This window comes from Neopelma chrysocephalum, unplaced genomic scaffold, assembly GCF_003984885.1.
Source record: "Neopelma chrysocephalum unplaced genomic scaffold, ASM398488v2 Primary Assembly neopelma1_43, whole genome shotgun sequence".
In the NCBI taxonomy this organism is placed as follows: Eukaryota; Metazoa; Chordata; class Aves; order Passeriformes; family Pipridae; genus Neopelma; species Neopelma chrysocephalum.
The window spans coordinates 13,835,951-13,903,180 of NW_020897702.1; the positions used below are offsets into that span (position 1 = coordinate 13,835,951).

Here is a 67,230-nt window from a genome sequence, read left to right on the forward strand (position 1 = left end):
TTTCAGGTGTACCTGCCCTGCAGAAACAAGGGGACAATCACGCAGAAGTTGTACTCCTTACTTTTATTGCTTTAACAAAAACAATGATATAGAAGTAGCATTTGGAAGACTAACATAAATCAGACTGTCTGCAAATGCTGATTAATGTCCTTCTATAAAAATAAAACCCCAACACTGATTAGCTACATCACAGCACATTTCACACATGTATTAAGACAAGGTCAGGAGACCCTGTGATGGATGGGATAAACTTTTAGAAGTTGCTGCTGATTGCAGTCACATTCAGTTTAACAATGCTGCTCCTCATAAATATCTTAATGAGTCTCAGGATAGTCTTCTTGGCCTGTGAGATTAGTAATATCCAGAAAGAGCAAGATCCATGCTCTGCGGGGAAATTGGTACAAGCCTTCATCCACTTTAATGGGCTGCTTAAAAAGCAGCTCCTGGAACACTCGCTCCTGCTGTCACCCAAAACTGAGTTGGCTCATGAGACAAACAGGAGCTTGCAGGGAAGGATGCTGTGTGTGGCAGAGAAACCTTTCCAGCTTCCTTTTGTAGATTTTGCAGATAAGATTCTCAGAAATCACCAGAAAAATCCTAAGGGACGAGATTTTACAGACATTTTCTTAACCCTATGCTTTACCAATCTTTCTCACAGGCTATTCTGGTGCTTTCTTATAAAGAATTTTTAAATATGAACACTTGAATTACAGAATGGTTGGGGTCAGAAGTGACCACAGGAGATCTTCTAGTCCAACCCGTCTGCTAAAGCAGGTTCACCTACAGACGGTTGCACAGGATCCTGTCCAGGCAGGTTTTGAATATCTCCAGAGAAGGAGACTCCACAGCCTCTTTGGGTGGGCTGTTCCAATGCTCTTTCACCATTACGGTAAAGAAGTTTTTCCTCATATCCAGGTGAAACTTCTTATGTTTCAGTTTCTACCCATTGCCCCTTGTTCTGTGGCTGGACACCACTGAAAAGACTCTGGCCAATTAATTTAATGCCAGCATCATGAATAGTGCTCCATGCTCCATGGTTTTGAAAGTTCTGACTATAAATCTGTGATAATTTAAACACAAACATTAGGAACCCTTCAAAAACAAAGAGAACACATTGATAACTATGGCTACAGCAAGACTGCTGCATCTAAAGATTATATCTTTTTAAAAACAGTGCAGCTAGAATCATGATGTATGAGATGCAGAATAACTTCATGGACTGCGCTATTTGTACAACCAAAGTGTGGGAAGTGGAAAATTACTTTCTCAATAGTGAAAATAAACAGAGATCTCCTCAAACAAGAGTTTCTGCTGGACAGTATTTGAAATTTATTACTAAAAGACAGAAAGGCTTATTTAATCATAGTTAATAAATTACAAGCAGATATCAGATACAATGATAAAATTATGACCTTAAAACATATTTGGATTTGTAATGCCTACAAAAGTGAGGTAGCAAATGGTATTTTAAAGTCTAAATATTATTGTAAATCCTCAATAGATGGTGCTATTATCTAAGTTAATATCTCAGGTGATTATGCAAATGAGCACAAGACAAATGTGTTTATCTGCGAGGAGAGTTGATCATCTTTATGATGTCCTTGTTTTTGGTACATGCTTGCGAGAGGACTTCTATTTGCTTTCCACTCCAGTGCAATGATCATATACATAGGCAGGTATTCTGGGTACACAGCAGACAGATTTCAGGCATTTTCATTAAAAGTAGAGCTGTCTGAAACAGAACCATTGTCTGCTGGCAATGGCATATCTCTCATCATTTCTCCTCCATAGTTTGAAATGGTTGATATCTGCAGGTAATTATAAATTTGAAATTCCTTCTCCCAGCATGGCAGAACATTGCAGGCTGCTCCTACATGGCTCACTGTTATGGAGGCAGGATGCAACAGCCTTCCCCATGACTTCATTTTTTAGAAAGCAGTGTGTGTTTCCTCTACCTACAGACTAGACACAGCAATCACACACATACACCCCCAAGGCAAATTTTCTAGTAGTTCCATAATATCTGCTTTTGGATACAGTATCCCATCATTTCAGTGATTTAAATCTCTCAAATGTAATCATCTGCTTATACCATCTCTGTTCCAGGACTTGGAAACTTGAAAAACATAAGAAATAACAGGATCATTCAGGAAGTGAAGCATCAACAAGTAAGGTACCATCAGTTTCCCCATTAAAACATAATAAATATTTGCTCATTCGCTAATGGTTGAAATGTTCTTTCCTTTAAAGACAATTCTAGAGTATAAATTAAATTAAACCATTAACTAATTTCCCATTTTATATCCTATTTCAATCACATTTACTACTGTTTGATTGCCTGTTCTATGTTATCTGAAATACTATATATATATTGATTTGTGGACTTCAACATAAGATAAAAAGCACACTGAAAATGTAGCTGAAGAAACCACAAAGGAATAATTAGACCATTAGGGTTTCCTAATTGTCCTTCATCTCCTATGAGTATTTAAGGGAAAAAACAATTTTAAATATATTATCAATAAGTCACTGAATTTTAGGAAATAGTCGTAAGCAAGTGATTGTAATTGTTAATCAATGTGATAAGAAAATATTATTGTTACCAGCAATTGTTGCCATGTTTATAAGATGAGATCTGGTCTTGAGTGAGGTTTGGACTCTAGCACCCTGACTCACCCTGAACTACATATTCTGGGAACAACCTCTCAGCATCATGTGCTGTATCTGGACCAGGCTAGAACAGCAATGGTGAGATGTCATGCCCATGATACCTCATAGATTGTCTTCCTGAGAAAATCTGGACCTTCCTCACCAATGCGGGTGTTTGAGTTGGGCCCATCACAAAGGTTGGGCTTGGACTTCCAAAGTACCATTATGTTTCAAGAGAGATGATTTGGGTGTAATTACTGAAAAGGCAATGGTCAAAAGAAGTTATTTTAGAATATTACTCCCCTGAAGAGGTACTGGGTGCTGAGATATTTCCAGCTGTTCCTCCCACAGCTTGGCAAGGTGATGTGGGTTTGAATGGCCAAAACCAGAGAAGGGAATACAGCTGGAGTATCCCAAACCATTTCCAGCACCCAGGTCACCACCATTTGCATTTTCTGGTGATAAGAGCTAACACTACTGAGTTTTCTGCTGAGGTTACTTCTGTTAGTTGTCTGGTACACACAGAATCTGCCTCTTGGAATTGACCCATTTGCACTACTTAGGCAAAATTATGAGTAGTCTGTGGTTCTTGAATGAACTAAGATGAAAGAGGGGCACTGTGATGTTCGGCCCTGACAGTGGGGATTTTGTTTGCTTTGGTGATTTAACTTACGAAAAATGATCATTTACAATTTTCTTCATATCTATCTAGAGAGTTAAACCAGAGTTTTGCAGACTATTTTTCAGACCAAAGCCCTGACTGACTTTTGTTTGACTTAAAGCATGTCCAGCAATTTGCAAGAAACTTAAAGCCTGGATAAAATTCTGGCAGGTGGATTTTACTGAAAGATTTGGGGTGATCATGTTATGATCTGCAGCAATCCCATTATGACTGAGTGTTCATTATAACAGATGCTCAATTTATTGCTATTTGTATTACCAAACATTTTAAAGTAACATTTCCATAAGATTCCACATGTAAAATTCCTGGTGAAATCAAGAGTTTTCTAAGAATAATCCACTCCCAAAGGACGAAAAAGTGACAGAAGGACTTCTCAGACAATGAATCTGACACTGCTTAGACAGCATAGGAAAAATATTTTTTTGCCAAAGCCCAAAAGAACATAAATGAAGCACTGAAAAAATGAAACCGATGGAACCAACATCAGCTGCTATGAATGTGCTATTAATAGACAAATAGCTAAAGGAATAAAATCCAAACCATAGAGATGTGAGTTGTTTGTGAAAATCACTGCTATCATAAAAGGTCTATGAAACTATATGGGCAATGACTGTTAGGGTTTTTGATTTGGAAATTAGGCAGTTTTCTGATCCCCTAGCCATGCCTTTTTTAATAATCCCAACTGTGTTCAAAAAGTAACCAAATGTATTAATCTTGAGGAATATGAGATGACTTCATGAAGCCAAATGTAAGTAATGGATTAGGAAGTATGAGATTTTCTATTCTTGGACTGATGTACTTCATTAGAACTGAAAGAAGGTGAGGCAGCAGCAAGCCTTCTCGTGTAGTCTGCAGTATTTTAAATTACTGCATCATGGATACAAGTAGTAAATTAGAAAGACACATTTGTATCAGAAGGGGAGTTGGAATCTCTCTAGTTTTCCAAGACAGTGGTCTTTCCCAGTCAATTCAAGTCAACAAAAACTGCTCAAGATCAGGAAAACTGCTCAAGATGAGGAAAACTGCAGTAAAAGTCCGAATGCCCATGCTGCACTCTCATCTCCTCCCTTGCTAAGTTATCTCTTCTTCAGTATTGATGCTCAACTGAAGTTCTACCAAAGTTCAATTGATTTTTTAATATTTTATGAAATATCCTTTCCATAAGACTTAAAAATGTTATTAGGCTGAACTCTCTCTCACTTCTGACCTTTCACAAACATCGTATCTTACATTGATTTTTCACCTCTTTGAAACTGGCTGAGCTACAATAGTTCCAGCAAACAGGGGAAGAGGAGAAATAAAATGCCATTACATTAAAGAACTGAAAAAAAAATCTTAGTTTGATTACCAACAATTCAACTTTCCTATCTCCTCTCCCCAGCAAACAAGGCCTTCACAGATAAGTTACCAAGTAAATGCTTTTTCTCATATTCACCCCAGATTCAGCAGCCTTAACATGCTTCCAATCCTTTTTATCAACCACTCTTGGCATTAAAAACATGTATTAAAATAAACACCTGAGCTGAGTCATTAGACAATACTAAATATTCTTTTTCTCAACTAAATGATTTTCTGTCAGCTGGCTTGTCAGGCTACCAGGGGAGCAGCAGGGGATCATTTGTAAATAATTATGTTGCACCAGTGATAAATTAAATCCACTTGAATCAATAGCGTTTAGATTTTTTAAAGAATATAGCCAAGACACTATCAGTTAAATCCTGACTCAGTAGGCTTAGTTTTCATGTCAAGGTCTTACATAAGCCAATCTCCTAGAAGACAGTGTGGGATATTTTTATATGCAATTTGGACAGCTGATTGATGGATAAAAATACTTGACCTATTAATTTCTGACTCTTTTTATGTCTGACATGAGGCATAGGGTTTGTTTTCACTGTCCACAAATAAGACTCCAGTACCATCTGAACTCTTGAAAGATATCTGGGACACACACAAAGTGATGGGAATTTCTCAAATGACCACTAGATCTGCGCCCTGGCAGAAGACCCCCGGGCATCTCAAGGGGCTCTAAGTACTTATATGTAGGCCACTGATTCAAGCTGCTCATGCCATTCTAGAATTGAATCTCAAGTAGATCCAAGGAAAGGAGCTTAGGGTGAGTAACTCAGATTCAGCCAGCTAAACCTTTTGTATCTAAATTCAGCAATTTTTTTCTACTGGCAAAATTCTCCATCTAAAGTTGTTTCCACAGTATTGTAGTCTTAGTAGTACTTGGATTAAAGAATTTACAGAAGTTATTCAGAAAACTTCCAGTGTCATCCATAGGACATGATGTAGAACATCACCAAGAATGATGGATCTGGTGATCCAAGCTGGTGTTTGAGGTTTTTTTTCTCGTCTCAGGAGACAAACATTATTCATGTCAATGAAAGTACTAAGGGAGGATTTGCAGATATTGTGATTTCTTTCTTGGTTAATATTCAGGGACTGCTTTTGATTTTGTTTGGGGAGACACATTTTATACAGACTTTCAATTCCAGCACCTATATCTTAGAAATAACCCCCAATCATAAATTCAGGCAGAAATGGAGTCCTGTTGCTTTCATTATCTGATTTCAACTGTTGCCTTATGGTTGGGAAATTTTTTAAGAGTGAGAAGGTAGATTAGAGTTGCATTACCTTCGGTTTAGCCTCCAGAAGATCTGAAGGGTGACCAAGTCACAAGTAATACCTGCTTAGTCTTCTGCCAGTACATTTTGGGAACCCAAGCGGATGCACACCAGCAGGATTGGCATGAACTGCACACTGTGCTAGCAGTAATCCTTCTATTTATGTTTCCAGATCCCTCATCCTACACAGTCATGTTAACAGAGGTGAAGAACACAGCTTTTAATCTCCTACCTTGTGTGCCACTCTAGTATGAGTAAACGAGCAGCTAAAACCTCCAAGGCTGAATTAATCATAAATTTCGAAACTCTTCACAGGCTCAGTTCAGGCTGTTTCCAGGAGCATGAGATTATTTTGACAGTATACTCTCTTAAAGGATAAAGGTCATCAGCATTTGCTTCTTTCAAGAGGAATTTTGCCCCAGGGAGAACTTCAGACTCAGGTCCATCATAACTACCATGAATACAGAATTTGAAACATGATGTCAATACGATTTTCGTTGTAACTCTATTCACCATCCCCAACCAGGGAAATACTTTGCAGAGCAAACCTGATCAGTCAAGCCTAGCAGCTGCTCATAGTTTCTTAGTCTACAAATGTTAAAATGCTTTAGTTTGAGAGATGACATTGTACAGATATCAGCTGAGAGGAGCAGTTTGAACTGCATTTTAAAACTTCATTTTGAATTTCCTGATTCTTATAAATCTTATTATAACCATAGAAAAGGGACCTTACAAGGTCATTTGATCCTATCCCCTGCTCAGAGCAGAGACAGCATCAAAAATAGATTAGATTTATCAAGGTCAATCCTCCAGAATATTTAATAATATTTGGGCTGAGTTTTTCAGACAGAACATGTACTTCAGTACATATCGAGAATAGACCAGAAATGAATTCATGTCTACACTAGGTCACTTATTGTAAAATGTATTTGACCTGTTTCAGTTTATATATTTGACCAGAATACATAATGATGAATTGGACTGTGCTCACAAGTGTCTCTTTCTTTGCAATGACAATAAAAGAAGCCTAGTCCAGGTGTAGCCACCTCCAGTTACTCGGATACCACACAAAGAACCAATTGCAACCACTCAGTTACATCAGCAGCAGTTACATTATCTGTGTACAAAGGGGAAATCTAGATGACAAACCGACACCATCAGCATATTCCCAGCAAGTTTTTCCCCAAGGAATTGTTTTAACATGCCAAGTCTCTGAGAATCTTTTAAAATTCAACTCTGTGTGTTTATTACAATCCTAAATACGCTGTTACTCACTTAAGTACAATGGTCTGAATTATTATTGTTTGATTTCACACTTCTTAAATAGTAGAAGGGCCATAACATACTCCTGGAGTTTCTTTTACATCTTATTGAGGCTTGTGCAGATGGACTCAATGTAGCCAAATATTTACCTAATTAAAAATAAAACAAAATAAAAAATATCCATATATATTGTTTGTTTCTAGGAGTACATATCACTTCCAGAACATCCAGCGGCATAACATACTGTAATGGCATTAATCAAAAACCTATTGGAGCTGAATTCACTGAGCATCAAACAATTTGTAAACAGGATCAAACAATTTGTAAATTAGCTTGCCAAACAGACTACAAATAAAGCACATGCATGTTACTCCAATTCTCAGGAGGAAGGAGTTATTAAATCAGATGGCATTTTAAAATTTATTTTATTAAATAAAGGTTTTTGCATTTCGTATAAGATACTGTTGGAAAAAGAAATCAGGATTCCTCTCAGGAAATGTGTTTTGATGTGTTTAGGAAAAGATAAAGGCATTTCAGAAAAGCTGGTGTGATGGACTCCATGGGACACACTGGTTTTAATATAACACACTCATTCAGCAGACAGGCACCAGGAAATCCGCAGTCCAACTGAATCTCCCTGTATTTCTCAGTCTGGGCAGTCTCTAAGAACTTTAATTCTGATCAAATTCAGTGCAGAGCAGAAGTGATTCACAATCAAGCAGACCTACCATCCATGCGCTTAAGCTCCAGTAGCATGATAAAGAAAGCTGAATGGATGCCTGCTGCCAGCTGCCTCACTCTCATGTTATCAGAATAGAACAAAACCAGTTGGATGTTTTGCCTTGTACTTCCATTTAAAATACCTGACACAATCAGCAAAATCCCTTTACAGGTCTGAATCTCTACATAAATACCATCTAAAATTAGCAATTTCAACACATTACAAGCCAGCAAAATGGAAAGATGACCTTGACTCATCATTTTTTTCTTCTTAGAAATTCCCAAGGCAATTATAACACACATTTTGACAAAATACAGTCCTTAGAGCAGATGTGGAAAGTAAACCTTCTCTGCTCTCTTTGTGTGTTTTGTTCCAGATTTTGAAAGTGAAAGATAGTAAAGTGCAGTGAACTTCCTCGAGTGTCACTATGATTTAAGCATTAAGCACGCTTGTCTGAATAGAACTGACAGTCATCTTAAACAATCTGACTCATTGGTTTATATAATCAGATGGTCTAGATGACTTTGCATTTGAAAGCAAAAAAATATATTTTGCTCTGCAAAATTATCTTAATGCTCCTTTAACCTGAATCTTGTATTTTTCTGTTACTACTATTACCAAAAAAAGAAAAAGCACGCAATCAATGGTCATCAGTACCACAAGATTTCACTGTGTTTTGCACTATATTAAGAGTTGTGCATATAGTCCTACAGGACTTGGATCCCTCTGCCCTTGTACTTTACTGTGATACAGTGGAAAGCATCACATGCTTACATGTTCTTATCACTGATTTGAAGAAGAGATAAGGACCTGCAAAGAAAGCTATCAGGCAGAGGCAGAACATAGAGAAGCTACACAGCACATAAACCTTACACTGCCCTCTTCTCTACAGTTTGCAGGCGAGACAGAATTCCTGTTCATTTACTCTTGTGCAGCCAGAATTGTCGCAAGGCTGCACGTCCCCTGCACTGTCAGAGGATACGAGCCTTACCCATAACAGGACTTGGGATGCTCCTGTGAGATCATCAAGGTCTTTGGTGTCCAGAAAAAGTCCTATATCTGCAAGACTGGCTATTTCTTAATCCTTGCCAAGGTAAAAGTCATAATCACTGGAAAGTACACGGCCTTGGAAGTTTGTTGATAGGTGCTGGCATCCCTTAGCAAGGGTTTGGTAACATGTTTTGCACACAATCATTTTCCCCACTCCTCCTAGAATATTGCATCCAAAAAAATTCTAATCTTTTTATATAGTAGAAATAACCCATCTTTGAGCTTTTATTTGCACAAAGCCAAAGGAGATTAAGGCAAAGGGTGGAAGCGAGTACTCCTTTCTCATTCTCTAAAAAATTGAGGCAGTTTCTTTCCTCAGTTTCCACCGAATTAATTTCATTACTATCCTAAACCAAAGTCTTCTAGTATTTAAACTTATATCAGTTGAAGCTGCCAATACATGGCATCATTCAGAAAAGAGTCCTGAGGGTACTGTTGAATAATTCATTTTCACGCCATCAAAAACATTTCATTTAGGGAGTACCTATCTCTCCTATAAACTACTGGAAATATCATTGGCTTTTCAAGTGCCAATTGTGGAAATTACTGTAATCAGGATGCCTTAACATGAAATCATGGAATGAATGTATGCAAACATAGTCGGTGTCACTCAGGACAATTTATTTGATTAGTCCAAAGTATTTAATGAAAATAATTTATTTCTGTCCACACATCGAAGCTATGTACATACCAATTGTAGGCTCTGTCATGGACTCATGAAAAAAAATCAAATCTAATAATAAAGGACAGGGTATTCATTATTGTTCAAAATAGCTGATCCTCTATCAGTGCTAGATTTCACCCATGGCTCCTCTTCAAGGACCTTTTGAATGAAAGTTGATGCAGCATAATTTCTAACCCACCTGAGCTCTGTGAGCTGCAAATAGTATGAATATAAAATATTCATTTCCCTACAATTTGGTTGGGTTTTTTTTAAATCCATAGAATACTTCTTTTGCCACAGAAAATAAAACACTAGGTCATTTTTATTGTTTTGTGCTTCAAAAATAGCAGGTGGCTGATAGAAAACTTCACTGAGTTCCGTTTCTGCTCATCCATCTGCAGCTCACAATCTATTGTGTAGCTCTTATTTATTGGCATTGTATGTCAATGTCAAACATGTTTGCAGGCTATTTAAGCTTTTATTATACTATGCTTCTATAGGATTAAAAAACAATCTTTGTTTTAACAATATCTGTATGATTAGTTGATGTGTCAGCAGTAACACTGAGCAGCTTCACTGTATGTCCCTAGGCTGCAACAGATGTTTTTGTCTTCTGCTTTCTTTTAGTGTTTATCTAGAAAAAATTGAATATTACAAACATTGAAGTGTCACTGTTCATGTCTGCATTGTAACAATATGGGTATCTCAGCATTTCAGCTTCAGGACTTTGCTTGATCTTAAAAAGACAGGGTAAATTTAAGTGGGTTTTGTTTGTTGCTTTTTTTTTATAAATATTTAAAAAGCAAAGTTAGATTACAAAGATGGACATATTCTCTTAATCTACTGTTAGACTAGAATAGTACAGTTGGGAGGGACATACAATGATCTAGTCCCTCTGCCTGAGCAATTCAAATTAAAGCATGTGGTTAAGGGTGTTGTTTCAATGCCTCTTAAACACTGGCAGGCTTGGGGCATGACCACTTCTCTAGGAAGCCTGTTCCAGTGTGTGACCATCCTCTTAGTTCCTGATGTCCAGTCTATACTATTTCCATTGTATATACACACAATTATTACTGTAAGGACTTCTAACTGTAGGCAATACACAGCCAGTGGGTAAAAGCTTTTTGAGAGAGTAAGGTTCAACTTCATCCCTCCATTTCATTTAAAGAAAGAATCAGTGAAGATCCTGTTTTTATCCAAATCAATAACAAAAGGGAAGTTTCTAAGGAATTTTAAAACTTTGTTTAGTGGGGTTTTTTGGGGTACACAGATTAAAAAATTAAAGATCCAACCCATGTAGATGCTCTCTCTTGGGTCTTTCTGCTTAGAGTCAGTTTGCTTTCTTTAGGTGAGATGTATTTAATAAGCAACAGCCCAAGTCCTTTAAGTCAAAACCCTACACATTCACATGCCTGTGAAAAAAATGGCACAGATAACAGCATGATTGCCTGCCTTAGGTTCAAAGACACAAATACATGTTTCAGCATCCAAAATAATTCTTCAAAACAGTAGCACTTATTATTCAAGGTATTGATTTTAATGAGATATGAAAGTCTCAGCATCTCAGAAAATCAGGACACTTATTCAGGTGTTAGTGTTATTAGCTAACATTTTCAAAATTGGCTATCTAAATTTAGGAACAGAAATCAATATTTAAGCACCAGCTTCAGCAGTTCATTTTTTTCAGAGGTATTACCCACTTGCAACTGCTAGAGACTTTGTTTCTTTGTATTTATAGGCAACACTTTTTTCTAAAATTACTAAAGAGTTACCATGATTTGATTTTGGATGTCCAATTTCTGTGATGTGTTCAAGGCCCAGATTTCTCAAGAATAAGGCTTATCCATTGCTAATCAGGCATATCAAAGTGGTACTGGATTGACATCCAAAATCTGTAATCTCTTTCTAAAATCTAGGGTCTTTGAAGTAAAGGTTTAAAATATTTTAGCATTACAATTGAAGTGTTTTTCCCAGTTTTTTATGAATGGTGATTTTGCATTGCACGCAGTTACAAGGTATTTTGGAAACGTAGGATAGGTGAATGGGAGCAACCGCGAGGTGAGGTCAGCCAACCCAGGGGCCAAGTGTGATGGCCCTTCCCAACACAGCATCATCCCACAGCACCAAGCCAGAGGAGCAAACAGGGATGGTGCCACAGCCCAGAAATAGACAGAAAAGCCTGCAGCTATGGACAGGTTCAAGGTTATGCCATGGAAGGACAGGGTGGGGATGAGACACGGCAAGGATGGAACTTGGCCAGGAACAGACATTGCTGCAACCTGATGTGAGCAGGGACAGCAGCCAGATCTCAGGTTTTACTGTACCATGTTAGGGCTTCCCTTAAGACAGACACCAAACACTGGATAGGAAGGTTGTAGGACTTGTTGATGCCCTCCGGAACCTGTGAGTAGCTTAATTTCACTCCAGATATTGTATGGTCAGTGGATAGAAAAAAAAACACCTTAATGGGACAATATTGCTCTATTTTAGATGGCTATTTTCAGATCAGACAAGTCTACCCAGATATATGAAGAATCTTGTATAAATCTTTTAGGTACCATAATAATGAGGCATTTATCCTTTCTCCAATTTAGTTTTAGTGGAAGAAGGGGTTTATCAGACCAATAATATTTTGTTTTGAAATTTTCTTACTGTCATCCATATGTGACAGCAGCTATACCTTCTCTGAAATCTTAAAAAAAGACAGTAATTCCTCCATCAAAACTGGATTAGATTATCCTTTTAACCATTACAAGAAGGCGGCATGCTTAGCTCCAAATTTGGGTTATTAATCAATAAGGTTTTTCTTTTGACAAATCCTATGAAAATACAGTAAAATTTGGTGTTATGTGAATGTAAACAGCAATGACACTCTAGAATTTAGATCAAATATAGTTACATAAACGAGCATGAGGAAAAAGAGGTTATAATTCAGCACATACTTGTAACTCTACTGATTTTTATAATGTCAGAGTTTGTAAAGAGAAAAAAAAATGCCTGTTTCATTTTGATTGTGTAAACCTTCTCAGATATGAACACTGAAAGGTTCATCCTCATACTATTTTGCATACTCACTCTTTCAGCACAAGAGACACACCAAGTAAATGAATGAAGCTTCTAAAATAAGAGTATTAGGATGCCTGGTAAAAACTACCAGCTCCAGCTGGCTTTATTATGTCAGAACAGCTACAGTATTAAGAGATAGTGAACACGTAGCTCAAGAAAATAGAGGCAACTTACTGTAACACTTGTCTTATCCATGATCTAAACAGTAAGATTTCCCTTTGAGTAGCAATGTACAGGACTAATGAACTGCTTTGCAAAGTGACAAACTTGTTCCTGAGAAACTTTAGGCTTACACTAAAGGTCAGTTTGACCTGGGGGACTCTTCCAGCACCTGAGTTTACAGTGATCAGCATTTCTATTATTACTTGATTGTGTCAGCACTGGAAGCACTATGGGTAACTTAGCCACACAGCTGAAATAGGAAGGAAACTTCACAATTAATGAAGAAATAATTTAATGAAGGCTCTGAAAAGAAACAGTGTTGCATGTTTAAAAGGGTAGGGAAAAGAAGAGACTGCAAAGGGTCATTGCAGTCCTCTGCTGTTCATCTCCTTGATTACTTATTTGATGTACTAATTAACACAGATTATTTTGAACTTCCTACATTCATACGTAATAACAATATTTGATGCAAGCTTATTCTGAATTTCTTGTCTTGTATCATGACACCAAGCCTACCTATACATATAGAATGCAAGTGGCACTTGGAGCCCTACACAGTCCTGGTAGTCCAGCTAAACAGCACTATCAGGGGATGCACATGTTTCAAAGACAAGAACCTCATGCCAAGTTGTTAAGCAATAATTCTGAATGAAAGATGTTCACAATAGCATGAATTTAAAGATATTGGGCATCCATGAACATAAGGTAAATAAAAGAAGGCTTAGTACTGCTGGTGACCAGAGGCCTTTGGTTTTCCAGAATATATGAGAGATTTGAAAGTAAGTGATGAGTTCCATACAATGAGTACCATAGCCCTGACTATGAGCAAGTGTCACGCTTGTAGTAGAAGAACATGTAGATAAGCACAGAAAACAGATGACAGCGAGCAGGAAGCTCTGGAGAGCAGTTTTTCTTAGGAGAGGCAGGAGAAGGAAGAGCAGTTTCGGACTTGTCAACAGGAAGCAAAAAGAATTTAGGGAGCTTTGGGTTGTATGATTAGGGATGGTCTTTAAGAGCTCTCTCAGGACTTTAGACATGTTTGTGAGTGCTGCCTGGCCCAGATGAGACCGCTTTGATGATTTGCTTTGTGTCTGCTCCTTAAAGGAAGGTTAGCAGAGTGGAAGTGGGACAGGGATGGCACATTTTTTGATCCTGATGAGGAGGCAACCCTTGCTCAGACACAGGTGAGGTTTACAGGGAGTGGCTGAGTAACTAGAGGAATGCAGTGTACAGCAAGGTTTGCTCTTAGGATCTGTATTGAAACAAGTACAAGGAGCAGCATATCACCTTGCTGCTTGTTTTGCTGGGTTTTAGTTGTTTTCTCTCATTTTCTCAGGTATTTCCAACACACTGCTAACTAGTTTCACTGAAATAAAAGGAAGTGTAATATGAATTACTTCTTCAATAAAGAAGCTAAACTAATACAAGTTTCCAAAAAAATCCCTGTTCCCTAGCACAAGTGAACAGGGATTATCTGCCCAAAAGACAAGTCTATTCTCTTGAGGTGAGGAGAGTTGAAGTGGAGCAACATACAGAACAAAGGTTCCTGTATGAAGTGTATGGAGCGGTCAGACTGTTCCCACATTAACAGTGTCACCCTTTGTGCTGAAATGCTTCCATGGGTGTGCAATTTTAGCAGATGTCATGAGGTTCCCACGTGTACTTGGGGAGCAAAAACGAAATGCCATGGTCCATGTTGTTAACATTAATGCAAGGAGGGGCAAGGGAGGTGTTCTGGAGGTTTAATTTGGGGTTACATGACCTTATTGAAAGCAATCGCTGAAATACTGCCGGCTCCAGACATGAAACCAAAGACACAGGCAACCATCCACCATCTCTGTGAGGGAAAGAATGAGATCACAGAATCACAGAATCACAGAATATGCTGCGTTGGGAGGGACCCACAAGGATCATCAAGTCTCTGCACAGGACCATCCCCAAGAGTCACACCGTGTGCCTCAGAGTATTGTCCAAATGCTTCTTGAAATCTGTCAGGCTTGGAGCTGTGACCACTTCCCTGGGGAGCCTGTTCCAGGGCCCAGTCACCCTCTGGATGAAGAACGTTTTTCTAATATCCAACCTAAACCTCCCCTGAGGTCACCACAGAGAAGATATCAGTGCCTGCCCCTCCTCTTCGCCTCATGAGGAAGTTGTAGATTGCAATGAGGTCTCCCCTCAGTCTCCTCCAGCCTGAACAGATCAAGTGACCTCAGCCGCTCCTCATACGGCTTCCCTTCCAGGCCCTTCACCATCTTCATTGCCCTCCTTTGATCGCTCTCTAAGAGCTTAATATTTTTCTTATGTTGTGGTGCTCAGAAACTGCACATAATATTCAAGGTGAGGCCACACCAATGCAGAGCAGAGTGGGACAATTCCCTCCCTCGACCAGCTGGTGATGCTGTGCCTGATACCTCCCAGAACATAGTTGGCCCTCCTGGCTGTTAGGGCACTGCTGACTCATAATCAATTTGCCATCAACCAGGACCCCCAGGTCAGATGATATGTGCTTTAAGAACTAGGAAAACTTGTGTAAGAAGAATTAAATGTACTTGGATCATAATAGAGCCAGGTTGCTGGCATTAAATTTCACTTCATTAGGAAGGAGTGGAAGCAGAGGAAAAGCTGATAGCACTAAGAGCACCTATTTCAGACTTATGTGACCTATGGGCTGGTTGTGGCTAAGGCTCAGTGCACTTCTGAGAAACATGGTAGAATAATTGCAGCACAAGCACAATAAATAAGGCAGGTGAATTAGTACACTTTCAGTGCCATTCCACTGGTTCATGCCAGTTTCAGGTGACAGGGTGAGGGCAGAACTTGCAAATGTTTCTAAACTAGTACTAAAAATGTAAAAACAAAAAGATGGAAGAACTAAAATGCTCAGATCAAATGAGAATCTACTGAGTGGCACTCCTGCCCTGTGGCAGCAGATTTGGAACTAAATTATCTTTAAGATCCCTTCCAATCCGCTCTATGACTCTATGATTCTATAACAGACACATCTCAGACACATGATGGAGGAGGAAAACCAGATGGATACTATGTTATCAATAACCAACCTTACGGAAATAATATGGTAGTAGGTAAAAGCAGAGAAGCTGCCTGCGTGGGATGAATAATATTATGTGTAGAAGTATAAAAATATTATGACAGCAATGTCAGTGCATCTAAGGGAAGTCCATAGGAATTTTTTTGGCCTTAAGATCCTCCAGCACATGGATGTTTAGCTTGAAGAGATGGAGCTATACAAAAATGAGTCAAGCCAGAAAAGAGGTGGAAGGCATGAGAGGGCCAGAGAACAGTCCAAGAAAAGCAGAAAGACTATGAGAAGCCTGCAGAAAAACTAAAGTAGGGCATCAGAAATTGAGCTAAAATGTGTCTTAATTAAAAAAGAAAAAGCAGTTCAAGAAAATTACTTGTACATTAAAATTCAGAATCAGACCAGATAGAGCTGAATGATGGTAAAGGTGTAAAAGGAGCATGTGGGAACAATAAGGGAACAATGGGGAAGCTCTTTAATATCCTTGCACTGGTTTTTACTGTTGAAGATGATGGGGAGCTTTTGAGACCCAACATCTTTGCAGCAAATTGGTCAAAAGAGTGAGGTGAATTTGAAGTAAATATACAGAAGTCTCAAACCAAGCAGACAGATTAGGTTTACATAAATCATTGGGGCCAGATGGTGTTAATCCATGAGTCTTGAAGGAGCTCAGAAGCGAAATTGCAGAAGTGTGGGCCAAAGTGTGTAATGTGCCATTGCAAATAGACCTGTGCCAGAGGACTGGCAGTGCACCAGCTGCCACTGTGCCTCCCGACTGCAGAGCGGCTCCAGAGGGAAAGGGAACTACCAGCCAGTGACCCACCTGCACACTCCACAACATGGCAGAGCCTGTAGTAGGGAAAAAGATGACTGAGCACATGAACAAGAGCTATTTGGGGGAAAAAAATGTGAGCTCTGCATAAGGAAAGACTTGTGCAGAAATCTGCAGGCAAGATAGCATCTCTTGACACTGCTGCTGGAGACAGACACACAGGGACACTTTCTAGGTCCATTTTGGCAGTTCCTGAAGAATTCACAGCTCCAGCTGCTGTGTCTGCAGTGTCCTATGTTTTACATTTTCCTCATTCCATGATAACCGTACGTTGCCTTTGCTTTTACAACGCAAACAGTTGTGAGGCTTATCTATAAAAAACATCTCTGCTGAGGCTTATCCCATGGTCAGACAAGACCACAGTTCTAACTGCATTTGCATTAATATATCCTCTCTAGATGTGTCTTTTAATTTTCTTTGGTTTATAAATGGCTTCTGCAGAGCAGCCTATCCACAAAGATAATTTAGCATTATGTGGCCTATAACATTTAGCTGTAGAGGTTGTCATTTGTCCCCTTGTCAGACTCAACTTAGTTCTGTGCAAGGTACTTTGAGACCTCATCCTCTCCATATGCACTTGAAGGAATCAGAGAAAACCTGCCTCTGTAGGTGTACAGAAAATTCTCCTTTGCCCAACCACCTACATGCAAGATCCAGATTCCCAAGTGCCAGTCCTTTTGTGTTTTACCTCGAACTTCACAGGAACTCATTAAACCCTAAAAAATCCATTATGCTATCATGTCTCTTGGCTCCAAATAGTAAATGTACATTGACAAGCAATGTCCTATCACATAATTTCTTAGTGATTGTTATAATTGTTATGCACAACTATGAATGTGTAAAAATAAACTTAATATCACTATTTAAGAAAGCAGTAATAATATATTACATACAGTAATTGCATAGCACATACATAATGCTGAAAATTTTTTAAAGTAAATTAAGAATACTGCAGAGGAGCTATTTTCTGGCTATCTTGGATTAAAATGTTCACTGTTGGAAGTCTAATTTAAATTTTTATGATTAGATTATGATAACCATTGTGAACTCAGTACTAAAGGTATATAGCCCTAAAAGTCGATACAAGCACAAATTAATCTATCCTGAAATTCTCTGAGCAAGAAAATGTGTTTACCATGGAATATTTTATTAGCTCTTCATTTAAAAAAAGGTACTTCCCCACAGAAGAGAGTTGTTCTCAGACTATACTCTGAAGAATGCTGATGATGCTGCAGACTCCTTACTAATTGGATTCATGAGCTACAAAGAAACGAATCTTGGTTATTATCTGTCACTTAGTTATGGATACCCACAAGCCTCATCCTGAAGAAGCTGTGGTTGTAGATTTCCCATTCCTGATTCCATCTCAATGACTAATTACCAGTCACTTCCCATTGAGAAGGGAAAAAACGCTGTTCTACTTTTATTTGCTAGCAATGCACCATATATATAAGTAAATATTGATTTTATAATCTCTAAGATAAAGTACCATGGAAGGCAATTTTGAAATGGTGGTAGTGCATATAGTACACAAGCTCCATTAACCTGTTCCTCCTCCCCTGTGCCATGGCTTGTTGTCAGTCTAAGTAGACCAGTTCTTTTCATTTTTATTCTGATTGAACTCCAAACCCCACATACTTCTACATATCATGTCTACCTACCTTCTGTAATTCTTTGACATTGAGACAGACCTTCCCCCCTCTTTTAGGAAACTAAGTAGTAAATATGTTCTGCAGGAGCAACATCCTGTTCTCGTCCATGTCCTGCTTAGGTGTGTCAGTATAAACACATTCATGGGTGTTATTATGTGGCTAAGTTCATTTACAGATAGACATAAAACCTATCAGAAAAGTTGTGCTGACAGCAAATAAAGTCTGTTTCAAATATTGATAAATTCCTTCAAAGGTTAGCAGAAATCCACGCACCCAGAAATTACAGAATATCAAATATTCCCCCAAACAGGATTTGTGCAGCAACAACTTCATATGTCTGGGTCTAAGTATGAAACAAAAATGGTTTCATGAAGAGGAAATGCAACCCAAAATTAAATTGGGAAAGTCAATAATTAGACAACAGAAGTTCACTTCAATCCAGCCACCTCCCCTCTCTCCGGCCCTATAAAGTACTTTTTGACTGCATTTTCTCATCCTTGTTAAGAGGCCAGATTTCACAGCCCCGTTCCTCACAACTGAATGAATTTTTAAGGGAACAACTGAAACATTCTCAGTGCATGGCCATCACCTAAGTGAAATAGAGTTGTTCATTTGGCTTTAGCCTTCTGTTTCTCAACAGATAATGCCACAGAAGTCCTTTCCACAACAGTCTTCAGACCACAGGGCTACATGACTATATCTGTGTTCACACACACACACTCAGATTTTTTTTACCACAGTCATAGATGGAACAGACTTCACTGTTCTCCACTTTAACAACATTTTCTTCCATCTTGCACTTATAAATAATTTCACATTTTACCAGCTGCACCATTAAGGTGCTTGGTCACTAGATGGGCTCACAACAAACCCCATCCTCATCAAAGCCAACCATACAAGGGCTTACACTGTGACCGTGGTAGGATTATTCAGTGGATAAAGGCCTCTATGTCTCTGTGCTCAGTTATGAAAAAGTTGTTTGAGCCAGAATCCTATTCAGGAACTGTAGGTTAAGACTCTACCTCCTCTTTTCTGCAGGGAGGCAGAAACGGGAACATCTGAACCTGCACTTGGGGGGCTGATTTTTAACACCTCCCAGCCCAGACATAGGTCTTGCTGGAAGTAGAAATATGAAAGTGAAGTCAACATTGGCAGATCAAAACCTGTTCTGTTTGATGAACAAACGTAAGTAAGGCATTAGTGGAAAGACATTAGAACCTTATGATAACATTAGCCATTGAAAAAAAATCATTTATCTACTTTGATAGATAGTGATCTTAACTCAGCACTGACAGTATTGGTACTACATGTGGGCAAAGCCTTTACAGTTGTATTATCCTCTTAGAGTTTAGGGACTACAGTTTTGGGGGAAGCCTGGACTCGTATTCCATTTGAAATTCACCCTATTTGATTTCAGCTAACCAAACTTACTAAATAAAAAAACCCCCTAACTTTAAAAATATTAAGACTAAGCAATGATCTAAAAATTTGGGACATGTCCTTCTCTTCCAGAACTTTTTACCACTTTCTTTTTGGTTTGTTGTTTTTTTTAAAGGCCTGTAAATCAGTAGGATAGAAATCATCTATGACTGGATAACATGGAAAGGCAGATACATGAGATGACTATGACCTCCTTTGGGACAGAAGAAGCAATGAGGCTATCATGAGATGCAATTCCACGCAGCAGGTAAATGAAGAAAAGGTGGGCATCCAAAGCCTGAAGTCAATATGAAAGAATATGCAATTTCTTCTTTCTAAAATCTGAAGTCATAATAGAATAAAAAGACTAACTGAATAAGCACATTCACTATGTGCTTCTGTTCTGATGATTAGCTGCCTGTTGCCTACAATGTCAATTTATGCAACAGTGGTGTTACTTGATGTAGCTATTATACTGCAGAATTTCAAATCCAGTAAGGCAGAGAAGGTAGTTCAATTTCATACATTCATAGATAACTCTGATAAGCTATTCTGCTTTCTGAACAAGAGCAACTCACTTCATCAGGGAAATTAAAAAAGCAGTTAAGAATCAAGGTCCATATTATCATTCTACCACCACTAACAAGGACATGTAAGTATAATATTACTATGTCTTAATGTAGCTATGTATCAGCTGGGTGGCAGCTGCACTAAAGCACACAGGAGTTTTATTTTCTAATGATGCCACTGATTTTTTTGCGGCAACACCGGCAGCAGTAGTTGTAAAAGGACAGAAGGTCTCATTTTTGACCAGGGTCAGACTAGGCCAGACATAAAACAACACAGGGAAGTCAAATCCTTGCCTGAAAGAGTTTTTAGCTTAGTTAAAGGAGAGAAAGAGCAATGTAATATAAATGCAAGTAAGTAATCAGCTGAATCAGTGCAAGTTCACTTTCCAGCAAGGTAGAAGCAGGAGGTTATAAGGACCAGTAAAATCTTGCTGGCATGATGGGAGACCAGATGTCTCCGATCAACCACATGTAAATCCAGGTCAATTCCTCTGTCACAGGTAGGGGCACAAACACACTCCTTGCTTTCAGGAAGAGTTAGGGAAGCAGCATCGCCCCTACAGGGTCTTGAATAAACCCTTATCTGGGCAAAACAGAGCACCCTCAGCTTCTGTGATCAGCAATGTCAGATCAGTGGAATAAATTACTATTGCATTGATTTGCACAGAAAAGGAAAGGATTGTAACTTTTATAACTCTAATGATTTTTATATTAAAAATTAAATTATACAATAAGAAGAAAATATTAAAAATACATATGGTGACCATCTGCTTGGAGAGCAGGTAGATGTTCAACCTCTGTAGATTTTCAGTGGTAAAGTTTATATACTTCAGGTACCATTGATCTCACTGTCACTATATTATTAAAGGCTTGTAATGCAGTAATCGTGTCACAGCAGCTAGGAGGCAAAGTGGCATCTCATGAGTTTAAGGAGTTTCTGAATATACTTGATCATACAGTTGGCTCGTAATCTATTATATTGTCTGTGCCAGAGACTTGGTCTTATTAAATTGAGCAGGAAAAATGTAGAGATGCTTGGACAGGTGTGAGTGAGCAAAGACAGATCTGGTGACCTTCACCATGCACCTGGGAAAGATATAGATAACCATTGTGAAAAGAAAGAAAGTCATGATGTCTACTGGAGGATTCTAACTTAGGTATTCATATAGGTATGTGAAATCACATGCCATTTCTCCTTTAGCTTAACGGCATGAGGCCCAGGGATTCATTTTTTTTCTCTGCAAGAGGTCTCACACCTCTTCTATCTTTCATGCCAAGGCCTCCTAGCTGTAAAATGTTGACAATTGGGCAGTTCCAAGCTATGTCGATCAGACAGTGTCCCCTGAGAAGTATTTTCTGGATATTAGAACACATCCACTATGCATGTGCTTGGTGTCATCCCAGATCATCAAGGTCACAGGAATTAAACCTTGTGCTTCCCATAGTGACTTGCAGATATTTGCTAGATGTAACAATACAACTTGCTATATGTTGACTCCAGTAGAGTCCTGCTTCCTTCTGCTCCTTATCCCCATCCTGAGAGTCATGTCACCCCTGTAGTGTGCTTCCCTCCACCACTAGCTCTTTCTGCCCGTATCAGCACAACTCATATTCAGCCTTGACTCATTCTCCATCACACAGAGACCCTCTGAAGATGTGAGGGAAGCAAGGAAAAGTATTAGAAGGCAGTACAGCAAATTATGGTTTGCAAACCTGTTTTATAATGAAAAGACAGTCCTCGTTTATCTGGAGCCTAAGATAAGGGCTTCTCATTATTAGGACATAATTACTTCTAAATAGTGAAGTAGTAGAACACAGGAAGGTACTTGTGCCAGCTGTTCAATCACAGAGAAATGTGGGTTTCTACACATTCAGCTGGTACCTACTAGCATACAGCTCACACATGTATGATTTGGTAAAGAAAAGTAGTCATTATACAGAACAAAGTAGTTGCTATGTTTTAGTCTTATCCTTATCCTAGCTCCAGTTACCACGACCATCTTATTAAGCCAAAAACCTGTAATAATCACATTGTTGAAATTAATGTATATTCTTATATCAAACTTCCTTATACAGATCAGTCTGAAAGGTGCTAGCCTCCAGTCTGGGCTTTCTGATTATGGATTTTTACTACTCTAGACTGAGTGCTAAATTATATTTAAAGTGTCACTAATTACTTCTTCTAACAGTGATAGATGACAATATTTAATAGCTAATAGGGAAGAAAAAAAAAAGCTAAGCAAAAACCTCTTTTGAACTCCAGTAATTCAAATATAGAAGCTTGCCTGTCCATCACAGGAGGTTTCTGGGAGGATTCAAGTTGAGTTGTGGGCATATGTGCTGCAGTGCTTCTATAGCCAGCTTTGCCTCAAAGTTACATAGTATCTTAAACAAATAAAAGTTATTTTTCCATCCACTTTCTAGTTACCATATGTGTTACTGCATTACCTGCTCATAGTGACAAAGGGCTTTTCACAAATGTTTCTTGATGTCCTTGGTGTTTTATTTCATGCATTGAAGATGCTACCAAAATATTTTGCTTCCATTAATTTATTTTAAAATTTGTGCAATCATTCATTTCTCATCTGTTCATCTGTACTATGTCATGTGTGCATTTCTCCTTCTGAGGTTGAATTGTTCCTGTCATTCATACTAAGATAATTTGTTTCTCCCTGGCAGAGGTGAGGGAACAAGTTGGAGTATGCAATGTGAAGACAGAGATTACTAATTAAAATAATTAATTAGTAACATATTTTCACTATTTTATTTCATGCACAGTACTTATATAGCATATAATGAACAATAAAGAAGGATGCATTAGGAAAGTGTGGGGAAAATTTAAGACTATCAAACCCCAAATTCCATACAAGAGATGACTCAGCAGGGTAATTTCCAAGCTCCTTTATTTTATTGTAACTTACCCCCAAACTCTGCTCGTGTCCCAAAATGTGAATACAATCATACTGAAAGTAAAAAAAAAAAATAATATGTGAGAGTAACATTCCGTGTCTTGCTAGAATGGAATTGCTAGAGAATTGTTTCATTTTCATTAGACCAGACTTTTTTCAGATTTGAGAAATAATCTATACAGTTATATTTGGCATTGAGATACTGAACTTTATTCCACTGAGACAGAGTTAAGTATCAATAACTGAACAGAAGTTCTTAGCATCATTCATTCCTTTCTAGGGGCTGTCAGCTGAACTTGGAGTTTATATGACTACATCTACAATAAATGTGTCCTGGAAAAATGCAGAATAATTGAAAGCAAAACACAAACCATCAAAAGGAGGTTGAACATCTATATTTAAACAGAATTCTGATATCCACCAAGCTGAGAAAAGTTCTTGAAAGGTCATATGGGAGCCCTGGGGGAAAAAGAAAATTACTCGCCAGGTCTAGATCACACAATAGTTAGAAGGGAACATGTGTTTTGTCATCCTGCTAAAAACAAATGTCAGTAGGTGGGTTCTATCGAATTAAGTTTAAAAAACCCTAAAATATATTGTTCAGTAGTTAGCTTGACACTTTAGCAAGAGTAAAACTCTAATATATAATATATTCCTTCCTGATAATTTTGCCATTAACTTCAAACAGGAAGACAGCTCTGTCTCCTCAACTACTCTGCTTAAAACAACTTTCCCTTGACTCCCCAGGTTAGATCTTGTTTTAGCCAAGCTCCTGCCTGTCCACTTTTGCTACCACTCTGGTCACAAGCCCCCCCCAATATGGTGCTCTACAGTATCTTCCATTGTAACTCTCTTTCTCTGTTGCATGCCTGACTCCCATAAAGCTGTGTCCATCACCATATTTTATCAGTCTTTCCTGCATTTTGAGCTGCCAACATGATGCTTCTCAGAAGACAGCAACAAATTCACATGACATCATGAAATGACTCACCCAGCACATTTCCTTCAACAACCTGCAACAGCTGGATTGCTGAAAGGGACCCAAAGAAACGTGCTAAAGATGCAGATCTGCAAGTCACATTAGATGTGAGATATAATGGAGCATGGTGGCTTAGGGGCTCATAAATAACCCCTATACCTTCTTCACCAGTACATTTTGGTTCCACAACCCAGAAATCTATTAAAGATAAGTAATTATCACCACACCTCCCCAGGAAGCATTCTCCACAAAATGGCCCTCAGACAGATTAATGCTTCCTTTTTCTGCAATAAAGTCTTGATTTTAAATTTTTTTGTACAATTAAGGAGCCCTGTAAAACATTTTTATTATCTTTTTGTTCAGACTGAGAGACAATTATTGCACTGTTTGTATATGCAGCAACCTATTCAAGTATTAGTCATTTCCCTTGTTATTAGCTTCTGCTTTAAATTGCTTGATAAAGAATTATGGCCACATTTGTGATCCCACGGCGTTTGTTTTCTTTTTTTATGGCATGGCAACACAAATGAAAAGAGACAGCTAATGGCCTGGGGAGGAGGACATGTGGTCTCAACAGGAAGGCTGCAATGACAGGTATGAAAACTCATTAAAGAAGTAGGGTGAGAGGACATTGATTTTCCAAAGGAAAATACTTTTTTATCCTTCCAATGATACCTTCCTGTAATTATCTGGTGCTGTGTTCATTCGATACGTGTTAATTGGAACAAGTTTTTATTTGCACAGGTGGCAGCTCAGGATATCCTCTTGCACTGTAATAGCACCAAGTTACACAAAGCAGAGAATATGCACAGTGTCTGCCCTTCACAGGACCACAACTTTATGTACCAACAGCCAGAGGTGGCCAAGTGGCAGACAAGACTGTCACCAGGGTCCCAAATTGCTAAGGACATATTTGTGAACACAACAGCCAGGGCTATGTCTATTCTAGTAAATGAAAGGGGCCAGAGACCACTCTCCAGCCTGGAGGCTAACTGGCATAGCACAACTTTATCATTTTGACTAAACTCTCATCTTCAAAAACAGGGTGACTGTATTCAGGCTGTTCACTGGGAACTGTCCCTGGCTTGTGCTGTCTCCCAACTCTTACCTGAGCATTTTCTTGGAAAGCACTATTTGAAGCAAGTCAAATCTCTGCTAGGACTGGGCAAGTAGCTTAATGTGAACACACTCCTTGCACGTGCCCACAACCTGACACTGTTTAGTTTACAGGTTATAGCCATAACCATGGAAACTTCTCTGAATATTTGTCCAGAAGAGGCTCAAGGATTAAAAATAAACCCAGTACTATAGATTTGCAATGTGAAGTGCACTTACGGATGTTTATAAGAATTTGATGGATTGTAGCTGTAAAGTGCTGCTTACATCATGAAAATGAGTTATATCTGTGCTATCCTATTATCAACACAGTTTTTAGAAATTATAGGTCCTTTTATGTACTGGATAAGGGGACTTAATTGCTTAATGGTGACTTTAAGAAATTAAGATATCTCTCAAGAAATAGTAAATAACAGTAACCATGCTTTTACCCCCTCCCTCAGTGACAAGGGCTGAACAGCCTTATAGTTAGGAAGTCAATGTGTTGTAGTGGCGTTTTTCCAAAACACGGCCCGCAGCCTCCTCACACACGCGTCAGCCATGCCCTCCCCTCCTTCCACTGGCCCTGCTAGCATGGCCAGTGGGTTTATAGTGACAGACTAACCTGAATTTGTGTATGCCAGGAGTCACAGCACTGCTCTGCTTCAAAATCTGCAGTCAGAGCTCAACTAGAGCAAATATTTGCATATTCAGGTGCTTTCTCTGCAGATTTCTAGTAATGGATGGTAGCTAAGCACTATGGTGCCAGCCTTGATACACTGCTTCTGATAACTAATCACAGATTGCTAAGATACTTTCTGCAGCCACTCATTAGTTTGACATGCCATACCCAAGCATGCAATCTTTCTTAGCAATGCTCGGAAAACTGCAAATCTAACCAGATCGATTAGATGACAGGTTTATTTGCTGATTTCTGGTGGTCTTTCTCTTTAACCAGTACTATTTCTATGCATCCTCAATTCCCACACAAGACTTATGTAATTAGATGCACAATTTTCTCTTTTGATTTTAAGGGTATATATAAATTGCTATTCTCATTCACAAATAGTGAAATAGGCCCAAATAATCTTCTTTTAGTGTGAAAGTATCAAGTTTGCTCATGCTTACATCTGTAAGCTAACTAATGAACCATTAGTCACGCTTCATACTGAGGGATGTTTTTCTGGGAGTTTCTTTATTCCCCACTTCTGGATCTTTGAACCTCCTCACAGTTACACAATTTCTGTTTAAATAGTAACACCAGAACTACAATAATTCCATAAGCAAGATTGGCAGCCGACATCAAAGTGCCTCAGAATAATTCCAAGGGGGGTCTAGACTAATCTAAAAATAGGGTCTATACTGAATTCAGATCAGGCCACTTGGGAATTTATCCTGCTGGGTCTTGAAAACCTCCAAGAACATTCTACAATCTTTAGACTGTTGCCATGGGAAAAAAACTTTTCCTTCTGTCAGTACCTCCCTATTCTCTGTCACCCTCCCACCTGCACCACTGCAAAAGTAGCCTAGGCTAGGCTAGGCTAGGATAGGACACCATAGGACAGAACTGAACCAAACCTATAACAGTCATCTAGTCCAACTGCCTGACCAATTCAGGGCTGACTAAAAGTTAAAGCATGTTGTTAATGGCATTGTCCAATGCCTCCTAAAATTGACAGTCACGGAAAGATCAACCACTTCTCTAGGAAGCCTGTTCCAGAGTTTGACCACCCTCTTGGCAAAGAAACACTTCCTAACGTTCAGCTTAAACCCTTTCTGGCACGACTTTGAACCATTCCCACACATCTTGTTGCTGGATACCAGGGAGAAGAGAACAGCAGCCAAAAAGCCAAGCACCACCTCCTCAGTAGGCACTGGGGACTGCTATTAGGTATCCCTAAAGCTGTGTCTGCTCCAGAATAAGCCCAGCTCTCCAGTTCCTCTTTACAGGTCAAGTACTCCATCCACCACCACAGTGGTATACTCCCTTAAATCACTCCAGTTTAGTGACGACTTTCTTCACTAGAGGGGTAAAACAGGATGCACTATTCTAGTTGTGGTCTAACAAATGCCAAGTAAAAAAGAAATAAACCCTTCCCTGAATGTCCTGGCTTTGACCCTGTTCCTACAGCCCAAGGTGCTGTTGGCCTCTGCTATCAGTGTCCCTGTGGCTCTATGCTCAGCTTTATCAAGAGCAGGAACCCCAAGGCCTTTCCTGCAGAACTGCTCCCAGGCAGGCAGTGCCTGGCCTTTGCTGTTGCAGAGGCTCATTCTTCCCAGCAGCAGGAGTTGGCATTTTTTTCTTGTAGTTTCAGGAGGTTCTTGTCAGCCCATATTTCTTGGCTAAGTCCCTCTGAGTAGCAAGCCTGCCTTAAAACATAACTGTTTCCCCCAATCTGTTATCATCCATAAAGCTGACCAGATATCATCTGCCCTCTCTTCCAGATCACTGACAAATGTATTGGGTTTGTGTAGCAAGGTTTTGGTAGTGATGGGGCTACTGGGGTGACTTCTGTGAGGAGTTGCTAGAAATTTCCCCCATGTCCAACAGAACCAATTCCACTTTTGGCCAAGGTCAGCCAAGGCCAAGCAAGCCCATCAACGGTGGTGGTAGTGCCTCTGGGATTACAGAGTTAAGAAGGGGGAAAAAATGCTGCAGAACAGCAGCTAGAAGAGAGGAGTGAGCATATGTGAGAGGAGCAGCCCTGCAGACCCCAAGGTCAGTGAAGAAGGAGGTCAAGGGGTGTTCCAGGAGCTGGAGCAGAGATTCCTAAGTGGCCTGTGGTGCAGCCCATGAGCCCCTGCAGCCCATGGAGGGCCCCACACCAGAGCAGGTGGATGCCCACAGGAGCATGGGAAGCTCCTGGCAGGACCTATGGTCCTGTGGAAAGAGGAGCCCACACTGGAGCAGGTTTGCTGGCAAGACTTGTGACCCCAGGGGAACCCACCCTGGAGCAGACTGTTCCTGAAGGACTGTACCCTGTGGGAAGGACTCACACTGGAGCGGTTCATGAAGCACTGCAGCCTATGGGAAGGACTCATGTTGGAGAAATTTGTGAAGGACTGTCTCCTGTGGGAGGGACCACACGCTGGAGAAGGGGAAGAGTGTGAGGAGTCCTCCCCCTGAGGAGGAAGGAGTGGCAGAGACAGCATGTGATGAACTGACCACAGCCCCCATTCCCCATCCCCCCCCGATGCCTGCGGGAGATAAGGTAGAGAAATCAGAAGTGAAGTTGAGCCCAGGAAGAATGGAGGAATGGGGGTAGGGTATTTTAAGATTTGGTTTAATTTCTCATTATTCTACTCTGATTTGATTGTCAATAAATTAAACTGATTTCCCCAAGCTGAGTCTGTTTTGCCCATGAGGGTAACTGGTGAGAGATCTCTTCCTGCCCTTACCTCAACTCACAAGCCTTTCACTATATTTTCTCTGCCCTGTCCAGCTGAGGAGGGGAATGACATAATGGCTTTAGCAGGCACCCGGCATCCAGCCAGGGTCAACCCACCACAACATAATAAACAGGATAGGTCACAGTACAGACCCCCAAGGAAGTCCACATGTTACTGGCCTCCACATTGAATACAACCCATTAATTACTGAGCCTGATGACCCAGCCAGTGACCCAATCTTACAGCTCTGCCAGCCTGTAATATCTCAACTTGGATAGCCGGAAGGAAGCTGTCAGTGACAGCGTCAAAAGCTTTGCTAAACTCAACGTAAGTATCATCATATCTCTCTCTCATCAGCAATTCTGGGCTTTTCTCCTTTGAAGAATCAAAATATTCCCTACAGCCACAGGAAGTTTAGTATCCTGTATTCTCTTCAGAGTTCTTTCTCTGAGACTAGATTTCTCCCTCAGCCTGTAGCCATGTCATTATTTGATCTTCAGTATAACCTTAATAACTTTATCATTGGCCATGTTTAAAATGCGGATTGCTGGCTGGAACCCATGTCATTGAAATATCAAGACTGCCGTGTTTCTGTGACCGGCTTTCAAATTCTTCCTAGCATGTTATGTAGTATTTATTATGGAGCTGCCAATCAGACAAAGAAATGGACGTGTTCACTTTTTTGTTATTGCAATCATCTGCTCTGGATAATGCAGGCTTTACAAGAATCACCAGGAGCTACATTTTAATGAGGTTTTGCTTTAGTTTACCCAGAGACACACCAGTAGCACCACTGAACACTACACAGACTGGAGACTTTCTACTGAATATGTAGTTAATTCTTTCTGTTAACAGCCTCTCTGCTGGCAGTACTATGTATTCATATCTTTTTTACCTTGTGCTCTACCTAAAAGTTATGATCTCTATGAGCTTACTTCTCTCCTACTTCTACAGTTTTTTCCAATTTGTTCTGTTCTCCATGAAACCAGAATAGGAGATATTTTCCTTGACTGTAAAAGCAGCAGAGAGATATTCTGTCTTAAAGAAATGTTTATAGGCAGGATGTTAGAGAAGAGTCCTATCTTTTGTTCCTAATTTCCAATTTAACTGTATGACTTTTATTTTTTTTAATGTTGTTGACACTGAGTAATGATAGCAGTAGCTTTTTCATCCCCAAAAAAATTTCCAGGGAAACATGAGCTGCTAAGACAGAATTCATCACCCTCTAAACTTGGATCTTAGGTCATGAAGTGTCACTTAATAACCTCTTACATCAAATCAAATGAGAAAGTCAAGGATATGGCTTAAGGAAAAGTGTAATCTAAAGAGCAGAACCTGTGCTTGTTCGTCTGAATCCCATTTATAATGCACAAGGAAAAAAAAGTGACCTGTTTCAATACCCATGAATGTCTTCAACTTTATGAGGTTTCTCTTTGTACTATTTTAGTCTGGGTGCTCTGTGCTGACCCTGTCTGGACATTCAGTGCCACCAAAGCTGCTCTAGCACATTCAGAGTGATGGTGTTTGTCTTCCTAAGTCACCATTACACGTGATGGAGCCCTGCTTTCCTTGGGACAGCTGAACACCTGCCTGCCCATGGGAAGTGGTGAATTAATTCCTTGTTTTGCTTCCCTTGCATGTGCAGCTTTTGCTTTACCAGTTGAACTGCCTTTATCCTTTTACACTCCCAGTTCTCCCCCCCAACCTACCAGTGGGGAATGAGAGAGCGGCTGGATGGGGGTTAGCTGCCTGCCAGGGTTAAACCATGAAATTTCAATTCTACATTCCACTCTAATGTTTTCTCACCAAGAATGTTTGTGTCTGGAACAAAATAATGAATTTTTACTTTCCTGCTGTGGCACCACTGGGGCAGAGGGATTCCTCCTTTCCCTCTCAACAAAATAAAATAAAACCAGAGCACAGAACTGTTTCCAATACAAAGATAAGTCTGAACTTTACCCATTTTCATATAAAATGACCGAGTGTATGGTTTCTTTAATTTAATTCCCATTTGCTTTGCTGTAATATACCCTTTGTAAAGGTTAGAAGTCCATCTGCTTGTTCTTCCATCAGAGTCTTGGCATAGTTCCAGCTGCAGATGTGGCAGCTCCAGTGCAAAATGAGCAAAAGCTTAAGCAACCTCATTTCCAGACCAAATGTGAAAGCTTTTTCCCTTAAAGGAAAAAAAATATATATCCCAAAGCAGCGTTTTGTTAACAGGTCCATAAATAAGAACACTAAAGAGGGCAGGCCCATCAGAAATGGGCCAACATGAATCTTGGAGCCTTCTTAGACAGATCTCCTGCTCTCAGTAACTCAGAGAATCACATTTTTTCACCTTTCATTCCAGAGAAATTTTGATGAGGACAAAACTAAAACTAAACTTCACACAAAGGATAACCCCAGCAGTGTGTGTCAGTAAGGGGTGGTTGTAGTCATATTTTACAGCATGAAAGAGCACTCTTCACAACCCCCATTCCCATTCTGTGGAGGGGTAAAAATCCCATTTTACTGAAATCAAATCATTAATGGATTGTTTCAGAGAATGATGACATCATTCACAGGACTGTTATATGTACACATACTTGAACTCCTTGTACAATCAAGCAACTTAAATTTTTTTGCAGTTGTGCTTTGGAAATCACCAAATGCTGAAAGAAGGAAGGACCCATGCTGCGCAAGGTGCTGAGCACAGCTCTGATCTTCCCAAAGCTTTTCTCTCATTTAGGTGGAACTCCACCTACATAAAGCCTCTTCCATCAGCCAACAGGGATGCCATGAAGATGTAGATGGCAATTCATGTCTGAGCTGCATAGCTCAGGTGCTGCTCTCCTTTAAGATGACATGAGTCAGGAAATAAGTCTTGCAATCAGTAAAGCTTCACTGATACAAAATTTAAGTCATAAGGACTCCAGAGTACGTAGACAAGTCTTCAGCCACAAAATCCCCTGGTCCCTTTACACTTGCCTTTTATGACAAGACAGGAGTATGCTTGCACCTTTCATCTCTCTCCCACCTCTGCCAAGTCACACAAATGCAAAATCATCTAGGGTGACTGTAGAGTCCTGTGTAGTGCTCTCTCTGCAAAAAACATGGCACAGGGCAGCAGAACAGGAATGAAATAAATCGCATGGGGAGAACTAGAAGGTACTTTCATTGCAACAGCGTGGTATCCCTGTGATGTCCTGGTGCAAGTAACACTCCTGGACAGAAACACGAATAGAACAGGACTGACCTGCCCCAGGGACAGCACAGGCTTTACTACTCCAGTGCTGCTCACTTGGCTGAGAAGAAGTTGAGAAAAGTGCCGTGCACCCCAAAATGCTGTACTAATCTAGAACACTGAGGAAATATTAAGGAAATATTAAGGAAAGCCATTTCATCTAGATGAGGTGTTGTTTTAAGGCACGAACCCAGCTCAGACACGAACCAGTGCCAGACCAGAATTGAGATTTATTTCAAAACACTTAGGTTTAAATACAGCACTTAAACATGTCACATGATCTTTCAACCAATGACAATCAAGTATTGATTGAGCATGCGTGAGAACCCAAAAACTACAATTCCCATGATTCCTTGTCACATTCTTCCCGCCACATTTAGACTTGGACCTTTCCCCCCAGATAGAATTCATAGTCCTCACTTTTTCTGTGTTGTGTATGTGGACTTCATGCTCCAGCTGTTAGTCCAGGCTTTGTGAAAGCCTGCTTCCTTCCAAAACTCTCCTTACAGCTCTTTTTCAGAATAGCATCTAAAGCTTACTGGCATACACCTTGGAAAAGAATATGACTACTAAGATATTTCCCAGAATAGTTTTTAAGATCATTCTGGTCTTCCACATCTATCTCTATGTCCTTCATCTCTCATTCATCTGGAAAGCACCAACCACACTGATGTCTAGAGGCTTGGCCATGTTCCTAAGTCCAGTCCCAAAGAACCATCCGTTATACACAACTTTCTCAGATGCCCCCACCAGCCCTTCTCTATTCAGTGTAGGCTAGTTAAAAGCAAAATCCCTGTCCTTCTCCTCCCAAACAGTACCCCTTTCATATGGAAATCACTCAGCAGACACTGACCCAAAGGTGCCCCTTGCAGAGGCTATCAAAGCTTTCAGCTCCATCAGCTGGCTTTATTGGACTCTGAGGGTTTTATATACCTTCAACACAGTGTAATTTTTATGCTTTTATAGCCTGTTGTAAAAAAGACAGTGGTCACTTTCTATTGTTTTAGAATGGTGTCCTGGCTTGGTAAAGATCAGGGAACAAATAGGTTGGTACAACTTGGAGCTTTTCAAGAAGCATTGGAAAAGCAGGGCAGGAATCCCTGAGGCAGAGACTGCTTGAGCTCTACCTTGAATAGAAAACTATCTTTAATTTTGGCTGCATACACAAGCATCACTTTTCAAATATAAAAATCCTCCCATTAGATATTGAAAATTGGACAAGGGCTAGCAGTGTTAAACAGAAGGCACCACTTGTTCTGCTCTCAAAGAAGGTCTGATTTGGAAGAAGTGTAGTACAGTCCTGATAAATCTCCCTTAGTTCTGGAGATGCAATATGTCAGGTGTGAGCAGGAGAAACAGCACCTAAAAGAGACACTAGACTTTGTGGTCAGGATCATGCAACTGAAGTTCAGATCAATGTGGAAGTAGCAATAGGGAAGAAAAGCAAGGGAGCACAGCATGAGGCTTTGGGCTATTAGAGTTAATAGAAAGAATTTCTTTGACAGATCAGGGAGACTTCTACTGCAGATTAAAGCCCACCTTTCTGCTCTGGAGAGACAAAGCTGGTTAACCTGATGTACATTTCTGCTGTAACATTCATGAGCACAGCAGACAGACTACATGTCAGGAAGAGAGTTTGACTAGGCAGCAACATAAAATTCCCTTGCTTTGCTTGCTCAGTTATTGCCGGAAAAGGATATTAGAAATATATCCATGCAGAAAAAAATATATTTTCATATCTGCTGCATTAGAGATATTTTTTCCTTGAAGAAAATCCTCACCTACAAAGAAATAATCAGTTAACAACAGCAAGTGGGAAAAGGTGTGCTTCTGGGTTTGCATTTGACACATACTAAAATTGCAAGACAATAGAGAGCTGAGTTGAAAGTCAGATGTGTTCTGAGCACATTCTGGAGTGAAGAGGAATAGAGGCTAGCATAGAAAATGAATGGACTTTTTCAGAGGTAAAGGTAGAAGGCAGGAAGTAACCTGGCAGAGAAATTTGAGATCAGCTTTGTTGCTGAAGTCTTCACATAGAAAAGACCAGGCAGATACAAAGGTCTGGGTGAACCCTAGGAACATTGAAGGAAGAAAAGCACCCTCTGAAGAAAAAAGGCAGATATGTGGCATCTACCTTGACAGTGTGAAGAAACAATCTCTGGGCACACATGAGGTTTCCTTAAGGATTACCTTTCATTTAGGCTCCCTCCAATTCTGAATATTCTGTGATTTTCCCCCAAAATGCAGTGTCACCAAAGCAGAAGAGGAAAAAAGTAGAAGCAGAAAGACACAACGGGTCCTGGGTTTCCAGACATGCAGGTCCCCAACAACCCCTAGGTCAGAATGCATCTTCTTCCTTTTGACTATTTAATTGTCTCTTTTCCTTCCATCTTCTCTTACTCACACTCTGGAAACACACCATTTTTGTGGTTTTGTTTTTTTTTTTTTTATTTATGTGTTGATCCAATCATGTTGTTAACTTTTTTCCTTCTTCTTCTCTTCAGAGGTTTCCAAAACAGTTCTGCTAGACAATGTTAGGCTACTCTGTGCAATGATCTTTGTTTCCAGACTGATGAATGGAAACCGATTCTGTGACTTCAGAGCACGCTGTAAAACCAAAAAGTTCATTAATCCTCACTTAGGAAAGTAGAAAAAGCAGAGCACAAGTCTCTCCTTAGGTCTACAGCAGCCCTTGGTATTTTATGACCCACTGAAAATAAAAACAATCCCTTTTCTTTACATATGGGATTTATGGTCTCCCCCTGCTTAACCTCAGGGGAAGTTTGTGATAGAATACAGATTTGAGCCCATCTTTCCCTGAGACCCATCTCTCCCTAGACCACTCCCCTTTAGTGACTTACCCAAGGAAGAGCTTTGCATGTACATGGCTGTTCATTCCCCTGCCTTACCTGGGTAATAAGCAATAAAAAATGAAACCTTTAGCAGCTGATATGGCAATAATTTAGACGTGGTTGGGATTTATTATAAAATAGAACTACCTCTTTGTTAAACATCATTTTGACATTCTCAGTCTTTTTTTTTTACTATAAGCTTTACCTTTTACATGCATTTTGAACAACTAAAAAGTGCTGTAGTTTTTAGGGTATATAATTTAGCTAACATGAGTTAAAACCTATGTTTTAACCAAACACCCTACCCATTTTATTACATGACACACCAGGTTTCAGATAAATCCAATTTAATCTAGTCAACCTTAAAAAAAATCCCAACAGAAACTGTCACATTTGTTAACAGTAATTTTTTTGCTGTTTTAGTCGGGATATAATTCACTAAAACCTGTATAAAGCCAAAATGTGATAGTTAGGATGATGCAACAGTTCTGTAACAACTAAGCATGTACTATACTTAAACACAAACAATTTTCTGTTGGAAAACTACATTTTTTAGGGTGGTTATAAGTCTCTAGACTTTCATTCAGAATAAATGTTAGGGACCATATCAAAGTAAATGTCTGAATAAATAAGCACAACTAGCAATAAAATATTAATATTATTCAGTCAAATTTCCTTTGATTGTGACGTAACCAATTTTGAAAGTCACAAAGGAGATCACAGTTGTGTGTCACCTGATTGCATCTAATATAAATCTAGATAAAAGGTTGGATCATTTTTAATATATCAACTTACTTAGAATGCTTTTTGGCTGCTGACACATCATCAAGATTGCAGTGATCAATAAAAGCAAAGAAAATGCTGAGATATTAGAATCTTTATAATTCCCCTAGTCAATTTTTCACACAGTACTTAGTATCCAAGTTTTATGTCTAAACTCGCCAAGCCAAAAAGTGATTCATATGATAATGAAATGTCAAATAAGTTTTGAGCTAGAGATCTAGATACTTAAAGTATCTGATTTCATTAGGAAGCCACTTCTTAAAGATATAAGGAATGATCAGATGCTCTACGCATCTTCTGTCAACATTCAAATAGAAGTGTATTTGTTTAACCAGAATTTAGCTTCCTCCTAATAAATCACACTCCAAGAGCAGTAACATCTCATTACCAATTTTCACTTACACATTATATTATCCTGTAATGAAGATAAAGCCTATCTTTGAAGATAGATTTATCTAATGAAGATAAACTCAGTTCACCGTGAGTTCAGACGCCAAAGAACAACAGTGATGGCATGCCTGGAAGGAAGGAAAAAAATCCTGGTTTGCAGATGTTAGACTTGTTGATTTGGTGTCCTGTAAGAACAGGGCCAATTTGTATCAGACAAATTCTCTAATATACCTCAGGTTTTAGCCGGAAACCTGCCTGGAATGAGAACGGTGTTATAACTGTCACATGTTACCAGAGGCATTTTGTACATCAGAGTGGTAAATCAAATCAAAAAGGCACATCTTTACCCCACCACATACATGAAACACCTCAACAAATTTCATTTAATTATAATTATTATAGACACTGAAGCAGAAAACAAAAAAAAGAATGAGGTAGTTTTGTTCAAAATAAGAAAGGTGTCGGTACCTCATGCAACCCCGTGATGCCTTGGTTTCCAGCACAGAATGCATAAAACACTTTACACTTTACAACACCTATGCAGCAACTACGAGAATTTAGCATCATGACAAATGCTGCTACAAAAATGTAAGTTCGGTGACAACAACAGCAATGGAGAGAACAATTGACACATCCAGGGAATTCTAACCAGACACAGCTTACAGGAGTCCCTTCAGCTATTAATAGTGAGAATAATAACATGAACTGAGATACAGTTTCAACCAAAAGGAGTTGGAACTATAAGAAAAGGAAAGTCTTATAAGTAAGTATGCCAGTGTAGGAACCTGCTTAGACTACCACCTTACTGATGGAAGTCATAGGAATTACTAAGCTGAGTTAGCTTTGCTTTGCATTGACACCTGAGGCTGCAGCCAGGGTGGAAGTGATAGGCCCTAAACGGACACATGTTTAGAATATTTCTGATAATTAAATGGACATTTTGTAGCCTCACATCCAATAGTTTCACTGTGTATTCTTCAATACACATTTCTTTGAATTCCTGCAAGTTGACATCATTGTTATAACCACAGAGTCCTTTTAATGACAAAGTTCCAAACATTTCAGAGAAATAGCTGATGAGGAATTATGATGTCTGAGCTTGAGGGCTCTGCTGCAGTTCTATGTGCTGGTGTCATAACCTGTGATACTGTACATCTTTTTTTCCTTTTTTTTTTTCATAATCACATCCAAGCAATCACAGGAGGTCATTTGATTCATTACCTAAATTATTCCAACAAGATGAATATTCAAAGTAGAGTCCTGAATTTTAGCCAATCACCTCATATTAGTCAGATTCTGGTGCCTTCATGGGACAGTATATTTACAAGTCCTACACAATGCATGAGAAAACATTTCCTCTTACAAAACTAACTGAAAAACACAGAAACCTTCCTGTGTCCAAAAGCCAAGTGAATTATGCATAGCATAATGTATTTCCTTAGGCTAAAATATTTTCATTGTAAACACATAGATTATGATAGCAATGCTGACCACATAAAATGTCATCTAATTTTAACATCAACAAACCAATGTGCACATTATAAAATCAACTGGTCACTCTTCATCTACTGGTTTTGCTAACAGTCATGACAGAGAAGGAAGGTCTTGCTTTTCCTATCAAAATAGACTTTGCATTGCTGCTAGTGAGAAAAGTTATTCTTTGACCTGGAAGGTAGTGTGAAAACACATAAGAAATAGAAAGATCTGAAAAACTTAAATTTCTAGAGTAATTAGGATTCTTTCATTTAGAGAACTCATTCTTTGCCCCTAGCAAACAGAAGGAATTACTGAACCTTCATTCACTTTTCAGCTAATTAGAAATCATCTCTCAGTTTTTTACTGATATTATGCTCTTTCTTTTGGATTCTTTGTATATCCACCCTAATTAGCACTGGCACAGAAAATCACAAAAACTGCTGACACTCCCACTGAGAATTTTCAGCCTAACTTACTAGAAGATAGACATTTCTCTAGCATATCTTGTCCAGAGAGAATGGATGCAGATATCCATTCTGGATGTAGATGTCCTAGGATTTCCAGATGTCCTTTTCACTGAAAATTGTTTGTCATTACAGAGATTGGCTCACAGTCCATGTCCTATCATCTGCTCCCAACAGGGTTAACACCACAGAGACAGGAAAGAGAAAGAAAAAAATTAAATAAAGTCTTGATTATTGCACCTTGCTTCAGTCGTGTATGGATCAAAGGGGATAAACGCGCAGGCTATAACACCATTTGTTCACAGACGTATAAACACTACTGATATGGCACTGTCTGATCTGCAGCATTCCATCTGCCAGCTGCAAGAATGAAAAAGGGAGAGTAATTAAGAATATTAATCAGGGCTTGAAGTGCTGCAAGATTCATGATTCACATGAAGAAAGACCAACATATATCAAAAGATAATGTGTTTACTTAAAATAAAATAGAAGCATGATTTCTTTAGTCCTGCATATTTAATGCAGTACATTTTTTTCCCTGACTGCACTGAACTTTTCCCCAAATCTCTTGCACTCACTTTGAGTAGTCAAGCACTTAGCTGAGTCTATCTCAGTCTAATTCAAGCTGCTGATTACTGATTATTTAGAAGCACTGAGTTAACATTAAAGTATCAGAGTATCAGCAGCTCGATTATTTCCCTGGTGATCTTCATTCTGGTATTTAATAATGTCATTTCGTCCATTCCAATTAGGCTTTTCCACTAACAAAAAAAGAAAAAAAAAAAGGCAAAAGTTTCTCTTAGATTTCTGGGTAAATGTACAAAATATAACAGAGAATTTGATCTTTGCTGGGAAATTACTTGGGAATATTAACAAAACCGATCTACAATTTCATGGAGAAAAATATCTTTTCTGTACAGCAGAGGTATTTCTATAAAGAATTTTAGCTTCCACTGAGGAGTTATCTCCCCACAGATAAGTGAAGAACAACACTGTAAAGATATTTAAAGTGCTTAAAAATGCAGATTAATGCCCACTGGGATTTCATATAGACATATATGCAAGTAGAAATCACAGTTTAAAATCTAAGGGAATAAAACATCTATTCAGAAATCCACCCAAAAAAAACCCCAGTGTTCTGTGGGTACAAAAGTCCTAGAAACAACACTGTGCACAAAATCTTTTTTATTGCTGCTTGCCAATTTATGTGGCCTTCTTGCTTTGACAGGCACTTGGGACACAACCGGCAACGCCAAAGCAGGGCTCTTCTGCACACGTGGACCACATGCCTAAGCTGAAGAAAAGAAAGGTTCAGTGCAATCTCTCCTGACTGGCAGTTTGCCTCCAGCTCAGCACAATCCCTCATGCATGTCAGGGAGGAGAAGCGTCCACTGCGGAGAACAGCCCCAGGACACTCATGGAGGTTATTTGCTGAACTTCAGAAAGCTGGCCTACAGAGAAAGATGCAATATCCAAAGCTGGAGAAACAAAAAGTAGCTGAAACTGACTGGGGTACTTGTTGCAGCTACCAGCAGTTGCAAACACTTCAAAATTAAGATAGATTCCTGAGTCGAAGGTCCACACTATTTTGATTCAGTCTCTTCTCCAGAAATAAGCAAGACGCAAGACTTTAAAGCGTCAGGTATTTAAGAAAGTTTCAGTCTGAAGTGTAAAAATGACAAAAATTATTTTATACATTTTTAAGGTAGGGTTTCTGTTGTTTTTTTTTCCTGGATTTTAGGTCACACAACAGCTTGCATCTGTCAAGAAAAATTAAGACAAGGATGTATGAAATTTTCACATAAAAACACCCATATTTCCTAGCTTTGAAGTAGGCAAAAAGGAGTGTTTAGGAAGTTAAAGAACCTCAGAGAGAGTCCCTTTAAAAAGATTAGCAAGATCTGCAGTAGAAGCTTGATAACCCTAAGCTGCCTTTGAAAACCATCCAAACAGGGGCTTTAGATGAATTGGAATCATTTAAAGAAGGTCTGCATGCCATCTTTAGCAATAAAATACAGACCCTGGCACTTGAATTCCTCTGTCATTAAAAGCTGGAGTATAACACTAAGCAGGTTGAAAGCAGATGGCACACTAAAATGGAATGTGTAGGTAGGGGGGGAAAAAACCAAAACCAAAAACAAAACCAAAAAAACCCCACCAACAAAACAATGGGAATATCTGGAGAAAATGACATAGAAATACCACTTTTGTGAGCAGACAACATACCAGTGGGAAAAAATACAGAGGGTAGAGTATGCTTTTATATGTGCCAGCTTCACAAATTTACATGAAGTTTAACCCTCCAAAATGCAAGGGACAGGCTGGGTATACTGGCTGCCTTATTTAAGTTTTCCTCTTAGGAAGGGTTGAGCACCTGGATGGCCTGTTCTTTACTCAAAGAAAGAAAACCTACATCAAAGCAACGTGTTTCTCATTTTTACTGAGACACATATAAAGAACAACCCTTTGAGAAAGTTCAATAAAGGCTGAACAGGCAGCAAACTTGATGCTAAAATTCCTCTGTGCTGGACTCAGAAAACAAATCTCCATTTCACCTTCTCTGGTCACAGTTTGTTTTCTGCACTTGCCACTGCTGCCTTTCTCATAGCCTCCACCCTAGGTCTGCATTAACCCCTTCTTCAAGCACAATAAAGCATGTGCAAGCACATTGCATGTGTCCAAATGGTTGATGTTCATCTTCTGCTCTTCGGCAGTAAGAAACTTGCCTCCCCAATACCAGTAGTGTCCAAAGTCCTAATAGTTTGAAACCATAGGGCCGAGCACACCAAAGTAAAAATCATGAATGCATGTTTAGAACAAAATTCTGCTCTGAAATACTCTGGGAGCACCTCAGAGAAATGTCACTCCTTGTCCCACAGACTGGTCTCCTGGGGTTGAAGGCACAGAACTGAGGCTGAGGAGGCAATTTCTGTCTATGCCACATGGTCTAATGCAGGCAATCCAGAACAGCTTGTACTATGCAAAATCATAGGCAGTCCACCATGTAAATTTACACAGCAAGTTCTCCACTTCAGAAAGTCCCACATGATATACAGTACCTCCCACAGCGAAATTTCTATTTCTATATACATATGTATGCAAAGTATTACTCAGAGTAACTCTGGGATAATGCTGTAACTGAAAGCAAAATCCATCTTAATTGTTCACCACAAAATAATGGCAACAAACTCCCATTTAGGAAATCTAAGTAAGCCCTTATATTTTGAATGCCTTTATTTTCTTATTTTCCCTGCAGCTGTTTTGGGTTTTCCTCTTAAACAGGTTGCAGAAGTACAAGATGATTCAGATCTAACAAGCTTCTATTATAGAAGAATGTCCTGGCTTCCCAGCTGCAGACAGGCACCTTAATGGTAGCCTGAGATAGAAAGAATTTCTTATGCCATTATCAAGATCTTTTCTGTCAGCAGCTTTCATAGTGCTGTCAGATTAGAGTCCCCCTCATTAACTGTCAGACACTATCTGTTTTTCAGTGGAAGAGAGGAGAAGAAGGGAATAATAATCCTCATATATACTGGATGGCTGTAGGAGAGAAATGTCGCTTAATGACATTTGCACAGTAGATAATACCAGGTAAAATAAAGGGCAGGAATTATTTTTCTCTTTTTTTTTTCTCCAGAACTCCTAGAAGAAATGTTTGTTACCATTCTCTCCCAAATTGGCTTTGCAGGTGACTTGGAAGTTTTATGTCAGAATTACTCATAGATCACTCAAGGAATAAAAGAGCCCCTTTTGCAGTCCCAAGCACACTAAAATATTGTCCTTTTCACTTCGTGATTGACAGCAGCTTCCTGTCATCCTGAGGCAATGGCCAAATTAAAAGACAGTCCTGGTCCCTGTGTTTTCCCTCCGATCACTGTGTACAGGCTCTCAGCTGTGCCAGAGTGTGTTATTACTGCATCTCAGTTGCTTTTCTCTAGATGAAGGGAGGAGAAAGAGCATTGTCTAAAGTTTTTTTTCTCTCATGAGATGTTTCTCTTTCCCTCAAGAAAGTTCCGAGCTCTAGCTGCCAAACCTTTGAACTCGGTGTATCCTTTACACTCTGGCAGATGCACAGGAATAGAGTTGATTTCGTGTATCCTCCTTCCAGGTCTTATTTCCACCACAGAATTCTCACATTCCTCTGCCTCAGAAAATACCTAGAAATACAAAATTAAAATTTAAAGATAATTAGAAAAGAATGGGAGCAAATTGATTAGGCACAACATCTTTAAAACAGTACACGGATACCATTTATCATTGAATATTTCCATGATTTTATCTCTTAGGATAGCTGAGAAGGCTGAGATGTTTTCACCTCCCCTCCCCAATCAGCACACAGACAGCCTTAATACTCATGAAAATGATATGCAAGGGCCATAGCCAACATCATGGCTTTCTAAAATCACCTTCACTGCTACCTAGACTTGCAGCAGAGATAGAGCAGACAGCTGGGGAGGATAAGAGCAGCAGCCAAAGTCTCAAGAGAAGCCACTGCATTCCTAAATCTGAGCTTAAGAAGATTCCAGTAAAAGATTAAAGGAATAAAGTTAGACAAACGATCATCGGCAATGGCAAATTCTGCACTGCATCTTTCTTTATAGTTCTTGGCAGTAAAGTAACTGATAATGTGCTTCATATGGACTGAAAAAGCCTTGTTATTTTGTACATGCAGTCTGGTTGCCATAGAGGTAGGAGCTTTTTGCTTTGTCTATATTCAAAGGCTTTGCACAAACAGATGTTGCTATATATCTTGACAAGCTGGGCCTTATTTAGCCAACAGTCTCAAGATGATAGGAAATATATTCTTTTCTCTTTTTTTTCTTATCTTGGGCAGCATTTATTCTTCTTTTCCCTCAGCAGTGCTGTCTGAAGCATCTTGTTCATCCTTGTTTTGATCTCCATATGAAATCTGCCCAAGACAGACACGCTCCCTAATCACAGCAGAAATCATCTGTGTTCATGCAAGAGCAGGGAGAACATCAGCCACATTGTTGGCATTTCTTATAATCAATTTCACTTACATCCTTGGCTCTCATAGATGCATATGAGTCTAGGCTATAGAAAGCCTGACCATGGCTACCTAATGAAGTAGGAGGTAAAAACCTGTCATGACAATTTTCAAGGTTGGAGAAAAATTCTTAAATTACTGGGAAATATGCTTATAGTAATGGAAGGTGGGGAGGGAACCACAAACCACGATATCTTCAGTCTTAGATTACATTGGAAAATAGCCTAGTGGACCTCAAACTAAAAGAAAAAAAAAGGAAAATACAGATCAAGTCACATGAGAAGGCAAACAGACAATCAAGAACCTTGGCTGTGACAGCCAAAACCAACACTGGACATGTTTGGGATTATTTCCAAAGTTCTTGGTTACTGCATCACACTCCTGGTGTTAGACCAACCTAAGGACCTTGGGGCTGTGAACGCAGAGATTAAAGACAGGCAGGGAGTTGATTCATCCACAAAGGACCAAGCAAGCCCACCATGGTGCTTGTTCCTGGACAGTAAAAGCAATAGCTGACAGAAGGGTTTTGCCAAAAGACTGATGCCACATACCAAGTACCTGTGAGCAGTCTGGCAGCTTGTCAGCTGAAAGAGAGACCTGACATTGGAGTTAATATAATATAGAAATGTATGGCCAGTCTTCATGAACGAAGATTTTGGGAAAGGTCTTTTACCTTTCGAGCCTGCGCAATGGATTTTTTAGGTGAGACACAGCATGTGCTGAACTGAGCCCACCCTTTAATCCTAAGGTTCATCTGCCGGGGCCAAGCGAGCTTGGACAATGGCAGTGAGGTCCTCAGGACATAGGTTTGTTTAGAGTGTCCTTCTCATAGATGGATGGCCTTACAAGGGCTGATGAGCTCCATCTGCCCGGGGGAATATCCCTGACCGGGAATCGCAGTGGTGAGAGCGCCGCATCCTAACCACTAGACCACCAGGGGTCCCAATATAGAAATAGGTACATGGTTTTCAGTTAGTTCTGTATATCTGTTTTTAAATCTAGTAACCCCGTTGTTAATACTGTTGCAATACATTCATGCCATGCTTGTACTTCTATGTTTCTCTGTTGTTGAAAGCCGTTGCCTATTAACTGGCAAAGAACAAAGCATTACATTCCACCACCTAGCAGCCTTTGAAAACAGTTTTGTGCCTTTCTCTAAAACCTTACCATAAGTTTCAGGGGTGCCACAAGGGACAGGAACACCTTTCTCACTGAGTAGCATGGGCCTGAGTAGGTAACACCTGTTGTCAGTTAGAAAGACAAGTTTTCCAGTGGCAAGTCTTAGCCAGTGATGGACAAAAGGCAAACTGGAGCTTTGTGGAACCTGGAGAGCCTCCTATGAGTTTGTAGCAATTATCTGAATCATCATTTTTCTTCCCTTCAGCTGGAAGGAGAATGTGATCTATTAATATACCCTTGATGAGTGGCAAGACCAGTCCCTGGTAATGCACACAGGCAGGAAGAGGCACTCACTTGAATGGCATTTATGTACTAGAGCATAGGAAAAGATGCTCTGGACCATAAATAGACTCTTAATTGCCATAAGTCCACTACCATATGGGATGTGAGGGAAAATTCCTCAAACTCCCTCCAACCAAGATACTATAGTGGGTTCATTATAGAAACAACAAAATTCAGTCTTCATGCCTTGACAAAATAGAAACTTAGCACCTTTGACCACTGACCATCTTCTGGAAAAAAACCTGGAGACCTTGAGGAATCTAAAATACCTCAAACTGAGGAGCAATTCTGAGAGTACCAGAAAACAGATTTATTTGTCAGAGTAAGTTTTGGAACCTTTAAAATTTAAACAGCATTTTTTTCAACAGTACTTGCAAGATGAAGAACAAAGGCATCAGGAGCTCAAGACAAAATGATATTTTGGAAAACAAGCTCTATCCTTATTAAGAGTCAGAAATTGTGACTATCGAGTTATCAAAATTTAAAAATAAGATTGTAAAGATGTGTTACTTTAGCCTCTGAGAAGTCAAAAAAAAAGAGGGCTATTGTAGAAATGTTAACAGATAACAGCATCCACAAAAAAAAGGAGTGCTGTAAATCAAGTGGCACATCATAAATCTAAGCAGACAATTTATGAAAGCCGTGCTGAAAATCAGTGTGTCATTCCCTTCATTTCAATGTCACCATTACCCTGCAAATATAGAACACTTACAGATAATATTTTCAGCAAGAAAAAAAATTGTGGCCTCAGAACATTACTAAGAAAAGCTGACAGATTGGATAGAATTAGGTTAAGGGGAAAAATAAACTCTGGAGGGCAAAACCTATGCAAGCTTGTAATGAAAACACGCAAATCTCAAAAATTGCACAAGAGTTGAACCCTCACTTGAGAATATCAGTGCGGTTGCAACAGAATGTCATGCTTTTGCATTAGCCCAAAGAAGAAATTTCTCTCATTTTACACTATAATTTGTCTTCAGTAAAAAGAAAATAGTACAGCCCTTGATTGAACCCACTTTGGGGGTGTGGATTTCAGAGAAACCTAAACTCTGTTCCACATGAATGAGGTATTCCTCATTCTGAGCATCCCACCACACTGGTCACTCCATGCTCAGAGTCCCTTTTAGATCTAAACTTCCACATTGATTTACTCATGTTGAAAGGGTTGCAGCGCTCTGGTTCAATCCTTCTGAACAAACATATAATGAGCAATTTTTTTCACAAAACTTGCTACAACTACTATGACCATCTGAAAACTGATTTACAATATCACAGATTGGGCAGCATAATCATGGTAGCTAAAGATAATAAATAATTATTGTTGCCATCTGGATGCTTTGAGAAGTATCCTTCTGAAGTTTGCGCTTCAGTTTCTAGTGGAAGAGAGTTGGTACAAAAGCAAAGAACAACAATAAGAAGTTAAATTTACATTAACAGAAGAATAGTTGCTAATTCGTAATCTGCAAGGGGAAGCATTGACATTAATTTAAATGCAGTTTACACAGAAATATTCATGAAATTTTGTAGCTATTTTTTAGCTTGTCAAGCATATTGATGCAGTAGAATAGTTTCCTGATTATCAGTACTTTTACTTTCAACAGCATATATCACATCAGCCAAGAGCCAAGGGTTTGTTTTGATACCTTTTCCCTACCTCTATGAATCTGGTTATCCCTAAAGCCAGCGGTTGCAGCATGTATTTTGTGTATTTCCCTGCGTTGTTCCATTCACTGTGGTTTGTAGAATAGACTGATAACACCTAGGAAATGTTTAGACCACCTTTAGCACTGTGCCATTCACAGGCATGGCAGGGTAGAGTTCAACTCTGCCCTGATGCTCAGTGCTGAGCAGCAGGCCACTGCTATTAGTCACACACTGCAGCATGGGTGAGGAGCGACAAGTGCTGAGGGATGACAGCTTTGGAAGCAGGGAGAGATGGTCTCTTTTTTTGCTGTTCTGTGGCTACCCCTACAGGCAAGGAAGATGCAACCTTCAGCTCACAAAATAGAGGTACTTGGGGAGTATGTGGCACTCAGGGTTGTGAGCAGAGATTCACCCAGTGGTCCTCAGAGCCGTAGCAGATGCCTCTGGGGCATCAAGCAAGAAAAGGAGTGAAATGGTTTATGTGGGAAGCTGGAGGCCAAAAGAGGCCAAAAAAGATCAAGGGAGAGAGAAAAAAATGTGTATGGCACCCAGAGAGAATGCTCTTGTTCCACTAAAACAGTAACCCAATTTCTGTCACCACTAATTGATTTTATGACCATCAGTGCAGCGCCAACTTACCACAGGAGAACAGATCAAAGACCATAACTTCAGAAAATGTTTTCACAAAACAGCCTAATTCCCTGCTATGGCTGTTTATATCATGGGGGTTCACCAAAGCAGTGTCATCATTAGCCCTCCAATTTATTTCAATTACTTAGTCAAAAGCAGCATAAATAATCCAATTAGTATTTTCTGATCCAAACAGGCCCACATAATGTTCTCAAAAAAGAAAAAAAGAAAATAGGGAGAAGAGAGAGATTACTGCCTGGAAGTAGAATTCTGCTGTTTGGCTCTGGTTTTGCAAGGATGACAACTGTATTATTGTGAGCTTTCACAAGTAGGACATTGAGAAATTTAACTTTTGTTAAACCAAAGTAATGTCCTGATACACTCTCAACTGCGAACATGCATTCTCCCAGGTGCCTGCCACCGCTCAAGAAGACTTTGGACACTCCTGGGCACATGGTGTGATTCTTGAGGCTGTCCTGTGCAGGGCCAGGAGTTGGACTTCGATGATCCTTGTGGGTCCCTTCCAACTCAAGATATTCTATGATTCCATAATTCCAGGTGGCCTTGGAGATTCCTCTGTCCTGTTCACCATGTTAATTTTGCAATTGGTACCAGCAGTGGGTATCCTGCCATGGAAAAAAGCAGAGAGCAATCAGTGTAATGGTTTGACCATGTTGAGCATAACAAATTTCTTTGGTAAAAAGAAACAGGTTCTCACTCCGGTTTTTATTTCATTTCTACACTGTTCATAGAAAAACACTATCTGCAAACAAAGGCAGCAGCTTTCAAATTTGAAATGCACAGCAAAGAAATGCAGCTTGGGAAAATCCAACTGGTTGTGAGGTCCACCACTGTTCCCTGACTGGATTGAACCAAAGTCCCTGAGTACCAGGCCCCTGGAAGGGGGAACGAATTCACCTTGCACAGCCTTGCACTGTTTCACACTCAGCCCCTGGGAGTCAGAGACTTATTTTCATATGCAGGACTGGAACAGACATTCCTGCATTATCTGGAAGAAGCTGGCACCCTGCAGAGCCCTCACTTCTGATCCCCTTGCTCGCCTGCCAGGATGCAGATCCATAAGGTCCCCAGGCCATCTCCCCACAGCCTCTGGATCATCTGTGATGAAAAGTAGAAGAAACCTTTACCAGGTCAAGCAGTGGAGATACTGAGCCAGGCAAAGGCCGGCTGTAGCACCCCATCATGGAGACAAGTGATGAGTCTTCCCCTGCAGCTCCCAAGCCAGGGGCGCGCAGCATGACATAGGAGGTGCCACATGGTATGTCATCGGGTGTTCATTATGCATAGGTTTTACAAAGGAAGTTGTCTTTAAAGAATATTTATAGTGTTGACTATGACAGAGAAGAAAGGGGATGGGTTATTACTGAAGAGAAATTTGGACCCAACTTAAAGCACCCAAGAAGTTTTGTTCAACTGGAAGTGAGAGTTGTCCCCCAGTCACCCTTCAGTGCATACTGAGGTTTTATTTCTTCATTCCTAACTTTTCTATGTGCAAATCAGCTCTTTGTCATCCCTAAGGGCTCCCCAGGGCACCCCTAGCTTCCCATACCCATGCTAGTGAGTCCGGTGAGGCTGTTCCACGGGTACAAAGTACATAGGCATAGTTTAGCAGTCCCTGGCACTGGGCACGGCATGTCTGCACACTGGGCACTGGTTTCTGTAGCTGCAAGGCACAGACGGGTACTGGTTACACAACAATGCTAAAATGAGCTCCTTACCCTTGCCAGCAAAGTTACTGTGCCTCTGGTGGCTACTGACAAAAGCCAATAACACCTGACAAGCTAATGTCCAACACTCACTTTTTAGATAGCTGTTTGATTTGCAGCTTTTCAGACAAGTTTGTCTACTTCACTTGTTTACTGCTCACTTGGAGTCAGGATTTCATCCTATTTGAGGCAATGACAGTATTTCTATTCAGACCAGGGGGCAGCAACACTTCAGTCCAGCAGTAGGTCTGTCTCTAAGGAGTATCACTTAGATAATTTATGATAAAAAAATTGTACCCCATTTACTGGAGGAGAGCAAGCTGGAAACCTACAGAGCTGTTGGACAGGGTTCCCTCTTAATGTCCTTGATGCTGAGTGTAGGTCTACCAGTGCAGTGCAATGCCACATAGAGCTGCCCGAAATAACTGCACATCAGAATGAATATACTCACCACCACAGAGATCTCAGCTTCACCTAATTAGCACTGCTGAGAAACAGGGCTGATTAACCCGGGCAGAGAGCCACAAAACCATGGCTATCCTGCTTCCAGCACTTCAGCGAACTCATTAGTGCTGTCTTGGGCACCGTTGCACAGAAATGAATTTGTGAATGAAGACCTGAAGAAGGGAAATCATCTGATAAATGCTGCAGCTCTCAGTGGCCCTGATTAGAACCCGCTCAAAAACTGGGAGGTGGGAGAGCACATTCATCATGAATCTGAATCACACACTGCATGTAAGTTTTGCAAAACAGAGGGCTTGTTCCCCCTGCCTGCCCTGGCATGAGACGCCAGCAGGATAGTCCTGGGAATTATTTGTTGCAACACAAAGATCCTATTGCATGCTCCACCTGCTTTCACTCGAAGGCACAAAAAATGCCCAGAGCATGCCCCATTGCAGAAGTTTGGAACTACATGAACTTTAGGGTCCCTTCCAACCCAAACCATTCTTATTCCTGTATCATCAGAGGAAAAAGCCTCCCTCTAATAGACCACTTTTCCTTTCTAATGATGAACGTTATCTAATAGCTGACCTAAAAACAGAAACAAAGAAATATTGTGCATGCTCCCATTACAGCCACTGAAGTAGTTATGGTCCCATTTCATGGAAGGGGATAATAACCTTACCAAAATGAAATTAAATAGTGCTGTCACTAATTCCATTTAATGCTCTAACAACATCCAAATTAGATGTGCTTATTAGTTCATAACATTGCTTGTTATAATTCTTAATCTCAGATAAAGCTCTCCACAATGAGGAACTAATATAACGAGCTGGTATGAAAACAGCACAATTTGTAAATAAATATTCTTAATGGCAATCATGCATGTGCCATGGCAGCAAACTGCCCAATACTCTTGCTCTTCTGTGACTTTTTCCTAGTTGTCTGTGGTTTGCTCTCAAATTTCCCTATAAATACCATGCCATATCACTATTACTCTATTTTAAAACAATTTTGAGGGAAATTAGCTTCTTCTGACATATTGCGCTATCTCATAGATTGTTGAGATGTTCTGAAATGTCATCATGCTGTTATTCCAGAGTAGTTCATCTGGACATCATTCAGTGATGAATAGGAGATGAAGAAAACTCAGTCATATATGAAGATTAATCTCTGCAGTTAAGCAATGCTGTCAACCAAATTAACAGCTTTCTGTCACACTTTCCCTTGTTTGAGTTCAGTTTGAACTGGAGGGGGAGGAGGGAAGGAATCAAGCCATGATTCCATTAAAAGATATTTTGTTTTTCCTCATGTTTTTGTCTAAGAGAAAAGGGTGCATTTAGAAAGAGAAAGTCATCATTCTAAAAGAATAGTCCATTATGTATAAGAAAATAAATTAGTAGGAAGGTTAATGCTTTTGACAAATAGCAATAGCAATACATCAAAATAACTTCATCAAGAGGCCTTTAATGTTCCCAGCACCAACAAAAAAGCTACAGAAAAACCAAACACAAGCATTGAAGAACAATGCTAAAAGAATTAGGATGTTTCAGAGTCACAAAAGGATAGAAAACCATAAAATCACAAAATAGTAAAGAGATAATTTCCAAGGAAGAACATCTCAAATTCTTCAATTTCACTACTCAAAACAGTATCTGTATGTGATCAAAGTATAAAGAATATATTATTCTTTTGATTTTCAGTGAGCTGAACTACTCACTATATATCAACAACAGTTTTTTTCATTTTCAACAGAGGCAGTCAGTTCCCCAGGTAACATGACAGAAAGCCACCAAGAAATCAGGCCTTCAAAACACTGCTGCTGACTGTACTTAACTTCAGCAAGACTGAAAAATGAGATTCTTCCCTGAAACTTTGTTGAAAAGGATTCATTCACAGCTCAGAGAGACAAAGCGAGGAGCTTCTGTTGTAATGTCCTCTGGCTAGAATCAGTATCCATCAGTATCTCCAAATGATTAATTCAGATCACTGACAGCATTGAATCTGTAATGATCTATATAAGTGAGTTAAGATTAACAGACCTAGGAGACTGAAAACAACAGAGAAAGCTGTCTGTTGCACGTGCTTGTCTCAAGTGACCTGTTTCGTGCTTCTGGACCTGTATTTAACTTTATAACCTTACATTTTGTCTCAAAAAGGACTTGTGTAATTTTTTCAGACTTTATCTGTTGGTCTCTCCACAGACCTTGATTTCTTTAATTCTAAAGTCTAAGAAATTTTGTCCTTCCCCTTAACTGTGTTTCTGAGCATAATGACCACTTGGTTCACCATGTCCAAACTGGACTTGAATCTGATCACAAGTCACTATTCCAGCTCTGCAGGAAAACATCTGCCATCTTTCTTCACATATGATGCCATGACAATGACATCAATGAGTTTAGATTCTCATCATTTCAGTGTTCCATATATCAATATCAGATTAATAAGTGCAAATGCCGACCTGTGAATTGCCAGATTTATGGCCAGCTCCAGGAAATTAAGATCACAGAGCTCAAAACAAAGGTACAAAATGGATGGGAATGGAGTATTTTGGGGAAATAAAACACAAGGCCTTCTGGATCCTACTGGGGGTAGGGTTCCAAAAGACAGTAGATAAGATAATAGAAAAAAATCGACCAAAGAGTATTAAAGATATTTATCATAGAGTCACAGAATGGTTTGAGTTGGAAGGAACCTTAAAGATCATCCAGTTCCAACCCCCCTGGTATGGAAAGGGACACCTTCCAGTAGATTAGGTTTCTCAAAGCCCCATCCAACCTGTTCTTGAACACTTCCAGGGATGTGGTATCCACAACTTCTCTAGGCAACCTGAGCCAGTCTCTTACCACTCTCACAGTAAAGATTTTTTTTTTCCTAACCTGATCTAAATTTACCCTCTTTCATTTTAAAGCCATTCCCCCTTGTCCTGTTGCTACATATCCTTGTGAAAGGTCCCTCTCCAGCTTTCTTGTAGTCCCCTATAGGTACTGGTGCTCTAAGGTCTCCCCAGAACCTTCTCTTCTCCAGGATGAACAACCCCAACTCTCCCTCTGTCTTCATAAGAGATACTTATGTCACTTAGGTTTTTGAACCCCAGGTGATTGTATGACTGCAGGCATCTTATCCTCTTCTATCATTGCTATTGACCACTGTCAAATACAGGATGAGCAGCCAGATTCACCTCAGATCTGACACAGTGCTGCTACCTGTATGCCTTAAACTGGAAGAGAAAACGGCACAAATCCAGAAGGATGGAAAAGTTCAAAGCTGCAAAGCCTCTTTCTTTCTTGCAGCCTTTCCAGGAAATTGCCATGAACAGCTCCATCCACCTCATCTCTCCTCTCCAGCCCTCTGTAGCTGTGTAACCCTGCTGCTTCATTTCAATCCAAAGTCTTTCAAGCAACCTGTGTGAACTGCTAAGCAAATCAACTACAAACTAGTTTTTAATGATGGCCATAATTTAAAATAAAAACAAATCAAAAACCCTGTCAGGAATATTGCCTAAAAAGGGGAAAACAAGATAAAATCTCTCTGAAATCCTCCACTATCTCCAGTTCAGCTCAGGCTCTGTGTTGATGTGCAGCAAAATAATATCCTTGAGGAGGTTTTGAATTGCTCATGACAAAGGTACATTTCTGTCAGTTAGTGCCGTTATTCTTGTCACTTATCCTGTCTCCCTGTTCTCTCTATGCAGAAAATGATGCCAGTCACTTGTCTGCCTCTTTCACAACAGTTTCCATATCTTCTTTCAGGCCATGCAAAGAGGTTCTTAACTTTTTTTTGCATAATTTTCTGTGGTTTGGGGATAAGATTTTAAGAACCAAGGCACTCTTTTACTCCCTGTGTACCAGTTTATCAGAACACAGATATTATTCTGTCAGGCTTTATAGTAAGGCTCAGAGAGTGGTCGGGAATAAAAAAAGGAAAGAATAGAGATATCATTTGCATTAAGAGTATGGTTTTGTTCTTTGTATTTCAAACTTTTTTCTGGTTTTCTTTTTTCTGTCTCTATAGGTCATAAACAATCCAATGAAAACAGAACTGTCCCTATCGACCTGAATAACAACTAGCATAGTGAGCCATCGCCTCTGACTGTTCTTTCTGTTACTTCATAGCACATTTCCCACTAAAGGCCCCATTATGTAAAAAGTTACAATTTTGTCAACATCTATATCAATCTTAAACTGAAAATATTCCCACTTTGTGCTACCCACCTAATTTATTGGGGGAAAAAAAAAACACCTCTATATTTTAGTCCTCTTTTTTTCTGTGAAATTGAAGCTAGGTGTGTGTGTTTGGTGTGTGTGTTTGCACATCTTTCTCAACATCATTGGAACCTACAGGTTGATTTTTAATGCAATTTAACATAATTTAGAAAGTTAACTAGGTTTCATGAAAATAAATGGAAGCAGAATCTGGAAGCAGATCCCATTCACACCTCAAAGGGAAGTACAGGAGTTTATAAGCGTTAGGTTATACAGCTTGAACAGAGTCCAAAGAGAAAAGGTTCAGACGAAGATCATCTTTTCTCCCTTCTCGCATCTCTCTTCCCTTGATCAGTCAAAAGATACAAATCCAAAGGACACCAGGTCTCATATTTCCAGTGCTTATAAAATTACTCTTCTGCCTTCTACTTCAGTTAGCATTGCAGAGCCCAGCACATAGCACCGAGGAGAAAGCAGGAGAAAGGATGGAATATATTCTGGCTTATGCTTCCCAACATATATATATATATATATATATATATATATGTATGTATAAAATTAAAGATAGTCCAGTGCATTTACTTACATTATTTACTTGCCTGTTGTTTATGGAAGTGGATCTCAGTTGTTCCCAACCTTCTAACTGCCCTGTAATATGAGCACTAAATTGATGGTGATTACAGTTATGCATGAAGTTTCAGCATCTTGTTTATAGACTGGTATAGAAAAAAAAACCCTTTCTTTTTGTAAGGGGGTGAAGGCATTATGAGTTGCAGACACTGCCCTTTAGCTAGCTCCAGCTGAAGATTCCCAGTTTGATTTCTTTAGGTATTAAAGCTTCACTTTTCCATATATGAAAACTAACAAGGAAAATCCGGTAAGCCAACACTCATATGAATATCACTTATTTTTCTTTTTTCATTATTTGAATGACTCACAGGCAATCTGTGCCAGATCAAGGATTTCTATATGGCCAGATTGTACATTATTAATTTATTCAGAGTACCATTTACTCACATAACTATTCATGCTGATTTCAGGAGGACTACTCACAGGAGTAAAAGTTATTCTGCTTATGGAGTTCTAAATTCCTATCCCAGGAGTATCGTGTTTCTGGAAGAAACCGTTAGTCTTCATTTTTTTCCTTGCTTTAGGCAGAAAACTGAACTGAGAATGTAAGCTATCTTAATTAAATCTGATCTGAAGCTTTGCTTTTCTAGTTAGTTCATGCATTCTGATGTGTAAGCTATACCCTAATCACTCCTCAACATAGTCTTCTGGGCGATGATATCTAAATATAACAATTAGTGCAGAAGGGAAAAAAATTAGTTCAGACTTGACAATATAGGAGAAAGATAAACTCCAGGTGGCACGGTTATTTTTTGAAAGACAAAAACTGAATTCCTCACTGGGAGGCAGTGCTCATAAATTAATTCTATTTATAATGTGTCAGTGACATTTTCATATCTATTTATTTTAATGCCTATCAGCATTTAAAAATTAGTTGAGGTTGGGTTGCTATTACAAAGGTTAAATGAAGAGATTATGAGTTGCACAGATGTTTATGGTTTGGGTTGATAGCTCTGGGACATCCCATTCTGAAGGCATTGTGTTCCAGTTCATTTTAACAGTAATTAGAAATACCCCCATAACGAGGTGCTTGCTGCTGAAAACAACTTCATTAGTTTGGGTGATTCTATTGGTTTCCTTTAGGGTGAGGAATGAGTGTTAATAGTTGTAATTTAATAGGAAAATTACTGAAGCAAAGAAGATTCCACTGAATCTTAAATGAGGCATTAGACAGACGTTTCTTTTCCAAATAATGAAATACAAGGGAAGAGCAGCAACCTTAGGAATTATCATATGAATGGATTTACCCTAGAACAGATGAGCTATTTTGTTTAAATATTTTAAATATGACTTAAAGTTGTCAGGAGCCTATAGAGAAAACATCTATTAGCTTAACAATTTCTGAGGACATTGGCTGCCTGCTTGAGCATTTGCAACCATTGTGACTCTGAACAGAAAGCCTGCTTGTCAGAAAAGCTGTGTTCTCTTTCAGAGAGCAAGAATGATTTTCTTCCACTGGCATCGTGATACTACTCAGCATCGAGAATCTTCTTTAAGGTACCACCAGTTCCCATCAGACAGAGCTGCCCCAGTTATGCTGGATCCCATCCCTATAGGGGGTGATGGATTGGTGGTAAACTTGTTAGGCTGCCTAAGCTGAGCTGTGTGAAGTCACATCCCTGCTAGAGATTTCATTTCTCTGGAATAGGAGGTGTTGCCTACTCTCAGCCTAGGGAACATCTTCTTTCCTAGGTGGATATGTATTATTGTATTTGGTCTAACTTTACCCACAGCAGCCTCATAGAGCTGTGTTTTGCATTGGTACCTGGAATGGAGTTGACAACACACCACTGTTTTGGCTCCTGCTGAGCAATGGTGACACAGCATTAGCGCTGCCTCTCCAACATTCCCCCTCACCAGCAGGCTGGGGGTGGCCAAAATCTTGGGAGGGGACATAGCCAGGAGAGAGCTGACCCAAACTGACCAAAGGGACATTCCATACCATATGGCATCTTCTCAGCAATAAAGTTTAGAGAAAGAGGGGAGGAGAGGCTATACTATGATGTTTCTCTTCTGGAGCTACCACCACATGTACTGCAGCCCTGCTTTCTGGGAAGTGGCAGGATATCATCTGCTGATGGGAGGTAGAGAATAAATCTTCTGTTTTCCTTTGCTTCAGCACACAGTCTTTGCTTTTGCGCTATTAAGCAGCTTTTGTCTTGACCCATAAGTTTTTTCCATCTTATTTTCTCCCCACCCCTGTCCTGCTAAGGAGGTGAGTGACAGAGTGGTTTAGTGGGTACCCATAGCCCAGCCAGGGTCAACCCACCACAGTCCTAATTCACAGCTAATCTAATCTCTGGCCTCCAGCTCCTACTGAAAATCAGTAAGATCTCCAACAGCTTGCCTGGAGGTCTTCTCTGACTCTCCTTTCTGCCTTCTCTCACTTCTCTGAAGTCTCCCTTTTTCTGCAACTCCTCAGCAATCTCTGAAGGCCTCTGTAAGAAGAGGTAGATAGCATGAGGGTGCTCTGTGAAGATGCTGTCTGTGACCTGCTTAGTAGTTAGTTCCAGCTTCTAGGCAGAGAAAAACATCCTCAATCCTTGATCCTTGATAAAGTAATCCAAGTCACAAAAGCAAACGCCCTCTGAAGAGATTATCCGCTAGATCACAGCCAAGGTCGGGGCAGAAAATAAGCACATGCCCTGTAGGCAGCTGGATACCACAAGGCAATGGAAGCAACAAACTCTTGGCTTACACAAGAGAGAGAAACTTCTTGGGTTTCACAACAGCTTTGTCTCTATTTCTGCTCTCCTGCACTCGGTCACTGGCAGAGCAGCTTCCTTGCCTAAAGGGAAGTTATATTTCCTTTACTAGAAATGGTAGCCCCATATCTACTAAATGAAGCCACCTATGTCAGCCTTTGTGACCTGGAGAAATAAAAAAAACATGCTGTTCTGGAAGTAGGATGGGAAACATCATTGGAAGAAATGTGCTATTTATGTCTCCATCAGAGTTTAAAAGACTTCAAGAAGGTTTAAAGACCACTTACTGCTGCATCTGCACACCAACTGTATCAAAAGAGAAGAGAGTAGTTTTATTTCTGACAATACATGTTTGCATCTACTGAAGTACTTGATGTTTTCATTATGTGAAGCACTTGATGTTTTCAAGAGCCTTCCAGTATCAGCAGATGTGGCTAACTGAAACTGTGTTACAGAATTGCACTTCATATAAAACGACATATACAAAAAAAAATTATTTTTAGAGAAGGCGTAAAAAAAGGTGTAAATAGATAAGAAACTCAGGTGGAAAACAGTCCCTGAGTAGAGACTGTGAACACAAATTCAGATGAAACTTTTATAGACACTGGTAAGAACTACCATATAATGCAGTAAGAATTTGAAAAGTGCCAATACATACAGGGACACACGAAGAGTTAAGAGTATCCTGAGACTGCAGACATTAGAAGTAATTCAAAATACAACTCAAAAAGACACCTGAGTTAGAAAGTCACAGAGCTCAACTCAGAGCTTTCCCTGCGATAAAATAGCCAAAGACCAGCCCTGGAAAAGGGGGATGCAGTGTAGTGATTGCAACATTCAAGAGTTAATGAGTGCCAAAATATGTCCACGGAATGAACAAAGAGGACGGTAACCAGTTAAAATGTATTAATAATATTTTTTTCTGATAGAGTTAAATTGGTTAAAAGCATGAAAGAAAAGACAAAGTCAAGAACTATCACATCTTTGTCACAAACCAGCTAAACAGGGGAGAAGAAGCAGTTATCTTGATAGATATGATTCAAAGAGTCACTTGAGAAGATGGTTAAAACATATTGGCAAAATTTTGTCACATAGCCTTTGCTAATATTTCTCTTCTGTAACAGATAAAAAGCAAGTAGCATAAAACTAGAAAACAAATAGTAAAATATTTCTACTGCTCACATTTAACATTCTTCTAAGTTCATAAGAAAGCTGTGTTCAAGTATAGCCATCAAATATTTTGTTTATTGCAAAGAAAAGCTATCTAGTAAATACTTTTCTGACCTGGGAGTGATCTAGCCATATGTAACCATGTTTGAAACTAAAGTCTCTTATGATGATTGTAGTCTAATAGTGCTGCATATTCCAACAATATTATTAAATAATATCTCCTGACCCCTAATTCATTAAACAAAGACTTCCAGAATCCTATTTCTCTGAAAGTAGGAAGAAAAAAACAACTCAGTTTTCAACACTGAGAAATTACATAATGAAACACAAGAAGTTCTCTCAAAATAAGTTTAATTAAGGTTTCCATAAAGAAGCTTTTTGCCACTTAAAAATAACACAACTTGGAAGGACAAAGTACGTGGATATTATCTTTGATCTTTGCTGAAATCAAGAAAGTAAAACCAAATGTGTGTATTACTCTTCTCAGAAAATCCTTCTAGCCTAGACAGATACAAGACAAATTCAATAATTCATTTCCAGCATCAGAAAGGGGGGGTGGGGGGGAAATAATCTTCTAATATTGAAATAGACACCAGCTTGATAAGCAGAGAACAAGAATTTACTGGATGGACACTTATTCTCCCAGCACAAGTAACCTTTGGAAATTCTAAAGGGCCTGAAGAGACCAGAAAAGGAGACAGCATTCAGCTGCAGGTAAAGCTTCAAGAACAAAACACCTGGCGAGGCTTCCAGGTATGCGAAAGCAAGAGCTTTGACTGTCAGGTGGCTCTTAGGTGAGAAGGAAAAAAATCTCTCATTATCTTTTCTTTCCTCCTTCCCCCCACTGAAGTATCTGGGCTGGACTGCAGAGCCCTTGGAGTTACACAGAACCAATTCAGACAGGGCCTAGAAAAAGCATGGGGCAGGGGGAAAGGTCTCATGCAGTAGCCTCATCACTGAACAATCACAATGTCCCTTGATTCCACCGTACTCCGTGCATGCTTTGTACCCAGGCAACAAGTTTCCGATCTCTGTTCTGAGGATTTACTGAAGAGAAAAGGTAGGGTCCCATGGAATTCCCAGCACAGCTCAGATAAAACTTGCTGACTGCATGACTTCTTCATTTCCTACAACCAGCCACTTCTGTGTCCTCTTGTATATTTCCACACCAAAAATTACAGAAATAATCTTCATCACAGCTCCTGATTTCTGAAACAATGTGTCTGAGGATTTTCCCATCTTGAATGGTTTATAGGGATTTCCAAAAGCCACCTAGAAACCTGCCTTCTGCAAATTCCTTGAGTCTACAACATATAGTCAATAGATTTCAGACAGATGGCTTTGAAATGACAAACTAGGGAGTTTACTAGCACTAGCAAGTTTTGTTGACTTCTTACTAATAATCACCTACGTGGGTAAAAAAATGGTTGCCCAGAAAGGATTTGTAGTCTCCATCCTTGGAGGCTGTGAAGACTCAACTGAATAAAGATCTGAGTAACCTGGTCTGATCTCACACCTGACCAAGCTTTGAGCATGAGATCAGACTAGAGATCTCCTAAAGTCTCTTATAAACTAAATTAAGCTGTCTTCTCTTTCTGGTTTATTATAGAAAAAAGATTCCAAAAAATGACAAATCCAAGGAAAAATATGTATATTAAAGACCTTTGAATTAAATATTTTACTCCCCAAGTTCCAAAATTATGAAAATTTGAGTTTATGCCAATATTGAGATATTGATATATTCTTGGTCTGTTCTAACACTTTTCCCTGGTTGTTTGTCATTTGCCATGGTTGGAGACCAGACACTGGACAGACAGACCTTTGGTCTGGCATAGTAGGGCTTTTCTAATGGCTGACATAAGGGAAAATTAGGTATTGTTTATCTGTCAGGCCAGACAGTGATATGTTGTCAGAGGTTTCCATGGAAGCAGCACAGCATAGTTCAGTGTCAAGCATGCTACATAAATAATTGTTTCAGAATACTCAAACTGCAGATTATTAGAAAGACAGAAGAAAGTTCATATCACAAATCATACTATATGGCAGGGAGTTAGCCAAAAGACAAAGTGCTGCCTCACACCAACAAAATCACAAGGATTTCAATATGTTAAATGTAAGTTTACAGCTGCAACTAAATTCATCTCCTCAGTGCAGAGTACAATAGCAGAAAATATCCTCAAAAAAGTTTAAGAGCATTCTAATTTAACAATTTCAAAGGCTGCATCTATTTAGTGTTTTAGTCTAGATCAAAATTCATATTTGAAGCAATCACCTTTAACTCCAGTCTTCCACATGCATAGCAGAACAGCTGGATTCCTTGCCAATGAAGCCAAGTAGGAAGCTGCATCTCCTGCACACCAACCACTGGGCTCCAGGGGTGTTCCAGTGTAAAACCTCCAAAATGCATACAGTGTGGACATCAGTACCATTGCAACAACTGCACAGTTTCACCCCTATTGCTCTATGCTATTGCTCCATACTGTTGCTGATATAAACACAGCCAGAGATGCTGAACAGCTAAAATCAAAGCTCATAAGGAACAGGGTCCCCAAAATGAGATTCAGGGATTAGTCCTTTTGGAGTAAAAAGCTGAACCTCAAAAATTTGGGGGACTTGGAGAATACTCTTTCAGGCCTCTTGCTAATTATGAATAGTTTGGGAGTTGCTCCACTGAATGCACATGTTCCTCACCCTGCTGCAAATCTCTGTGTGGGGACCAATGACAACAGTCCCCACAGGCAGGAGCCCTCGCTGCCAGTAGCCTGCAGCCAACTCTTCTTTGCAAGCAGTGTGCTCATGATTCAAGGCACATCCAGAAGCCACCCTATAATTGTCCTTTGTTGGCTTCCTCATACATATCTCTAGATGCACTATTTGAGGGAATGAAGTGAAGTAAGAGTAAAGAGTTGTGATTAATATTAATACAATGACTGTGAGTTTCACTCAAATCAGTAAATTGTAAATGCTGAATGTTTGGAAAATTCCTCACCTTCAATCTCCAATCACTTCTTCAGCTGTGTATTTATTAAACTCCACAATACAAAGTGTAACAGATCTGGTAAACTCTGACACCACTGGGGATCGGAAGGAGGAAAGTGGGAAGGGAGGAGGAGAGTCAGGAAAGTTAGACCCTTTGCGCATTCCTCGGAGCACTCAGATGTGGTGGTGAGGGGCACCCTGGAGTGATCAGAAACCCAAAGCAAAGCCTGGGCCAGCTGACCCTGCAGACCCACAAAAAGTCCCTTCCACCTCTGCCCAAGACTGCCAACAAAAATGTAGCAAGACTAATCAGCAGAGGATTACATGAACTGTTTAAGTCAACCGAATTTATCACTTATCATCAACTCAAAGGTCCTCTTTCAATGTTCATTAACTCAGCAGAACGTGGGGATGTTTACCACATCTGACATTACAGCAACCTCCATCATAAATGAAGGTTTCATGTGGTTTAAAGTGAAATGGTAATCTTCAAGTGTTTCAAGCAAATACTTAGAAATCAATAATTTCATTCCATCCTGATTTTACCATTCAGATTATTGGAATAACATCACACGAAAAGTTATCCTGAGTGTGGAGCAAAACAATAGCCAAAATATATGATTTAACATATAATTTTCTTTTTTTTTTAAGGGACCAAAGGTAAATGCAAAAATAATCAATTTCCAGAGACTGAAACTATTTTCTTTTTCTAGGTCTCTGACCACAAGCCTCCTGTAATGCAGAATAGCAAAATATCCTTTAAAAATACTAGATAAAGCTGGATGTTGGCTGCTTTCTACTTACCAAAGCAATATAAACTATATTATTTTACTGCAAGCACCAGTGTGAATGGTGACATTTGTTGTCACAGACCTGAGTGTGTCTGAACAAAAGATAGTTGAAAAACAAAATATCTTACTAGAATGATAATTATTGACAAAAATAAAATGGCTATGGTTTCAGATCAAGAACACATAATCACATGAGAAATGTAAATTCCTGAACCAAATCATAACAGAGACTTGAGCCTGAATCAGTTAGTCAATGACTGATTTCTCAAATGATCAGGCTAGCAAGTACCCTCCGCTGATCTCTAATGTGCTTGGGTTTTCAGGGATAATTGCAAAGCATCTTCATTTCGTTCTGCAATGGAAGAATTTTCTAAAATCCTTATTTCTAAAGAACTGCAAATGTTATCTAACAGTCAGTTTCTTTTCCCCAAATAAATATCAGTGAGAGTTTGCTTCCAAGAGAGCTCTGTAGCGTTAGGGATTCAGCTGAAGAAGTTGAAAAGAAATATCATTGGTAGTGCAGAACTTTTTTATGCTGTCATAAAGCCAGACGAAGTCAATTAGGTCTAGTACTTCATTAATGATGTTCACAAATCACATTTATGGCAAGTCTCATATCTATTGCTCTGTTAGAATGTGCCATTTGCAAAGACTAGTTTTGACACCCTTATGTGATGGCACTGCATCTACTGCTGGGGTAATTAAATTTTACTTGTGCTCTGGAGAAACCAAGCAAAACTTTTTAAGACATTTGGCCAATTACACACTCTTTAGGGCAATGAAGCCTTTGCAGGAAGCTTGGCTTTATATTACCACTATGATCAAAGCTTTAATGAAATTGCTTCATGACAGAAGCCACTGGACTATCGAGAAAAAGCTACAGAAATAAATTAATATACAATTTTGAATCTGCAAAAAGACATATCTTTCAGGTTTATGACTTTTTATTAATGTGCTCCACCAAGCAGCCTCCCTTGTGTACAGTTCTAACAGATATTACAAGAACACCTTTTCCTTTTGATAAATGATAAAGACCATCTATGGCATCTTCATAATGAGAGTGTTGTATTCCCTTTGTTTTATTACAGTATTTCCAGAGGAAAGGTGTTACTCTGTTCTCATGGGGAAAACTTGGAAGATCTGGAGCTCCTTTATGGATGCACCAGCATAAAAATCTACAGAGAAACCTGGGGAATTGTAGGCTGTTCTGCAGCTCTGATACAGCACATCCCCACTATTTTTGTAAAAAAAATAGCAGTGAAGTTAAAACAGAGCAATAAAAACTGTAGTTTAGGAAGAGACAAAACTTTGAAGATTCTTCCTGACTATAGGTCTGCTGTACGCACAGCCCTGCACCAATGTGATCTCTCATACACGTGTACAGCTCAGGCACATGAAGTAGGGTGCTGAGCTTGCACAATTTCTTGGCTACAGCCTCATCTATGAAGTATTTCTGAGTCACAGAGGATGTTAATGAGTTTCTTTGAAATGCAAGTAGAGGAAATAAGGCACCTGCAGCAGAGAGACACACTGCAGCATCCTTCCCCAGAGGCCAGTGAGGTCACGTGCCTCTCAGGATAAGGGCTACCCCTGCACAGTATGAGGTTACTGACTCTCTTACAGTAACTTGCACGACCCTGATGAAGCCAACACACAAGTCCAGCCAGTGAGATACCCTGAGCTACGCACCACAGGTCAGCTCCCCAGGGAGGGCAAACCGGCTGGGTTGAAGGTCAATGGGTGCTGAATAATCTTGCAAAAAGGGAGAGCAAGGGGATAGAGGAAGGCTGGGGGGACAAAACTGACAGGGAGGAGAAGAACATTCTCCAGCAGAAAGTTAGAGTTCTCTAACATTCTCTAACAGAAAGTTCACTGTCATATTTAAACATGCTTTTTCTGAATTCACCCTTAATTTTTTTTTTAGATCCTCAAAGACAAAACACAAGCGTAAAACCTTTGTGAAAACATTTCCTCAGCAATACAGTGAAGAACCAGGCTGCAGTGCAAAGCCTCCACGTGGATTAAATCTCCTGAATCTGTACTGAGCAATATAGTTATCTTTGAAGGCACTCAGGTGCGGTATAACTCAGAAAACACACCAGTGTCTATACAAGGAGACCAGAGGCACCTTATTCACCTGTCTGACTTTCCTGAGGTCCTGATGGGGACACTGGAGAGACAAGTTGCTGATCTGGATCTTGATATGTATCTGCACTTTGGTGATAGCAAAAGCCACCTTGCCTGACTGTCAGCACAGATAACAAGTGGAGGAATTAATCATCTTACTGACTGTAACCCCGTGATAATTACACATGAATGCAAAAATAAATTGCAGCTCTTGGTCAATGTTCTGTAACACAGATTAGAAACTTCACTTTTTTTTTTTAATGTTTCACACAGTATTCAAAATATCCATATTCTCTTTCAGGGTTATGTTTTTCTTACATTTGATTGGTTTGCCTTTACCAAGCAGGCTACAGAAAGATGTATGTGAAGATTTTGAAATACTCTTTTTTTGAAATATTATTTTACTGTAACTAATTTAAAGAAAGACTTATACATAAGTTAATATGTACTTGTCGCTGTTATGCTTTTCATTTTCAGGCCAGGAGAGAAGTGCAAGGCAGAAAGGGGAACAAGGTCCAGAAGTGGTCAGCAGCAGCAACTTCTGGGGACCGAGCAAGAGCATCTCATCAGGATACCAAGGCTTGTTACAGAGTAGAAATAAGGAATCAGAAATGTAGTCCTCATGAAGAATTGTCTTGAAAGATAAAACGGCTGTACAGCTCAGAGGCACAGCAGCTCTGGGATCACAGAAGAGCTTCTGAAGCCTAGACAAGAGTTCTTATCCCTGCTTTGTCACTCTTGGGTGACCCCAGTGAAGTGTCAGTCTGCTAATCTTCAGCCAGGCAAGCCTTCTACAGGCTTGTTAAATACCTGCAGGCAAGAAGAGCACAACAGCTGAAGAGCACAACATGGTGCCAAATATACAATAAGTGCCAAATCAAACCTTGCAGGGTTCACAGGGGTTTATTCCTCAGCTGGTTTTCAGAGATGAGTCTTTCCCATACCAGAGTAGAGGTGGAACATGGACCAAGACTTAGCATATAGCACAGCCTGAGGGATGCTCCCTATTAGCCATGAGCTTTAGCCAAATGAGCCCCATTTCCACAAGGCACATCTGCTGGAAGAGCACAAGCTGCTACAGGAGACGAGCAGGGTCACACACTCTGTTTCAGAGAAGCTGCTGCAGTGTCTGAGCTTCCTGAAAGACTCATAAAAATCACCATCCAGATACAGAAAATAATACTGTTTAATGAAGCAAAAGGTTATCAGTGGTCCTCAGTGTGTAGCTAGTAGGGAGCATGGCTTGTTGCAGGCCAGAGAGATGCCCCTGAGAGTGGACCACTGAGGCTTGGCACAGGAGGGCTGCTCCACTGCTCTTTTTAGAGATTCCCCACCACGGAGATCACTTTAGGCTCACCAGCTCCATGGCACCTGCTGCCACTGGGAGAGAAATGCCTTCCCTTTCTGCAGCTGAATCCTCTCCTAATGGTAATGAGGCACTCAGAAAGAAAGCATTTACTTAGACAAACATCATCATCTGTCTAAGCCATGGCAATAATAAAACTTCTGTTGCCAGAATTCACTTAAATTGAGTGATGACTCTTAACTAAATGCATTTTTCCTATGAATTCCCCTGCTACATTAACTTTTACGGATAGCAAATAGCTGTCCCATCTCTAAGGAAACCCACATTAATCTTACAAACATGCAGGACAGAAGAGAGGAAACTACTGCTGCCTCAGACACATTCCACGGTCCCATTTCTGCAGACCTTTGCAGCTCCTGTAGACATTGCCACAAAACGCCCCCAGGGCAGGTAGTCACCCACTTTGCATTGCTGTTGATGCTCATCTAGTCAAAGCCCCAGAGTCTGGCAGGCAAACAAGCCAAGGCACTAACTCCAGGATGTGTGAAGCAGGCTGTCAATTCAACAAGCTGATGATACAAGCCTACTGATGGTAGTTTAAATGACAGGCTCCTCAATTATTTTCAATTAGAACTGTAAAATAAAAAAATAAAAGGGAAATCTGTCCAGTGTATTCATTCTGCTTTCCATGAGACCAGGGGTGATGCACAGCAAGGGAAGCAAGCCATGGCATGCCTTCTAGCTGGTCACGCAGTCTGGGACCGCTGAGAGGACCAAGTGGTTAAAGGAGGAGCTACCTCTGGTCCCTGGGGTCACAGACTGTGTGGCTGCAGGTCTGCAAAGAAGGAACCTGGTAATTGGCTTCACTTCGGTGTGCATGAACCAATGGATAGGCATTGAGGAGCCGCATAATTGTCCTCCTAACCCCAATACCCACTCGGTACAAGTCTGTGAGGAACCATCAAGAGGCAAGGAAGCCCTGGTGACAAAAATAAGTTAAAAAAAGACCCTCTAGAGAGTGAACTAAAAAGGTCTGGACATTTTACCTTTACTTGGAAATTCATATTTTACCACATTTCTAAGACTTTTCCTATGGATAAGAAATGGGATTTTTTTGCAGCCAGCTCTACAGAATTAATGAAAACCTTCAACTTCCCAGGACCCCAGGGTCCCCTGGGGGCAATCGTCCCAATTAACAAGTTCTTGATTGCTTGTCATTAGGCTTTTAGAGTGTGAAAAAGTGTTGCAGAGAAATCACAGTTCAGCCACCTGGCTAATCCAGTGGAACATTTTTATTGTTGCATCAGAGTGAGGAAGCCATAAAACTGAGAGAGAGAAACTGTGCTGAATCTTTCCTGCTCTTTGAGCAAGTACCCCCCAAAGATTTTGCATGATTTCCCCTCTCTCAGCTGTAATTTAAATAGCCCAAAACCTATGGCTTGTGTAGGAGTTTGTTATATGCTTTATTCTCTCATAACTTACACTTGAGGCCTGGTGATGCAGAAAGTGTTGGCGAATTAAAGGCTCAAGGCACACCAGGGAAGCTCTTCCAATAATCCCCGGTTGAATCACAAGCTGAAAAAAATTATTAATGGAGATAATAATTGTGAGGATGAGGCACCATCTCTTTGCCTTTATCCCCTCCGTCTGCAGAGCCTGCACACACAGACCTTTGTCTCTGTCCAAGGGCTGCCTTGAGCATTTGTTAGCATGGATGTGATCATCAAACAGGCTCACAGGAATTTGCAGCACAACCTTCCCATTAAAAATCACAAGGTGTATTGAACCTCCTGTTACGTGAGCACTGGCCCAGCCTCAGCTGTGACTAGCTCTCTCAGTTGAGGTAAAACAGGTGTAGAGGGCAAAATAGGAGTCACCTGGGGGAAAGAAGGTTCCAGGTTACTGGGAAACCCAAAATCAGACACAGTGCTCCAGGTACCACTCATAAATCCCAAGTAGAGGAAAAGAAGGACGGTCCTCAAGTTGCTGCCTATGTTTCCATTAATGTAGTCCAGGGTGTGGTTCTGTACCCTTCTTCACTGTAAGGGCATGTTGCTGGCTCTTGTTCAACTTGTCCATCAGGACTCTCCAGTCATTGTACAAATGTTGTACAAACACCATCCAGTCTACACCCAGTCTGCTTTGTTTTGTAGGCATATGCTGGCTCAGATCCAGGACTTAATCCTTCCCATTACCATATTAGATGCTCAAAATGCAGCACTGTTTGATACTGTGGCTAGCTCTGGGGTCACCAGCAAGAGAAGGATGTGGACCTCTTAATTAGGTCCAGAGGAGCGCCATAAATATCAGAGGGCTGGCACACCTCTCCTACAAAGACAGGCTGAGAGAGTTGAGATTGTTCAGAGGAGAGGAGAGGAGAGGAGAGGAGGGGAGAGGAGGGGAGAGGAGGGGAGAGGAGGGGAGAGGAGGGGAGGGGAGGGGAGGGGAG

The 67,230-nt window shown here is 39.9% G+C and overlaps 1 long non-coding RNA gene across 1 annotated transcript; it reads right to left on the bottom strand.

Annotated features, from left to right (window-relative positions):
* Nucleotides 1-34,478: 34,478 nt before the first annotated feature.
* LOC113964903 lies at nt 34,479-36,110 on the bottom strand. Its single transcript, XR_003533335.1, has 3 exons — nt 36,030-36,110; nt 34,854-34,901; nt 34,479-34,599 (listed from the first exon to the last, which is right to left on the bottom strand). It is a non-coding gene; the product is annotated as an uncharacterized LOC113964903 (long non-coding RNA).
* Nucleotides 36,111-67,230: the final 31,120 nt, after the last annotated feature.